General features: G+C 44.1%; 1 protein-coding gene across 1 annotated transcript; it reads left to right on the top strand.

Moving 5' to 3' along the window:
- Nucleotides 1–34159: 34159 nt before the first annotated feature.
- Nucleotides 34160–60078, top strand: CD9 (CD9 molecule). Its single transcript, XM_073567768.1, has 8 exons — nt 34160–34412; nt 54417–54519; nt 55579–55676; nt 55826–55900; nt 56274–56375; nt 57601–57687; nt 58038–58121; nt 59576–60078. The coding sequence occupies exons 1-8, from the start codon at nt 34347–34349 to the stop codon at nt 59639–59641; spliced, it is 681 nt and encodes a 226-aa protein (XP_073423869.1). The 5' UTR covers nt 34160–34346; the 3' UTR covers nt 59642–60078.
- The last annotated feature ends 12011 nt before the right edge of the window (nt 60079–72089 follow it).

The following is a 72089-nucleotide window of genomic DNA, read 5'->3' as shown; positions in this document are numbered from 1 at the left end:
CTCACAGACACAGTGACTCTCCTGCCTCACAGACACAGTGACTCTCCTGCCTCACAGACACAGTGACTCTCCTGCCTCACAGACACAGTGATTCTCCTGCCTCACAGACACAGAAATTCTCCTGCCTCACAGACACAGTGACTCTCCTGCCTCCCAGACGCAGTGACTCTCCTGCCTCACAGACACAGTGACTCTCCTGCCTCACAGACAGTGACTCTCCTGCCTCACAGACACAGTGACTCTCCTGCCTCACAGACACAGTGATTCTCCTGCCTCACAGACAGTGATTCTCCTGCCTCACAGACACAGTGACTCTCCTGCCTCACAGACACAGTGACTCTTCTGCCTCACAGATGCAGTGATTCTCCTGCCTCACAGACGCAGTGAATCTCCTGCCTCACAGACGCAGTGATTCTCCTGCCTCACAGACACAGTGATTCTCCTGCATCACAGACGCAGTAATTCTCCTGCCTCACAGACACAGTGACTCTCCTGCCTCACAGACACAGTGATTCTCCTGCCTCACAGACACAGTGACTCTCCTGCCTCATAGACGCAGTGACTCTCCTGCCTCACAGACGCAGTGACTCTCCTGCCTCACAGACACAGTGACTCTCCTGCCTCACAGACACAGTGATCCTGCCTCACAGACGCAGTGACTCTCCTGTCTCACAGACACAGTGATTCTCCTGCCTCACAGACACAGTGATTCTCCTGCCTCACAGACAGAGTGACTGTCCTGCCTCACAGACACAGTGATTTTACTTCCTCACAGACAGTGATTCTCCTGCCTCACAGACACAGTGACTCTCCTGCCTCACAGACGCAGTGACTCTCCTGCCTCACAGACACAGTGACTCTTCTGCCTCACAGACACAGTGACTCTCCTGCCTCACAGATGCAGTGACTCTCCTGCCTCCCAGACGCAGTGGCTCTCCTGCCTCACAGACACAGTGACTCTCCTGCCTCACTGTCACAGTGACTCTCCTGCCTCTCAGACGCAGTGACTCTCCTGCCTCCCAGACACAGTGACTCTTCTGCTTCACAGACGCAGTGATTCTCCTGCCTCACAGACACAGTGAATCTCCTGCCTCACAGTCGCAGTGACTCTCCTGCCTCACTGTCACAGTGACTCTCCTGCCTCTCAGACGCAGTGACTCTCCTGCCTCCCAGACGCAGTGTCTCTCCTGCCTCACAGATGCAGTGACGCTCCTGCCTCACAGTCACAGTGACGCTCCTGCCTCACAGTCACAGTGACTCTCCTGCCTCACAGTCAAAGTGACTCTCCTACCTCACAGATGCAGTGACTCTCTGCCTCACAGACACAGTGACTCTCCTGCCTCAGACACAGTGACTCTCCTGCCTCACAGATGCAGTGTCTCTCCTGCCTCACAGACACAGTGACTCTCCTGCCTCACAGACGCAGTGACTCTCCTGCCTCACAGACAAAGTGATTCTCCTGCCTCACAGACACAGTGATTCTCCTGCCTCACAGACAGAGTGACTGTCCTGCCTCACAGACACAGTGATTTTACTTCCTCACAGACAGTGACTCTCCTGCCTCACAGACCCAGTGATTCTCCTGCCTCACAGACACAGTGACTCTTCTGCCTCACAGACACAGTGACTCTCCTGCCTCACAGACACAGTGACTCTCCTGCCTCACAGACGCAGTGACTCTCCTGCCTCACAGAAACAGTGACTCTTCTGCCTCACAGACACAGTGACTCTCCTGCCTCACAGATGCAGTAATTCTCCTGCCTCACAGACACAGTGACTCTCCTGCCTCACAGACACAGTGACTCTCCTGCCTCACAGACACAGTGATTTTACTTCCTCACAGACAGTGACTCTCCTGCCTCACAGACCCAGTGACTCTCCTGCCTCACAGACACAGTGACTCTCCTGCCTCACAGACACAGTGACTCTCCTGCCTCACAGACCCAGTGATTCTCCTGCCTCCCAGACACAGTGACTCTCCTGCCTCACAGACACAGTGACTCTCCTGCCTCCCAGACGCAGTGGCTCTCCTGCCTCACAGACACAGTGACTCTTCTGCCTCACAGATGCAGTGATTCTCCTGCCTCACAGACACAGTGAATGTCCTGCCTCACAGTCGCAGTGACTCTCCTGCCTCACTGTCACAGTGACTCTCCTGCCTCCCAGACGCAGTGACTCTCCTGCCTCCCAGACGCAGTGACTCTCCTGCCTCACAGATGCAGTGACGCTCCTGCCTCACAGTCACAGTGACTCTCCTGCCTCACAAAGTGACTCTCCTACCTCACAGACGCAGTGACTCTCTGCCTCACAGACACAGTGACTCTCCTGCCTCAGACACAGTGACTCTCCTGCCTCACAGATGCAGTGTCTCTCCTGCCTCACAGACACAGTGACTCTCCTGCCTCACAGACGCAGTGACTCTCCTGCCTCACAGACACAGTGATTCTCCTGCCTCACAGACACAGTGATTCTCCTGCCTCACAGAGTGACTGTCCTGCCTCACAGACACAGTGATTTTACTTCCTCACAGACAGTGACTCTCCTGCCTCACAGACCCAGTGACTCTCCTGCCTCACAGACACAGTGACTCTTCTGCCTCACAGACACAGTTACTCTCCTGCCTCACAGACACAGTGACTCTCCTGCCTCACAGACGCAGTGACTCTCCTGCCTCACAGACAGAGTGACTCTTCTGCCTCACAGACACAGTGACTCTCCTGCCTCACAGACACAGTGACTCTCCTGCCTCCCAGACGCAGTGACTCTTCTGCCTCACAGATGCAGTGATTCTCCTGCCTCACAGATTCAGTGATTCTCCTGCCTCACAGACACAGTGAATCTCCTGCCTCACAGTCACAGTGACACTCCTGCCTCACTGTCACAGTGACTCTCCTGCCTCCCAGACGCAGTGACTCTCCTGCCTCACAGATGCAGTGACGCTCCTGCCTCACAGTCACAGTGACTCTCCTGCCTCACAGTCAAAGTGACTCTCCTACCTCACAGACACAGTGACTCTCTGCCTCACAGCCACAGTGACTCTCCTACTTCACAGACGCAGTGTCTCTCCTGCCTCACAGACACAGTGACTCGCCTTCATCACAGACGCAGTGTCTCTCCTGCCTCACAGATGCAATGACTCTCCTGCCTCACAGACACAGTGACTCTCCTGCCTCACAGACGCAGTGACTCTCTGCCTCACAGACACCGTGACTCTCCTGCCTCACAGACACAGTGACTCTCCTGCCTCACAGACGCAGTGTCTCTCCTGCCTCACAGATGCAATGACTCTCTTGCCTCACAGACACAGTGACTCTCCTGCCTCACAGACGCAGTGACTCTCCTGCCTCACAGACGCAGTGACTCTCCTGCCTCACAGATGCAATGACTCTCCTGCCTCACAGACACAGTGACTCTCCTGCCTCACAGACACAGTGACTCTCCTGCCTCACAGACACAGTGACTCTCCTACCTCACAGACACAGTGACTCTCCTGCCTCACAGACGCAGTGACTCTCCTGCCTCACAGACACAGTGTCTCTCCTGCCTCACAGACACAGTGACTCTCCTGCCTCACAGACACAGTGACTCTCCTGCCTCACAGACACAGTGACTCTCCTGCCTCACAGACACAGTGATTCTCCTGCCTCACAGACACAGTGACTCTCCTATCTCTCATCCTGGCAATTAAGTCTGTATTATTCTCTTTCCCTCATACACTAATTTTCCGGTTGTGCTGTCATACACTATTTGTACAGTTTCTTCAGCTATTTAAGGCTTTCTCTCACTATCTTTATATCAATACGGACCCTCCAACTGTAGGACAGCTATTTAAAACTTAAGTAATAGGAGACTTCATGTAAAGTGCTCCAACCCACTAATTCCGAATAAAGGAGATTTAACAAATATTTTAACCCTAAATTTCTGTATAAATTTTAAGTAGATACCATAAACATAAAACCAAAAAATTCTACTTAAACAAATTTATTAAATATATAATCTTTATTAGATCAAAAAAGACACCAACATTAAAAACAAAAAATAAAAAATAAAAAATCCTACAGAGGAGGCAGGTCATCATGCACAGTTAGACAGTATATATAATTTTAGATCCCAAAGGGGAAAAAGGAGGGTTTTTAAATATATCATACAATGTTATATTACATATAGTCAATTTATCCCATCACTTTTTATCATACTATCAAAAATCAATTTATTATATGGCCAAATTTATCATTAGTATAAAGAAACATAAAGTGCATTTTAAATGTAAGGTAATTAGGCCATGATGGTGTGGGGTTAACCAAAAACTACCCACCTGAATTCATACTGTGTATGTGACCACCGCCGCCTCACACTCCAACGCGCGTTTCACACGTGGTTTCTTCAGGGAGTGATGAAGTGAGTGGGCTACACGCTGGTTTTTATAACACAATGATCTAGCAGGATACCAATCAAGAGCGCTCTGCGGCGCATCACCAGCTGCCATATTGATGACGATCCCGCCGCAAATCTCGCGGTAACATCACCAAAAAGCGCGATAGCGCCGTCCGTGATGTCACAAGCGAGACTCCCGACTGGGCATGCGCCAACAACGGAAGCAGGCGATGCGCACAGCACTAGTGTGGCCATTATATCTAAGGGCAAGTTTGAGGGCAAGCACCATTCATGTATAAAGCGTGATTAAAAGTGCAATATAAATACACAATATTAGAGTTAATACGTGATACAATAAAGTAACGTCTACAAGAGACAACCATACTATTTACTATGTGTAAATCAATTATCTGTGTGTAAGTCACCGGAAATAGGCGACGCACACAGCACCAATATGGCCATTACATCTAAGAACAAGTATAAGAGCAAACACCATTCATATATAAGGCGTGTTAATAAATGCAAAATTGAAAAATAAAACGTGATACAATAAAGTGACGTCTTCAAAAGACAGAACCACAATATTAACTATGTGTAAGTCAATTAAATACAAGATTTTCCAAGGGAAAAAAAAAAAAAAAAAAGAATATGTTGTTTGTAGTAATTGTCCCTTTATAATACTAAATATGTTTTTAATTTATTTCCTTTTCTTTTTTTTAATTAATCCAATTTTTGTGGTGGGTCTGCGAGTGGACATAGGTTCTTTTATTGAGCAATGTATCCTTGATGAAATGTTATAACATATGTTTATTCTATCATACAGTGTTCCTATTGTCCAATAAGATTTTTTGTTGTGCGAGAGAAGAAATCAGTAGTGTGAAGAACAAGAGAATGAATATGTGGTTTTTGAAGAAGGGGAAGGGAATAATTCAAAAAAATCCTTTTTTGCCATCATGAGGACATTCATCATTCAAGTTGGAGGAAGAAAAATTATAATAATATAAAAAAACATAAAAAAAACTTTCACTTTTTTCACTTTGAAAAAAAAATTTTTGTATAGGTATTTGCATATTTAGATTTATTTTTATGTATGTATACATATTTTTTTGTTTTCACACATATATTTTTATATATTTTTTTATATATATTTATATATTTAAATTTTTTTATTTATATTTTTTTTTTTTTTTTTTTTCTCTTTGGAAAATCTTGTATTTAATTGACTTACACATAGTTAATATTGTGGTTCTGTCTTTTGAAGACGTCACTTTATTGTATCACGTTTTATTTTTCAATTTTGCATTTATTAACACGCCTTATATATGAATGGTGTTTGCTCTTATACTTGTTCTTAGATGTAATGGCCATATTGGTGCTGTGTGCGTCGCCTATTTCCGGTGACTTACACACAGATAATTGATTTACACATAGTAAATAGTATGGTTGTCTCTTGTAGACGTTACTTTATTGTATCACGTATTAACTCTAATATTGTGTATTTATATTGCACTTTTAATCACGCTTTATACATGAATGGTGCTTGCCCTCAAACTTGCCCTTAGATATAATGGCCACACTAGTGCTGTGCGCATCGCCTGCTTCCGTTGTTGGCGCATGCCCAGTCGGGAGTCTCGCTTGTGACATCACGGACGGCGCTATCGCGCTTTTTGGTGATGTTACCGCGAGATTTGCGGCGGGATCGTCATCAATATGGCAGCTGGTGATGCGCCGCAGAGCGCTCTTGATTGGTATCCTGCTAGATCATTGTGTTATAAAAACCAGCGTGTAGCCCACTCACTTCATCACTCCCTGAAGAAACCACGTGTGAAACGCGCGTTGGAGTGTGAGGCGGCGGTGGTCACATACACAGTATGAATTCAGGTGGGTAATTTTTGGTTAACCCCACACCATCATGGCCTAATTACCTTACATTTAAAATGCACTATGCACTTTATGTTTCTTTATACTAATGATAAATTTGGCCATATAATAAATTGATTTTTGATAGTATGATAAAAAGTGATGGGATAAATTGACTATATGTAATATAACATTGTATGATATATTTAAAAACCCTCCTTTTTCCCCTTTGGGATCTAAAATTATATATATTGTCTAACTGTGCATGATGACCTGCCTCCTCTGTAGGATTTTTTATTTTTTGTTTTTAATGTTGGTGTCTTTTTTGATCTAATAAAGATTATATATTTAATAAATTTGTTTAAGTAGAATTTTTTGGTTTAAAGTGCTCCAACCCAACTACTTTTACCAAATCCTGTACTACAAAGCTCAAAATAAGAACAGTATTCTAAGCATGGATCTGGGAATGTATACTTATATTTCAGAATGAGATAGTAGGGTATCGTTTATCTCCCTCCTTAGGCTCTACAGGATCTATAAAAAACATATTAAGGTGCAATTAAATAATTATCTAATTTTTCATTTCTAGACTAGGAGGACCTTCCTGCATATGGTGTTATTATTGAGTAAAATAGATAAATAGTATGCATTAAGCTCCTTAGCTCCCCCTAGTGGTGGGTGCTGATAACCAGAAAAATACAGGAACCTTAGAACAGCAGAGTTAAATGTGCAAACAGACACTTTGGAACTTAAAAAAAAATATATAAATCTAAAAAAAGGGCCTGGCTTAGAGGAATTGTAAAATGAGCCAAATAAATCAAAAACCTGCTTTATTTTGTGAGTTAAATCACTGTTAGCCGAAGACTATTAACAACTGACATAAAGAAAGGTCGTCTGAGATGAGAGTTTACAAAGATCTTATCTCCAGGACATTCTTCCTTCTTTTGCCAGCATGGACTTGTAGGATCTGAAGTCACAAGTTAAAAAAAAACACTAATTTCAACTGATAACAAATAAAATATTTACAATATTATCTAATTTAATTAATGGGTCAATAATTTACAATCCGTCAAAGAAGTGGAGAGCATCTCTTATTCAGGAGGTCCCAGGATGATTTCTATTCCCCAGGACAGCCCATTGATTCTAATGAGAACTGTGTAATGCTTCATTTCTCCAGCGGAGGTGCTGCAGTGAAAGTGAAAACTGCTTTGTTCCGCTATAGCTAAACATTTGGAATCTCAACAGTGCAAAAACTCCTTATAGCCTTGAAATGGCATACTCTTCCTCATCTAAATGTCCCAAGTTCACCACTTCATTCTCCCACAATGTCTGAAATCTGAAATCCTCAAGAGTTTTCCCCTGTAAAATCCGAGGCATATGTACTGCCGATACCGTTTAATCTATGGTGGTCAACATAATCCATAAAACACAGATGGCCCGCCTAATATGACCCTCTTTAACCCAATTCCTACATTTTTGGGGGGTGACTATCTGAAAAAGTCTGAACAACATTGCCACCTCTGGCGGAGAAAGGTATTACAGACCTGCACCTATAAACGTTAACAATGAACTCACATGTTTACCTTTGATGTTTGCGCTAGTTTGTCGAGAGCATAAAAAAAGTAACTGCAGGCAAGAATGCAAAGCAGCGTGTAATTGCTCGTCAGTTTACACCGAAATTTCCCTTTCAAGGCGCTCAATATTTCGATCATAAGATAAATCCGCCATGCTAAGAAACGTTTTGCTTTTCAGGTATTATTCAACTTTTAACCCCTTATTCCCCCCCCGTTGCTTTTTTCGGTTTGTCGTTTTCGTTTTTCACTCCTCTTCTTTCCAGAGCCATAACTTTTTTTATTTTCTCATCACTATGGCCGTGTGAGGGCTTATTTTTTGCGGAATGAGTTGTGCTTTTGAATGGCACCATTGGTTTAACAATGTTGTGCAATAGAAAACGGGGAAAAAAATTCCAAGTGCGGTGAAATTGCAAAAAAAGTGCAATCCCACAGTTGTTTTTGTGTTTGGCTGTTTTGCTAGGTTCACTGAATGCTAAAACTGCCCTGCCATTATGATTCTCCAGGTCATTACAAGTTCATAGACACCAAACATGCCTAGGTTCTTTTTTATCTAAGTAGTGAAAAAAAAATTCCAAACTTTGTTTAAAAAAATTGTGCTATTTTCTGATACCCGTAGTGTCTCCAATTTTTATGATCTGGGATCGGGTGAGGGCTTATTTTTTGTGTGCCGAGCTGGCGTTTTTAATGATACAATCTTTTGATCATCACGGCGACCAAAAAAATGTAATTCTGGTATTTTGATTTTTTCCCGCTACGTTGGTTAGCGATCAGATTAATCCTTTTTTTTATTGATAGATCGGGCGATTCTGAACGCGGCGATACCTAATATGTGTATGTTTGATTTTATTTTTCATTGTTTTATTTTGAATGGGGCGAAACGGGGGTGATTTGAACTTTTATTTTTCTTTTAATATTTTTAAAAACATTTTTTTTTTTTGTACTTTTGCCATGCTTCAATAGCCTCCATGGGAGACTAGAAGCTGCCACTACTCGATCGCCTCTATGTAACTGAATTACTGACTTGCTATGAGCGCCAACCATCCTTAAAATACTGCTTACAAGCTTAAAAATAAAAGATCTTGTAAGTACTGGTCATGTTCAGTGGTGGTCGGTCTCCCAGGCAATGAGCTGTAAACAAAAGTGTTTATATCTCGAGAACGGTTGAAAATTTTAATAAGTAGTAAACTGCAAAATTGCTTTATTTTTGCAAGCGCTATCCAACAACGTCCTTTTAGAAAGATGTGAATGATCCTCTAAGTCATTAAGATCTAGCTCTAGTCGCTACTGTTAAGAGACAAATGTTGGAGTCCTTAATGTTTGGAGCATCATATGTCTGTGTGCCGGTAAATAACGTGATGCGGGCACCGCTCTTCCCACGTTGTGTCCACAATGTCAGCAATTCCCTGATAACTTTGTTTGCAAACAAACTTTCTTCGAGGGGATCGTGTGTTGTGATGTAAACAGCGATCTGGGAAATTCTCGTTCTACTGTTATTATGGATTTTTTTTTATTATTATTTTCTAAACACAAAACTATACCTGACCGGCTGAAGACAATTGGTTGCCTGCGGTTTCTCTGCAGCTGACGGCTCGGGGTATTAATTACCAAAACAAGTACAGTGTGAATATGAATAATGGATACACTCCTTTATTCACTCCTATTCATTGTGTCACGACGGTGTCACCTCTCCCCCCCCCTGGAAGACCTGGAGGTAGACGGTCACGTCGGATAATGAATTGCAGGTCTTCTTTAGAGATGGTGTGAGTTTTCTCACGTTAAATGGATTTAGTTGCTACTGTCTGGTGGTGAAGAGGTGAACAAACATGGTCAGAAACATGCAGCTCCATTTCAGCTGCTTCTGATCTGGTCATTACTTCTACCTATATAGGTTGGTCAGACCTTCTTGTCCCTGCCGGTGAAAGATTTGTCTTCCTGGAGGAGAGACACTGAGGAGCTGTCAATCAGGCTAGGGTGGGCAGAGATTCAGCAGCAGGTAGGAGGGACACTGAGGAGCTGTCAATAATGCTAAGTGGGCCAAGATTCAACAGAAGCAAAGAGGAGGGACACTACAATGATGTTAATTCAGCTAGGTGGATGGAGATTTAGCAGTAGCAGGGAGGAGACTTGTCAGCCAGCCTAGGTGGTTGGAGAGCTGGCAGCTGGGTGCAGGGAGACACTGAGAAGCTGTCAATCAGGCTCGGTAGGCAGAGACTGAGTTTAAGCTTTCACTAAAGACTATACAGCCATTTTGATATACAGATTTTCAAAGTAGATACATCGGCCTCATTGGGTCTAATAGATCCATTTAATAACGTATCCAGTTTTAATCGTGAAATCTGGTGACACATCCGCTTTCATTCTTCACAATGACAATATGAGGAGCTAGACGTCTTTTGCGGTGCTTTACTTGTAGTGGATCTACAGCTACAACACGTTCTTTTTTTTTTTTTTTTTCCAAACAGCGAAAGAAAATTCAGAACATTATTTCTTGGCTCTCAGTCAGCAGCTCCTCCGATCTAAATGCAACCCGCTGTTGGTTTGTAGCGGCTGCGGAGAGCTCTGCTAGATGTGCATTGTGGGAGATGTTGTGATAAGTATGTGGATGCCAGGAAATTGTAATTCTCTGTGGTTCTTCCACCACTGTCGGAAACTGACGATCTAGGTCAGTGTTTTTGATATTTCTAAACCTAAAGTATCCCCTGCCTATATACACTACCGTTCAAAAGTTTGGGGTCACCCAGACAATTTTGTGTTTTCCATGAAAACTCATACTTTTATTAATCAAATGAGTTGTCAAATGAATTTATAATCTAGTCCAGACATTGACAAGATCCGAAAAATAGATTTTTATTTGAAATAATAATTTTCTCCTTCAGACTTTGCTTTCGTCAAAGAATGCTCCCTTTGCAGCAATTCCAGCATTGCGGACCTTTGGCATTCTAGCAGTTAATTTGCTGAGGTAATCTGAAGAAATTTCACCCCATGCTTCCAGAAGCCCCTCCCACAAGTTGGTGTGGCTTGATGGGCACCATACGGTCAAGCTGCTCCCACAACAGGTCAATGGGGTTGAGATCTGGTAACTGCTGGCCACTCTATTACAGATAGAATGCCAGCTGCCGGCTTCTTCCCTAAATAGTTCTTGCATAATTTGGAGGTGCGCTTTGGGTCATTGTCCTGTTGTAGGATGAAATTGGCTCCAATCAAGCTCTGTCCACAGGGTATGGCATGGCGCTGCAAAATGGAGTGATAGCCTTCCTTACTCAAAATCCCTTTTACCTTGTACAAATCTACCACTTTACCGGCACCAAAGCAACCGCAGACCATCACATTACCTCCACCATGCTTGACAGATGGTGTCAGTCCCTCTTCCAGCATCTTTTCAGTTGTTCTGCGTCTCACAAATGTTCTTCTGTGTGATCCAAACACCTCAAACTTGGATTCGTCTGTCCATAACACTTTTTTCCAATCTTCCTCTGTCCAATATCTGTGTTCTTTTGCCCATATTAATCTTTTCCTTATATTAGCCAGTCTCAGATATGGCTCTTTCTTTGCCACTCTGCCCTGAAGGCCAGCATCCCAGAGTCGCCTCTTCACTGTAGACGTTGACTCTGGCATTTTGCGTGTACTATTTAATGAAGCTGCCAGTTGAGGACCTGTGAGGCGTCGATTTCTCAAACTACAGACTCTAATGTACTTGTCTTGCTGCTCAGTTGTGCAGCGGGGCCTCCCACTTCTCTTTCTACTCTGGTTAGAGCCTGTTTGTGCTCTCCTCTGAAGGGAGTGGTACACACCGTTGTAGGAAATCTTCAGTTTCTTGGCAATCTCTTTCATGGAATAGCCTTCATTTCTTAGAACAGGAATAGACTGTCAAATTTCACATGAAAGTTCTTTTTTTCTGCCCATTTTGAGAGTTTAATGGAACCAACAAATGTAATGCTACAGATTCTCAACTAGCTCAAAAAAAGGTCAGGTTTATAGCTTCTCTAATCAGCCAAACTGTTTTCAGCTGTGCTAACATACTTGCACAAGGGTTTTCAAGGGTATTCTAACCATCCATTAGCCTTCTTACACAGTTAGCAAACACAAAGTACCATAAGAACATTGGAGTGATGGTTGTTGGAAATGGGCCTCTATACACCTATGAAGATATTGCATTACAAACCAGATGTTTGCAGCTAGAATGGTCATTTACCACATTAACAACATATAGAGTGAATTTCTGAATCATTTAATGTTAGCTTCATTGGAAAAAACTGTGCTCTTCTTTCAAGAATAAGGAAATTTCTTAGTGACCATAAACTTTTGAACAGTAGTGTAAATTACATGAAATCACTCTTAGAAATATGCTGTGGAGTGCAAAAAAAAGTGAAGAAAGATGCAATAAATTGCAAGCTTCTCCAAAAAAAGAAATCAACCCCCACCCCGGCGCGCGCCTGTTTCCCAACCCTTTTAGTCAAAAGGTTCTGCAAGGGTCAAGCTAAAATTACCTTCCCTCACCAAAGCAAAAGGAGACAGTCTGAGCTCCATCGTAGGCAATTGGGTTTCCTCATAGCTGAGCAATCTGAAGTCTACACACCCCAGGGCGAAGGAGGTTTACAGTCACCTTAGCCCATATGGAAAGACCCCTGATAGTTGGAGCTTTTGCATTGGGGTCCCTAAGTTTCAAGCTACAGCACTGCATAAAACACTGAGTTACATTTTAAATACATGGCATTACTTATCATATCCTTATCCTACATCTGTATGACACTCCTGAGCTGCAATCATAATTCAGCTGGTTGTTATTGGAAACAATGAGCAAGCTTGTTGTCACACACACCTGCCACAGCTCACCACAAAGCAGTTTGTCTGATGTTAATATATAATACCTCAATCAGAAGAGCAAGCTCTTGAACTATCAATGAGGAATGCTGGGAGATTCCAGCTCTGATGCTTACAGAATTGTGAATTCAGCTCTGTAGTACAGTATATAGTGTAATAGTGGTTCTCTGATCAGACAAATACAAAATTTACCCTTTCATATATTTTTAAGGTGAATATTTTGAATTGGAGCCATAATAAATTTAGTATAATTTTTACATTCAATCTTATTTTTATACGTGAATCAGGAATCCAAGAAAGAGAAACTAGAAAAATGTTCTCAGTGGTTGATACCTTTTAATGGCTAACTGAAAAGCTTTCGAGACTCCTCAGGCCTCTTCATCAGGCACAGAATAATACAAAATCTGAAGAATCACATATTTATACACAACAGGACATAAAAATAATGCAATAGATAAGACAAGTGACGTGAAGCAGAACTATCATTATGGGAGAGGGATAGACAGTTGTGGCAGTAAATATTGATATATTTCATAGATAAGGAGTGTGAAAGTTTTATTGTCCTCTGATTGAGGTCTGGTTCTGTGTTGTGATGCCTCCACATGATCTGAGGAGAAAATTCCTTAGTTGATGTAGGAAGACACAACTGACATCACAGATCAGTCCAAGGAGAGGGCAATGATGGGGGTGATGGGGAGAAGGCAATGATGGGGAGAAAGCAATGATGGGGTGATGGGGAGAAGGCAATGATGGGGTGATGGGGAGATGGCAATGATGGGGGTGATGGTGAGAAAGCAATGATGGGGGTGATGGGGAGAAGGCAATGATGGGGTGATGGGGAGAAGGAAATGATGGGGAGAAGGCAATGATGGGGTGATGGAGAGAAGGCAATGATGGGGTGATGGGGAGAAGGCAATGATGGGGTGATGGAGAGAAGACAATGATGGGGTGATGGAGAGAAGGCAATGATGGGGTGATGGAGAAGGCAATGATGGGGAGAAGTCAATTATGGGGGTGACGGGGAGAAGGCAATGATAGGGGTGATGGTGAGAAGGCAATGATGGGGTGATGGAGAGAAGGCAATGATGGGGTGATGGAGAAGGCAATGATGGGGTGATGGGGAGAAGGCAATGATGGGGTGATGGGGAGAAGGCAATGGAAGGGGTGATGGTGAGAAGGCAATGATGGGATGATGGAGAAGGCAATGATGGGGGTGATGGAGAGAAGGCAATGATGGGGGTGATGGAGATGGAGAGAAGGCAATGATGGGGTGATGGGGAGAAGGCAATGAAAGGGGTGATGGTGAGAAGGCAATGATGGGATGATGGAGAAGGCAATGATGGGGTGATGGAGAAGGCAATGATGGGAAGAAGGCAATGATGGGGTGATGGGGAGAAGGCAATGATGGGGTGATGGGGAGAAGGCAATGATGGGGTGATGGAGAAGGCAATGATGGGGGTGGTGAAGAGGGCAATGTTAGGGTGGGGGAGAGGACAATAATGGGATGCGGGGGGAGGAGGACAATGAGGGGTGTGGGGGATTGGGAAGGGAGGAAGGGGGACTTATAATGGACTTAGGAACAGGGGAAGTTGGAGGAAGACATTATTATCGCTTATTATGTCTAACACAATCCCTTAGTATATAGTGTACTTACTTATTATGTCTAACACAGTCCCTTAGTATATAGTGTACACGCTATGTCTAACACAGTCTCTTAGTATATAGTGTACACGCTATGTCTAACACAGTCCCTTAGTGTATAGTGTACGTACTTATTATGTATAACACAGTCCCTTAGTATATATTGTACTCACTAATGCTGTATAACACCATCCTTAGTTACATAGTTTCCTCTTTTATCATGTATAACACCGTCCCTTATTACGTACCATCCTCTCTATTTATATATGGTGCCGTCCCTTATTATATAGCTTCCTCTGCTGTTATGTACAGTGCTTTCTCTTACATAGTGCATTCTTGTTAATTTTGTTATTCACAGCGCCCTCTTTTATTACATAGTCCTCTCTCTTATTAGATATAAAATGACTGCTGATGGAGGAGCCGGTGACCAGACGACCAGTCCATTATCTCCTCCATTAGAAAAGAAGCTTTCCCATGCTCCATCAGCCATCATTGCATTATACAGCTAACAAGACAGGATGGTATGTAATAAAAAAACAGGGTTCTATATAATCCAATATGTAAGGGACGGTACTGTACATAACAAGAGAGGACACTGTGTAATAAGGGACGGCAGAATACATAATAAAGGAGACTATATAATATATATACATGTATGTGTGTGTGGCTTTATATATATGTGTAGCTTTTAAAAGGAGGGGGGCCCAGACACATTGCTTGCACAGGGGCCCCAAGCTGTCAGTGTCCGCCACCGATACAATTACTATCTTCTGACTTGTTGGGGTATTTCTTAGCTAAGCAGGAGAATGACCCAAAATTAAAGAAAACAAATGCTGGAATGTTGCATGTTGATGATTTCTGATAGTAGAGGGGTACGGTGCCATATTTCAGGGAGTCAAGAGAAATAAAAGTTTTGGCAAAGGAAAAACACAAACCAAAACCCCACCTTTCCTGCACACGGCAATCACCGGTGCGTGACCGCAGCCATGAACTAAGCCGGCAATAATAGCCCGATAACGTGACGAGGATATGAAGTCAAATGAAAGAATCAATCGCCGATATAGGCACGCGCCAAGTATTATCCTTCAAAAGGAAACATACCCAAGGACTTGGCACTTAGAGTCTCTGGCAATCATTAAACTATGCACTCACAAAGGGAAATCCTCACACTGCCCCACGGGAAAAGAGAGAACTTTCCATGCACATGGTCATACAGGAGTAATGTGAACACTGACCACTAGGAATAGCGGGGAAAAAGAAACAGATCCACCTCCATGTCTAGTTTAAAAGGTGCCTAACATCAGGAAATTGTGTAAAAATCCCTGAGGAAGACTGGAAAAAAAGGGGAAACATTGCCCAAGGCAGCCATCAGGCCGTACATGAGGATGATTGGGCAACATCTAGTCTACAAGCAGCATTATGGAATGATCTCCTCCTGTACAATGACTGATAACACCTCTATATACAGTAGATAACACGGGATCCACCATTCACAATAGGTGATATCACAGCTCACCTCCTCCTCCTGTACAATGACTGATAACACCTCTATATACAGTAGATAACACGGGATCCACCATTCACAATAGGTGATATCACAGCTCACCTCCTCCTCCTGTACAATGACTGATAACACCTCTATATACGGTAGATAACACAGGATCCTGTTGTGAGTTTATTTTCCCCTTCACCACTGAGGCCCGATGAACTCCCTCTTCTGGTAAAGAAAGGTAGTGAGCCTGATTATCAAGCACCTGAGACTAATGATGATGACTGGCTGAGTGGAGTTACTGACTGGATATAAGGCCGCCAACGCCCTTCTGCCCTGCGGGTGATTTCTCTGAGGGATTCTTGGAGACCAGTCTGAATTCCTGCTCTTCTAAAGCTAAGTTTTCTGCTCTGCTTTTTGCATTTGTGCTTTGACTTTGCTTTGCTTTGTTTTTCTGCATTGGATAAGTTATCTCTCTCCCAGGAAAAGGCCCAGTGGTTTTCCAACCGACATAGGACCATTGGTCCCCAGTTTAAGGTTGGTGATATGGTGTGGTTATCATAAAAAAATATTGCTATGAGGCTGTGTGCCCACGTAGCAATTTTTAAGCGTTTTTGCCGCGATTTTCAGCGCGAAAACGCTGCGAAAACGTTTAAAAATCGTGTACAGAACGCCCCCCATGCATTCCTATGGCATTCCGCACATGCTGTGCTAATGCTGCGCTTTTTTCCGCGGCGGAATCGCATCGTGGAAAAAATCGCAGCATGCTCATTCTTTTGTGTGGAATCGCAAAGAATTGCCGCGATTCCGCACCCATAGGAATGTATGAGAACCGCTGACTTCCCGCATGTGGCTATGCCCACCATGCGGGAAGTTAAGCGTCTCATGTGCGGTTGGTACCCACGGTGTGGAGGAGAGGAGACTGTCCTCCAGACCCTGGGTACCATACCCCTGTAAAAAAAAGAATAAAAAATAAAAAATCGGGGTATATTTACCTTCCGACGTCCAGCGCTGCATTCCTGGCCTAAGCTTTCCCAGTAATGCCTTGCGGCAAGGTCCTGTGATGACGTAGTCTCGCGAGATCGCTATAGCAACACGAGACTACGTCATCACAGGTCTCGCAAGGCATTACTGGGAACGCTGTGGCCGGGAATGCAGCGCGGGACACCGGAAGGTAAATATACCCCGATTTTTTTATTTTTTTTTAGCATTTTAACATCCTATCTTTTACTATTGATGCCGCATAGGCAGCCTCAATAGTAAAAACCTGGTCACACTTGTCAAACACTATGTTTGACGAGTGTGACCAACCTGTCAATCACTTTCCAAGCGATGCTTCAAATCGCTTGGAAAGTGCTTGAATATCGCACGCGAAAATCGCGGCAAAATCGCGATCATAATCACGGTGAAATCGCGCAGAAAAAAACGCGCGATTTCTGGGAAGGAGTCCGGTTTTTAGTGAGCGTTTTAAAACGCTACGTGGGCACATAGCCTGAAGGTGGCTTCTCCTAAGTTTAAGCCTAGATTTATTGGACTTTACAAGATTTTGGAGATTATTAATCCGGTCTCTTTTCATTTGGCTCTTCCTGTCACATTTAAAATCCATAATGTGTTCCATAAGTCCTTGTTGAAGAGGTTTGTTGAACCTGTTGTTCCTGGGGTGGCACCTCCGGACCCTGTATTGGTTGAAGGTAACATGGAATATGAGGTAGAGAAAATACTGGATTCCCGTCTGGCTAGACGGAGACTCCAGTATTTGGTTAAGTGGAAGGGTTATGGTCAGGAGGATAATTCCTGGATCTCTGCCTCTGATATTCATGCCAAAAGATTGGTGCGTGCCTTTCATCGGGCTCACCCTGATCGCCCTGGTGGCATGGTTGAGGGTTCGGTGACCCCTCCTCAAGGGGGAGGTACCGTTGTGAGTTCATTTTCCCCTTCACCACTGAGGCCCGATGAACTCCCTCTTCTGGTAAAGAAAGGTAGTGAGCCTGATTATCAAGCACCTGAGACTAATGATGATGACTGGCTGAGTGGAGTTACTGACTGGATATAAGGCCGCCAACGCCCTTCTGCCCTGCGGGTGATTTCTCTGAGGGATTCTTGGAGACCAGTCTGAATTCCTGCTCTTCTTAAGCTAAGTTTTCTGCTCTGCTTTTTGCATTTGTGCTTTGACTTTGTTTTGCTTTGTTTTTCTGGATTTCTGCCATTCCCTGCTGGGGTGTGCTGAATTCCTTTAGCTCTGTCTTCAGAAAATACCTGAGTGCTGATATAGTTTTTGAAGCCTAGCTGCTTCAGGGTCTTTTTTCCATATCAGCCTGTTGGCTTATGTCTTTGATAGGGTTTGGGTAGATTGCAGAAAAACAAAGCAAAACAAAGTCAAAGCACAAATGCAAAAAGCAGAGCAGAAAACTTAGCTTTAGAAGAGCAGGAATTCAGACTGGTCTCCAAAAATCCCTCAGAGAAATCACCCGCAGGGCAGAAGGGCGTTGGCGGCCTTATATCCAGTCAGTAACTCCACTCAGCCAGTCATCATCATTAGTCTCAGGTGCTTGATAATCAGGCTCACTACCTTTCTTTACCAGAAGAGGGAGTTCATCGGGCCTCAGTGGTGAAGGGGAAAATGAACTCACAACAGGATCCACCATTCACAATAGGGGATGTCACAGCTCACCTCCTCCTCCTATACAATGACTGATATCACCTCTATATACAGTAGATAACACAGAATCCACTATTCACAATAGGTGATGTCACAGCTCACCTCCTCCCCTCCTGTACAATGACTGATAACACCTCTATATACAGTAGATAACACAGGATCCACCATTCACACTAAGTGATGTGACAGATCACCTCCTCCTCTTCATATACAATGACTGATAACACCTCTATATGCAGTAGATGACAAAGGATCCACTATTCACAATAGGTGATGTAACAGCTCACCACCTCCTCCTCCTGTACAATGACTGATAACACCTCTATATACAGTAGATAACACAGGATATACCACAAAAGTTGATGTTACAGCTCACCTCTCCTCCAATATGACACCTCTATGTACTGTATAGTAGGTAAATAAGGATACACAATTCACAACAGGTGATATCACATCTCACTTCCTCCTCCTCCTGTATAATGACCGATAACACTTATATATACAGTAAATACAGGAGCTATCATTCACACAATGTGATGTCACAGCTCACCTTCTCCACTTCCTATACAATGACTAATAACACCTCTATATACAGTAGATAACAGAGGATTCAGCTTGTACAATAGATGTCAACGCTCACCTCCTCCTCCTGTACAATGACTGATAACACCTCTATATACAGTAGATAACACAGGATCCACCATTCACAGTACGTCATGTCACAGCTCACCTCCTCCTCCTGTAGAATGACTGATAACTCCTCTATATACAGTATATAACCCAGGATCCACTATTCACAACAGGTGATGTCACAGCTTACCTCCTCCTCCTCCTGTACAATGACTGATAACTCCTCTATATACAGTAGATAACACAGGATCCACCATTCACAATAGGTGATGTCACAGCTCACCTCCCCCTCCTGTACAATGACTGATAACACTTCTATATAGAGTAGATAACACAGGATCCACTATTCACATTAGATGATGTCACAGCTCACCTCCCCCTCCTGTAAAATGACTGATAACACCTATATATACAGTAGATTATACAGAATCCACCATTCACAATAGGTGATATCACAGCTCTCCTCCTCCTCCTGTACAATGACTGATAACACCTCTATATACAGTAGATAACACAGGATCCACCATTCACAATAGGTCATGTCACAGCTAACCTCCTCCTCCTGTGCAATGACTGATAACACCTCTATATACAGTAGATAACACAGGATCCACCATTCACAATAGGTGATATCACAGCTCACCTCCTCCTCCTGTACAATGACTGATAACACCTCTATATACAGTAGATAGCACAGGATCCACCATTCACAATAGGTGATGTCACAGCTCACCTCCTCCTCCTGTTCAATGACTGATAACATCTCTATATACAGTATATAACACAGGATCCACTATTCACAACAGGTGATGTCACAGCTTACCTCCTCCTCCTCCTGTACAATGACTGATAACACCTCTATATACAGTAGATAACACAGGATCCACTATTCACATTAGATGATGTCACAGCTCACCTCCCCCTCCTGTAAAATGACTGATAACACCTCTATATACAGTAGATAACACAGGATCCACCATTCACAATAGGTGATGTCACAGCTCTCCTCCTCCTGTACAATGACTGATAACACCTCTATATACAGTAGATAACACAGGATCCACCATTCACAATAGGTGATGTAACAGCTCACCACCTCCTCCTCCTGTACAATGACTGATAACACCTCTATATACAGTAGATAACACAGGATATACCATAACAGTTGATGTCACAGCTCACCTCTCCTCCAATATGACACCTCTATGTACTGTATAGTAGGTAAATCAGGATACACAATTCACAACAGGTGATATCACATCTCACTTCCTCCTCCTCCTGTATAATGACCGATAACACTTATATATACAGTAAATACAGGAGCTATCATTCACACAATGTGATGTCACAGCTCACCTTCTCCACTTCCTATACAATGACTAATAACACCTCTATATACAGTAGATAACACAGGATCCACCATTCACAATAGGTGATGTCACAGCTCACCTCCTCCTCCTCCTGCACAATGACTGATAACACTTCTATATAGAGTAGATAACACAGGATCCACAATTCACAATAGGTGATATCACAGCTCACCTCCTCCTCCTGTACAATGACTGATAACATCTCTATATATAGTATATAACACAGGATCCACCATTCACAATAGGTGATGTCACAGCTCACCTCCTCCTCCTGTACAATGACTGATAACACCTCTATATACAGTAGATAACACAGGATCCACCATTCACAATAGGTGATGTCACAGCTCTCCTCCTCCTCCTGTACAATGACTGATAACACCTCTATATACAGTAGATAACACAGGATCCACCATTCACAATAGGTGATGTCACAGCTCACCTCCTCCTCCTCCTGCACAATGACTGATAACACTTCTATATAGAGTAGATAACACAGGATCCACAATTCACAATAGGTGATATCACAGCTCACCTCCTCCTCCTGTACAATGACTGATAACATCTCTATATATAGTATATAACACAGGATCCACCATTCACAATAGGTGATGTCACAGCTCACCTCCTCCTCCTGTACAATGATAACACCTCTATATACAGTAGATAACACAGGATCCACCATTCACAATAGGTGATGTCACAGCTTACCTCCTCCTCCTGTACAATGACTGATATCACCTCTATATACAGTAGATAACACAGGATCCACCATTCACAATAGGTGATGTCACAGCTCTCCTCCTCCTCCTGTACAATGACTGATAACACCTCTATATACAGTAGATAACACAGGATCCACCATTCACAACAGGTGATGTCACAGCTCACCTCCTCCTCCTGTACAATGACTGATATCACCTCTATATACAGTAGATAACACAGGATCCACCTTTCACAATAGGTGATGTCACAGCTCACCTCCTCCTGTACAATGACTGATAACACTTCTATATACAGTAGATAATACAGGATCCACCATTCACAATAGGTGATGTCACAGCTCACCTCCTCCTCCTGTACAATGACTGATATCACCTCTATATACAGTAGATAACACAGGATCCACCATTCACAATAGGTGATGTCACAGCTCTCCTCCTCCTCCTGTACAATGACTGATAACACCTCTATATACAGTAGATAACACAGGATCCACCTTTCACAATAGGTGATGTCACAGCTCACCTCCTCCTGTACAATGACTGATAACACCTTGAAGTTCCATATTACAGACATAGTGTGTCACTATATAATACCGCCACGAGACGCTGCATTCTGTTCTAGAAACAGGAGGTGCAGTATGGGCCCATAGCAGATTATGGGCAAATTACACTTTATCTATACCGGAAGGATCTAAACATATTACAAATCTTACACATGGCTGGAACACAATCAAAATCTCCAATTTTTCGAAAAATCAAAATGTTACAAATATGGCTGCAGATCCACTTCTGACCATAGGGTGGTGATAGAGATACAAAAGTCAAATTTTTAATTTTTGGATGTTCCATTTTTTCCTCTTGGAACATCATCGATGTAACATGTCAGAAAGACACCATATAACAAAGTCTGTACTAGGAAAGGATGATACCTCTGAGCTTCTCATGCATCTCATTTACTGATCTTTTAAAGGAATAGTTTTTTTTACCGCATTCTGAGTGGTGGAGTTCTCCCCTGGGAAATTTTTGTGTTGAAATGTAAACAATGGCCTAGCTGGAATGTAACTTTGTTGTTATGTACAAACAATATCAAGTACAGTGGGTGATAAGACGGCCCGCAGCAATTACACACAAAACAAAGACTTTTTAGACTTTAAAAAAAATAAAAAACTTTTTAGATAAGCACCTTATGGGGTGGGGCGAGAGTAATGGGGGGGAGGAGGTGAACATTGTACAAGATTGTACAAAGTCAATTCTTTAGTAGGTCTGAACTAGTCTTTTCAATTAGGAAATTGATAGGAGTGCAATACCAGACACAACCACTGGAGAAGAGTGGCGCTCTAATCTCAGTCAATTGCAAAAGCCGAAGACAGACCCAATACAAAGTCTGAGCCATCTTTAAATAAGCCCATCCAGCCTCCCCTGAGCACAGATGCTGCTTCCTTTCAATAACTCATGAGGGTCTCAGCAAACAGCAAATAGACTCCCCACACACCAAAAAAAGAGCTGACGAGAGATGAGATCTATTGATTTAATTTTTCAATGGTCCAACATCCAATCCCGGTCCTCCGTGTCAGCTGGTCTTCACCTCTGCGACCTGCATCCTGGGTGCTGTAGGCACTTACTAGGATGGTCTGTGGGCGTAGTAAGAGCCAGAGGAGCTCAGGATGGCAGGGAGGAGGAAACCTGTCACCAATGACAGGAGAAGTCGACAGACAAGGCTCATCTTCACTAAAAATGCAGCTTAAAGGAGAACATGAACTTATTTCCTCCCAGGAGCCGCCGGCTTTCAGTCATAGAGGTGTGTCCAGAGTGGTTACAGTCACCGCTCAGCATCACAATGAGCTGCGACTGTAAACACTCTCCGGCACTTTGATTGATCGCTGTGCTACAGAGCCGGCTGTTAGTCGAGGCATGCTTACAGCCGTTGGTCACAGTATAGTGAGTAGTGCTGTGAGGTGAGCTGTGACTGTAGCCATTCAGTGCCCGCCTCTACGACTGAAAGCCGGCGGCTCCTGGGAGGAAATAAGTTCTTTTTTTCCCAGTTGCTGCACTTTTAACGCTATTGACCTTGCAGATTAACCCGACATTTGCAGGTAAATAGCGTTTTGTGAAAGGACAGTATTTGGAGCTAAAAATCATTTTTGGGCTTGAGTTTCATTAAAAATTTAACGTAATTTTCCTTCTGTATCCTTGGTGATGCAAAATGAGTTAAAGGATTTGGTCTAAAGTTTTCAGTCAATCTATGTGACTGTAGATTTGTGAATCCTCACAGCGAGCACAATGCATGCTGTCAGGATTCTCCAGTGCCGACAGTGAGCTGGGCAAACATATGACCCCAAGTATGCCATATGCTACATTGCATCCACATTCTGGCAAAACATGCACGGCCTCATTACAATACACTTATATATCACATGCTTGCGGTCACATGACCTCCCGATGCTTGGGGATCCTGACAGCGTGCACTGTGCGCATTGTGCGGTTTCACAAACCTGCAGTCTGAGAATCTGTCAGTGAACTCATTCTGACGGCCTAACAGAAGAGTTTGTATCTCTTATCCTTTTTCTGAGCTCCTCTCTGCTGTTTTATGACCACAGACCACATCAAAGTTGAGTGTGCAAGGAAACAAAGAGCTTGTAAAGTCCAAAGGGAGCAAAACATTTAATGACGTTCAACTGCAAAAATAATTTTTAGTTCAAAATACATGTATTTATTTAAAAAAAAGTCCTAGAACGTGGAGGACAACCCCTTTAAGATCCCCAACTGTGGACATAAGAGGAGTGTGGGAGTTTATGGCTGTTGTAGTATTGTATGTAGATAGCTCCCCCTGGTGGTGGCTGCAGGCAGACAGAATTTTGTAATTTATGTCTGTGCCTATTGCATCGGTAAAACAAGCTTCAGACCTCTATAGAGACAAATTACTTTTTTCCTGGTTGTGTTCCCATTTGCTGCTGAGCTCAAATTTCCCAGCACACCCTGCTTGTTCAGTGTCTGGGCAGAATTTGGATCTGTAAACTGGCATGTGTAATTTTTGCACCAGGTACTGCAGAAATCTGACTTTTCCAGAATGCTGACCCTATCACTAGCACTCACATGATGAGAGTAATAGTTTGACCACAGCTGGAGGGCTAAAGCCGTGTCTGATACTTATAGACACCAATGTGTTTGTACTTCAGGGTGGGCCATTTATATGGATACAACTGGGTAAGCCATTTATAAAGATGCAATCCAAAATGGCTGACTTCAAAATGGCCGCCATGGTCACCACCCATCTTCAGACGACCGTCTATAAGCTGCAAATCCCACAAAAATCCAAGTATCAGCTCAGACTTCTGCCATGGAAATTGCAGGTGAACGTAGTTGCTCCCACTTTTGAGGTTTGATATCCAGGAGTGAATAGTTTTGGATCCTTGTGACATACCCCCTCTTCTTGTACATGCTCCCCTGGATATCCATTTTCTAGCCATACTTTTCAGGTTGTTTCGAGAGCCTTCAGGGCTCCTGGGAGAGCTTCTAAGTTTTTCCAGCAGATGACAACCTCAGCAAGACATCATATTGATTGACAACCAGCCTGATATATAGAAATGACCACATTGATAGACCTAGTGACCTATACAGAGGACTTGGGGAAAAGCCAAGTCATGACACATTGGCATAGGTGGTTTCCTTCATTGGTGACTGCCCTTCCAATGGTTGTTCCTTCCCGGGGAAAGACCTGACTAGTCATTGCTTGCGTTGAGAAACATGTGATGGTGTCTCCGCGGCTTGTGTTTTGCATGTTTTTACATATTTCCCATAAGGGATGGGGGCATTGCTCTAGAATCACTGCATTGAGAAACACGTGATGGTGTCTCCGCAGTGTTGGATGTTGATCTCCATGAGTTCATTCATCCTCATTTTTCACATGACACATTGGTTGTCATCTAGCTTAGATTTTGCCACCAACAAGAAGATCTGATAGTTGCCTAATATTTAGACCAGAACATTTCTTACAAAGCAACTTTTTCAGTTTCTGGCATCTGTACTATCTGTTCCATGCAGCATGAAGCCATCCGAGCTCACGAGAGGTCAGGATTTTCTGGAGCTTACACCATAATGGCAGCTTTGTTCTGAATGTTCTCTGCATAAAACATGATTCTTCTGTCCGAGCTGCCAGGAACAGACACGCTTTTCTAATCCAGATCTCAAGACTGGTTTTCGGGGAACATCAACGAAGCAGGGGAGTAGATCATACCTTATGCCATAAAAATACTACTGGAGATCCTACAAAGATCCTACACCCTTACTTTGACAAAGAGCTGCCAGAGGAGCAAGCAGGATTCTGAAAAGGCAGAGGAACAAGAGATGTGATTGCTAACATTAGATGGATAATGGAAAAGACCAAAGAATACAACAAGGAGATCTAGTTTTGCTTCATCGACTTCAGAAAAGCCTTCGACTGTGTTGATAACCAAAAACGTTGGAATACCATGAAGGACATTGGTGTGCCAAACCATCTAATCAGCCTCATTAGAAATCGTTATATCGACCAAGAGGCAACAGTCCAAACAGAACACGGTGACACGGTATGGATCGAAGTAGAGCGAAGAGTCAGACAAGGCTCCATCCTGTCACCATTTTCCATCAATTTAGATACAGAAGCTATTTTCAGGAAGGCTGGACTTGCCGAAAATGAAGATGGAATCAACATTTCTAGACGAATCATCAACCATCTTAAATACGCAGACGATACAGCATTGATAACAACAATCGTAGTTGGACTGAAGGCCTTATTACGGAGTGTCAAGATGGAAAGCTCGAACCTTAGACTGCTACTCAATAGAAACAAGACAAAGATATTGACTACTGCTCGGTACAACTGATACACTTGAGTAGGACGATGATGAACTGGAAGTTGTAAAGGACTTCAACCAAATTCGGATCGACAATCACTCAAGATGTAACGACAACACCGGAAGTCGATAGGAAAATAGCTATGGGCAAATCAACAAAAAAGTCACTGGACGAGGTCTTCAAATCAAGGAACACTTCACTGGTGATGAAGACACGGCACATACATAGTCTGTAGTAACATATCGATGCGAAACCTGGACTATAAAGAAACAAGACAGAAGAAGAATCGACACTTTCAAAATGTGGTGCTGGAGAAGGACGTTATCAATACCATGGATGGCAAGAAGAACAAGCAAACCAATTTTGGAACAAATCAAGCCAGACATGTCACTCAAAGAAAGGATCACCAATGCTATGACTTGCCTACTTTGGACACATCATACGAAGAGAACAATCACTGGAGAAGGACATCATGGTTGGGGGAATAGAAGGAACAAGGAGAAGGTCAGAAACCTGATGGCTTCATACAATCAAGATACCTGTGGAGAAGACCCTGGTGGACCTATCTAGGCTCCACAAGATCGATCTTCCTACAGATCATTCATCTATCAAGTCACCATGGATCGAGATCAAGTCGAAGGCCATCAAAAAAAAAAAAGAGATGGTAGTCGCACCATGGTCCTCTGCCACGTAAGAAGACCCCCCCCCCCCCCCCCATGGCAGAAACTTTTCGCATTCAGTTCTCAAAACTTTTAAGCCTTGCCTTCTCTACTCCCCCCTCAACATCCCAAGCATTTCCTGATTGAAATGGATCCTCAAAGCCCACTAGGAACTGGAGGTGTTATCTGAGACAAAGAGTGATTGTAATGAGTATAAACACATGCATTACATAATAAATAAATTGCACAACTGCATCACAAGCTGAGATCTAATTATACATGTTAATGACATGCGTCATTTCAGGTATCTAGAGCAGCTTTGTTGGGGCTTGCTCAGTCATGTATTGCCTAGTGGATGATTACGTTTGTTGACTTTTGCATCCATTTTCATTCCAGCAGTGCATCTATAACAAGTTTGCAAATGGTCTCTTGAGTAATATAAATATCTTACCGTTTTGTGTAAACAGCTCCCATGAAAACCAATGTGCCTCCATAGTTACAGACTACAAATAACACCTGTGTAGTCTGACATGAGCTTCTACAAAATGGCAACAAAAAAAATCACTTTTGGCCCTCAAGACCACATGTGTGGAATTCAGGGCCAAAAATGACTTGAACTAGCCTTACTCTTTAGATAGCTATTGGTCAAATACTCATTCTGTCGACAGCTATTCCTCCCATAAAGGAGTATTGTTAGTAGGATCAACCCTCCTAAATCGTTTACATGGGCGTGTAGGTCATAGGAAGCTGAATAAAATGATACCTTGATATTCGTAATCCGATGTCTTATTCCAGAGAAATCCACATTTTTTTTCCAAATATGTAAATGAGCTGTTAAGATCTATGGGAGGGAAATAGATCTCCTGGAGAATCTGCCTTAAGAGATTATTTTACATGAGTTACAAATGTGATACATGTAATGACTGTCAGTCTGCTCTCCTGATATACACGTCTCACACTGGTAACGCTCCCTGGAAGCAGTTTTTCAGGGAGATCTATGCCCCGCCCATAGATCTTAACAACTTATTTACATATTAGGAAAAATGTGGATTTCTCTGGAATAAGATATCGGATTACAGATATCAAGGTATCGTTTTGTTCAGCTTCGTCTGACCCACATGCCCAGATAGGTTGTTCCTCCTACTAATAGATTCCTTTCAAGGGAATTAAGACACTGCCTCTGGTGGCAGCTTATCTACCCTGAGAGCAAAAAGATTGGGCATGTTGAAATCCAACAGCCTGATCCTTCTTTCCACCGACATCTTCTGTCAGTGAAAGTTGTCCCCCATACAAAATACATACGCTTAAATTAGGAACCCTAAATGTCGTAAAGAAACATCTGCAGATGTTTAGAATATTTTGGGGACAATGTTTTATTTATTCTGTTACATTCTTGAATTAATTCCTATACAACATTGATGGAATGAAGAGTAACAACCGGCACAAGCCATACAGGTCTGGTACGGGTGGAAAGACCGCATTCCTTGAAAGTAGCAAGGTATGTCTTAAGATAAACAGGAAAGTAATCTGGAGATACGCATAAATTATTGGCCAGGATTAACCCAAAGTCGGAACTTTTTAGGATTCTACTTGGAATTCTTCCGAACTTCCAGAATTTTAGAAATTCCAAGTTTAGGTGGAAAGACCAAAAATATATCAGGGTGGCTACTTCATACGAATGGAGGTGCAGAATTTGGGTGTAGAGGGCAAAGTAAAAAGTAAGAAAATCAGTTGCGGATTTTCTTGTGGTTCCGCAGCAAAATCGGCATGTACTGTTTGCGGATTTTCAAGGGAATTTTGTGGGAGATTTGCAGCTGGATTTTAGAGGGACTGAAATCCGCGATCAAGATTAGTGGAAAGGATTGACACGCTGAGGATTGAAAATCAGTTTCTGCACAAATTTTTTTTTCTGAGATTTGGTAAAATTTGTGGCTAATTTTCTGCCCACAATTCTACAAGGAAAGTATGCAGATTATCCGCCATGTGTGAACATTCCCTCAGTATATATCTGCACTGGTCGTATAGTTAGTGGATTTTCCATTTCGTTTTGGACACACATCACTGGCTCTCAAGCCCTGAAAAACACGATTCAGCGAAACCTCCGATGGAGTCACTTTGGGCTCGGTTTGACCTTTGTTTTGGAAGTGTCCACCTTCGCTTTTCTGCCCGCCTTACAAAAGAGGACACTACCAAAAGAGAGGCAAGCAGACCACAAAGTGACTCTATCCAGCTCACTAATGTGAAAGGGTTTCGCATGATATCATTCTTCAGGGGTCCAGATGGAGCCTCTGACGCGTGGCCAAAAAATTTTCCCTGAAGATCTGGCAAATTTCAGTATTTCTGCAGTGGAATCTGCAACAAAATCCACTCTATTGCGTCAAGAGTCTGCCACTGAGGAATTTCCATGCTGATTTGTCCCAAGAAAGTATGGAAAGAACTTTTCCAACTCTTTACCATAATAAGTAGGTATGGATTTTTTTTCAGGCACTCAAAAATAATTTCTTCTCTGAAAGTCGTCTGATTATCCCATGTGTCGACCCAGAAAAAGATAAAGCAACCACCCCAAGAAAGTTACCAATATTCATCTGCCTATGTCCAAAAACTAAAGATGAATAAATCTGGTGGGCAAACCGGCCACGGATGGATTTATCCACCATATATCCTCGTTTAATACTGTGATGAGGCCCAATTGTCCAGTATCAGACAACCTCGTTTGGAGGTGACCTTCTAAAAATTCCTTCAAAAGAAGGAACGTTTCCTGAAGTGGTTTGCGCTAAAAAAAACTCACCTTAAAAAATCCGCAGGTTAAAAAAATGCATATGAGTGCATCAAAAACGCACGTAATCAGCACATGAATGTATCAATAAAGTTTTCTCCAAGCAAAATACCAGGAAGTATCAAAAACAAAGCAGCTTTATTTAAAAGATGACACACCAAAAAAAGAGAAAAAAAAACTACAGTCGAAAATATGATAAAAAAGTATGTAAAAAAAAATCACTTGTACCTATCATAGTCCTTGGGGCTGTTCACACATCCGAGCAAAATCGCGGAGACAAGTCCGATGCTGGTCTGAGTGTCGGATCAAACTCAGGAATGAAAGTCTATGGGTCCGTAAAAAAAAAAAATATTTCACTAGGATGCCATCAGAGAGCTGTGCTTTCTTCATGGACTGATAGATTGGGGAAGGTGGAGAAACTTTTTTATTTCTTCAGAAAAAAACTGATGACACTCTGACCGAACTCTTGCTCAAACTCTGATCAAAATCGGATGAAACTCTGGCCGAACTCTCATCAAACTCTAACCAAACTTTGGTGAAACTCTGACCAAACTCTGATAAAATCTGATGAAACTCTGACCAGACTCAGCCCAAATTCTGATCAAACTCTCGCTAAACTCTAATCAAACTCTAACCAAACTCTGATGAAATTTTAACCAAACTGTGATCAAACTCCTACCGAACTCTGATCGAACTCTAGAAAAAAAGAAAAAATTCCAGCTACTATAAGATCCATTTATTGAGTGAAAAGTAAGACACAGTTCACATGATAGTCTCTATTAAGCCCCTTTTTTTTCTCTGACCGAACTCTGACCAAACTCTGACCAAACTCTGATCAAACTCAAATCAAACTCAAATCAAACTCTGATCAAACTCTGATCAAACTCTGATCAAACTCTGGCCAAACTCTGACCAAACTCTGATCAAACTCTGATCAAACTCTGATCAAACTCTAACCAAACTTTGACCAAACTCTGACCAAACTCTGATCAAACGCTAACCAAACTTTGATCAAACTCTGATCAATCTATAATCAAACTCTGATGAAAATTTGATGAAAATCTGATAAAACTCTGATTGAACTCTGATCAAACTCTGATCAAACTCTGATCAAACTCTAATCAAACTCTAATCAAACTTTGACCAAAACTCTGACCAAACTATGATCAAACTCTAACCAAACTTTGACCAAACTCTGATCAAACTCTCATCATACTCTGTCCAACCTCTGATCAAACTCTGATCAATCTATAATCAAACTCTGACCAAACTCTGATGAAAATTTGATGAAAATCTGATAAAACTCTGATCGAACTCTGATCAAACTTTTATGAAAATCACCAAACTCTGAACAAACTCTGATGAGGTTCAGACCAATTTTCTTGTATGAGACAATCACTGACATGTGTAAGGGTATACCGAAATCTCCTAGATGCAGTGGATGCCCACTTGTCATGCATATAAGTCTACAAAGGGGTGAGCCCATCTAGCAAACATTTTTATACTAGGACATTACAGGGTCCTGCTGCGATCGGCCGTGATTTTCTAATCCTGTACAGTTCATCAGTTCTTTCTCTGCTTTCAGTCTTACAATATTGTAGTTTGTGATGTGGTCTGAGCTTCCAATTAACAGCAAAAATAAAAAAAAGTACATTTTCTCCACTTACTGTGTACATTTTCCCTTCTCCGAGCCCTCGTGAGACAATTTACTCATTAGAGGGCCACACCTGGTCCCATTGTACGCACCGACAACATTAACCATAGTGCAAACATCCCTCCGCCGATCAAAAGAAAGACCTGTAGTGACCTGGCTCCTACCTCTGCTGTAAACGTCTTTCCTAAACAGGTCCGGTCATGTATCAGAAAAGGAGCGGTCCGTGCGCCGTTGTGACAGATTTGCCAGTCCGGATGACGAACCCTACGTTCGTAAGGATTTTCACAAGTCTTAAAAAATGAGGATGATCGGACATCTTTGAAATCCTCTAATCTTTAGGACCAAGTTGTGGTTGAGCTAAGAAGCCATAATGCCTCCTCCGTCATATGCCAGAGTTCTTCCTCTAAAAATTTTTTTTTTTTTTTTTTTTTACATTTTGGAATCACCTACACAAATAAAATGTAATATTTATCCCATACGATGAATTCAGAAAAAAAAAATCGAAATGGCAGAATTGGTGTTTTTTGTTGACTTTTTAGGACTCACAATGGGGCCTGGATTTGGCCCTGCATTATTAGCCCTCCCTGGGCTACACCATTAACCATTCTGTAGTTCCCTCTGCAGCCTGGTGGGTGGTGGGGGCGCTATTGTGATGGGGAAAACTGTAATAATGAATCCACTCTTGTCTTCATCTAAAAAAATGCATAAAAAATGGCATGTGTTTCCAGTCTCGCAATTGGGCAAGCAGCATACGTTCGATCCTCGAAGCCCTTGGTCCGGATGAGCAGTTCTAATGCAGCACGTGAATACTCAGGCAACATCTTGCCGCCTGAGCTAGGTTTAAACGTCCCGGATGGATGATGTCATCAGCAGCAGCAGGGGTGTACCTACAATAGGTGCAGGGGTTGCAATCACACCCTGGCCCTGGAGCTTAGGGGGCCCAAAAAGTCCCTTTAACCTATATGAAAAGACCAATACTATTAAAGACTTGCAATAATTGGGGGCCCCGTTGGGAGCTTTTGCATTGGGGCCCATGAGCTTCAAGTTACGCCCTTGGTCATCAGAGCACATAGGGTTGTAGGAGAGAGAAGGGAGCAGCACTGGGTTGTATAAAGTGTACCTATGCATGATTCCCGCTGGGCATCAGATGGTTGCATTAACATTACCCCAAGACTGGTGTCAGTTTGGATGGGAAAGTACATCTGCCAAAATCCATCAGTCCAGCACGGTGCAGTAGCTTCTTTCTGTAAGGAGATAGACAAGTGAGAAGACGCACACAGTTAACAGAGTGTCTGAAAGCGAACACCGCCATCTGCTGGTCAAAGATGATCGAGAAAGTGAAAGCAGAGAGAATGGCATTAGCAGGATCTCAAGAGTGAAGTGCATGTTCCCTCGGGGAAAAGACTGGAGGAGACACCAGGTCAGTTGATAGCTGTGGCGCAGTTAGTAGTTATAAAAGGCCCAAGAGAGCAGTGAAGGGGAGGAGCTGGCGCCCAAACATGTAGCAGGACGGATGTGAGGTACAGTGAGCTTGCTTATAGCCGCCATTCTGAGAGACAAAATCGGAGTAAAGGTATCGAGAGACCGGACCCGAGTGAAGACCCAAGAGAAACCAGACCCAAGTGAAGACCCGAGAGAAACAGAGCAGAGTGTAGACTCAAGACAGACCAGAGCCAAGTGAAAACCCGAGAGAAACTAGAACCATGTGAAGGCCCGAGAGAGACCAGGCCTGACTGAAGACCAGAGAGAGACCAAATCTGAGGACCCAAGAGAGACCAGAGCCGAGTGAAGACCTGAGAGAGATCAAATCTGAAGACCCGAGAGAGACCAGAGCCAAGTGAAGACCCGAGAGAGACTAGACCCGAGTGAAGACCCGAGAGAGGCTGGACCCGAGTGAAGATCTGAGAGAGACTGGAACCAAATGAAGACCAGAGAGAGAGCAGACCCGAGTGAAGACCGAAGAGAAACCTGACCAGAGTGAAGACATGAGAGTGAGCAGATTCAAGTAAAAGAATCGAGAGACCAGATCCAAGAGAAGACCTGAGATAGACCAGAACCAAGTGAAGACCCAAGACAGGCCAGAGCCAGGTGAAGACCCGAGAAAGACTAGAACCGAGTGAAGATCCAACAGAGACCAGACCAGAGTGAAGACCCAAAAGAGACCAGAGTTGAGTGAAGACCTGAGAGCGACCAGAGCAGAGTGAAGACCCGAGAGAGACCAGAGCACCAGAGCAGAGTGAAGACCCGAGAGCGACCAAGAGCAGAGGGAAGACCCGAGAGACAAGAGCTGAGTGAAGACCTGAGAGAGACTAGATCCGAGTGAAGATCTGAGAGAGACCAGACCCAAGTGAAGACCCGAGAGAGACTAGAACTGAGTGAAGACCCAAGAATGACAAGACCCAAGAGAGACCAGACCCAAGTGAAAACCGGAGAGAGACTAGACCTGAGATAAGACCTGATAGAGACCAGATATGGGAGAGCTGAACCAAGTGAGCAGAGTCAGAGTCGAGAGACACAACTAGACTGCAGTGGAGAGAGCCGCCGCTTCCAGTGCAGATCTACGGTACAAAGTGGGGTCCGGGGACGTGCTCCAGGGAACGAAAGCGGCCAGCTTGTCGAGTGTGCAGACTGACCCATCAACACGGGCCTTGCAGCCTAGCGGGCAGTACCGTCGACTCCCATCAGGGTCTGTGTGACATTCTGTATTGCCTAGAGCGTGACGATGGTGACGGGCCTTGTAGTGACAGTGACCCCCTTTAGGTTGAGGTATTATGACTCGCACATCGCTGGTGATGATAGAACAATAGTGTAAATAGCATCATGTCACCGTCCTGGTCATCGGAATCACTGTGTTCATCATGCAACTTGTTTCATTCCCACAGTTTGCACCATCCCCGATATTGTGCCGGAGACCCCCCTCTAATTGGTTGAAGACCACCGTCTCCTCTGGTGCCCATGCCTCTGTACTACGCTGTGGACTATGCTGGCATCTCACAGTCAACAGGAAATAAATCCGATGATGCAAAGTAAGTGAATAATGGACTCTAGAAATAATCTCGGACTGCAGCCTCCACCACCGAGCAGAGAGGCCGCCATGAAGGTGTGGCAGTAACCTGAGCCTGCAGTGGGAGCGTCCGCCGGCAGAGGGCGCCAGAGCAGAGGCTGGGAGGCAGCATTGCTTGTAAGGCAGGGCTGGGGAGGCAGAGGCAGTGAGGCACACCCTGCTGCTGCTGGAGGGACATTAGCAACTTCTCCGGAGTTCAGCACACACTACTTCCATCATGCCCGTCAAAGGGGGAACCAAGTGCATCAAATACCTGCTCTTCGCCTTCAATTTCATCTTCTGGGTGAGTGTGAGCTCTGCGGGCACATGTGAGGGGGGTGAAGGAAGGTTGGAGGGGGCAGGGAGGTCTGAGCTCAGGATGTAGAGCTGATGCCTCTCTGCTGGGAACTTTACTCCTGTGGTTGTTACTTTGTGTTTTCTGCGGTTTTGTTATGTGCTGTGTTTCATTTTGTGTTTTGTTATGTGCTGTGTTATTGTGACTTACGTGTTGTGTCGTCGCTGTGGTGTGCGTTATCTTACATGTTCTGGTTTATACGCTGTATTATGCTGGGTTTATCCTGTATGTTGTTTTATGTGTTATATGTTGTGCTTTGTTACCTGTTATGTTTTATGGTTATATTCTGTGTTTTATGTGTTTTGTTACCTGTTATGTTTTATGGTTATATTCTGTGTTTTATGTGTTTTGTTACCTGTTATGTTTTATGGTTATATTCTGTGTTTTATGTGTTATATGTTGTGCTTTGTTACCTGTTATGTTGTGTTTTATGGTTATATGCTGTGTTTTATGTGTTAGGCTGTGTTTTACTATCTTTGTGTTTTTCTGTGGTTATATGTTCTGTATTATGTTTATATGTTGTCTAATAGTATGTTTTATGCTTTGTGGTTATATGTTGTGTATTACGTGTTTATGCAGTTATATGTTGTGGTTTATGTGTTGCAGCCTGTATTATGTTGTGGTTTACATGTGTATTATCTCATATTTTGTGTATGGTCATATGCCGTTATGTATAGTATGTCGTTCTATATTTTGTATTTTATGCGTTTGTTCGTTTTTGTTTTTTTTTTGTTTGTTTGTTTATATATATATAATTTCCATCTTGTTGTTTTTTGTTCTACCATACTACGTAGCTGTAGCGCAGACACAACACAGAACCTCACCTTTATTCCTTCCCTGCACTGGAATGGGTGTGCTGGAACTTGTACTCTTTTTATTATTTTTTTATTTTATTTTTTTTTTACCCCCCTCCCCCCCACATAGTATGTAATATTTACCCCATCACCGCCAACAACAACATGCTGGTACTTGTAGTTCTACTCTATTCAGAATACGTTAAACCTTCCTTTTTTATCTGGGCAGTTGCCCTTGCCTGGGACTTGTAGTTCCACAAAAAAAAAACACGCTGGCTGGTTGCGCTTCTACTTTTTACGGCCCGCCCTATGTCTAGAATTGAAGCCCCCTTTTTAGTGTTTTGAATGGCTGAGACTTTTAGTTCTGCCCGAATTTCTTCCAGTGTCTGGTGTGATTTTTATAGATGCTGGGACTTGTAGTCCTACAACAGTACGCGCTGGTATTTAATTGCTGGGTGGCCTAAAAAAATTGGCACTCGTTTTATTACTGCGAGCGTGCGCCAGGTATACAGGTAGATAAAGTGATTTGATCTGATGGTACTTGTTGTTCTCCGCGTAGTATAACTTGTCGTCTGGCTGCTGGGAATTGTAGTCCCACTCAGGAACAAGGGTAGGAATTAATCCCACAGTTTTCCCAGTGTCTGTCTAGGGAAGTGTGATGGCACTTGTAGTTCTACAGATACTAAAAAGCGACCGGTTTGCCCATTTTTGGGACTCAGACACCCCCACCAGCCCCCATAGGCAGCTGTTAACCCCTTCGTACAAGGTCATGGTAATGGAGTTAGCATCTGGGCCGTGATGGAATGTACAGATGTTGGGATTGTTTTGCTTTATGGTGGTGGAGATCACTAGGGAAGGGCGGGAGAGCAGAGATCAAAGGATCCCAGGTGTCACTGTCATGGAGCTTATTCCTATCAACCTTCTTCTGGGGACCAAATGTGACCAAAATGGACAACTCCATGAAGGAGAACACTCCCTTCCCCTCCTCTAGGGGTGATAAAGATGGATGGAGGCAGCAGATGTGCTGTCATGCTGAAGTCGCTTGGACAGGTGGCTCTTTGGACCATTGCCCATGATTTGCCACCCAACATGGTGTTGGACCTTTGCTCATTTTATAGGAAACTGCATAGAAAGCAATTCCATAATTATGAGCTATTATGGAAAAGCTGCCGTAAAATAGGCCACATCTCTAAAGCCAGACGGCCCTCAATGCCCGGTCTAACCACAGGTGGTGGCCATATGTGAGGCTGTAAGTTCAGATCAGAAGACCCAGGTCTTTGAAGGCCATCGCTTGGGAGGATCAAACATGTCCTTGTTGCGTAATTTTGGCAGTTTTTAAGATTTTCATGAGAATTGTGTAATGTCTCTTTTCTCGTGAAGGTGGCGCTGTAGGGAAATTGAACACTTGCGCTCAGGTTCCATCACAGATGATCACTAGGGTTCCGGCAGCAGTAGAGCTGGAAGTTGGCTCATCATGGCAAAATTGTCCAACAGGAGAACCTCTTTAAAGTGGATCCATCACTTGTCCTAAAAATGTAATTTTAGGATATGTCACCTGTCATGAATGTTGTTTGTTTTTTTTTGTGTGTTTTTTTTTAACCTGGTGTAAATTGCGCTCTTCTCCTGAATCCGGCGATGTTTTTCTTGTGTTCCTGCGCCTCTACATTCCTGAGATATGACCCCTTCTTTCCTGTATATAAATCTAGTCTTGTTAGCAAGAGGGTGTAGTCATCAAGAAAATTCCCATAGAGAAGAGTTGGTGAACACACCCACGTGGCTAATAGGACTAGATTTATATATACTTTGGGGAAATTAAGTATTTGATATGCTGCCGATTTTGCAAGTTTTCCCACCTACAAAGAATGGAGCGGTGTGTCATTTTTATTGTAGGTACACTTCACCTGTGAGAGACAGAAACTAAAAAGATAATCCGGAAAATCACATTGTAGGATTTTTACATAATTAATTTGCATTTTATTGTATGAAATAAATCTTTGATTACCGACCAACCAGCAAGAATTCTGGCTCTCACAGACCTGTTAGTTTTTCTTTAAGAAGCCTCCTACTCTGCACTCATTACCTATTCTAAAAGACACCTGTCCACACAGTCAATCGCACTCCAACCTCTCCACCATGGCCAAGACCAAACAGCTGCCTAAGGACATCAGGGACAAAATTGTAGACCTGCACAAGGTTGGGATGGGCTACAGGACAATAGGCGAGCAGCTTGGTGAGAAGGCAACGACTGTTGGCACAATTATTAGGAAATGGAAGAAACACAAGATGACTATCAATCTTCCTTGGATGCATGCAAGATCTTGCCTTGTGGGGTAAGGATGGCTGAGAGAATGGTCAGGAATCAGCTCAGAACTACACGGGAGGACTTGATCAATGACCTGAAGAGAGCTGGGACCACAGTCTCAAGCATTTCCATTAGTAACACACTACGCCATCATGGATTAAAATCCTGCAGGACACAAAAGGTCCCTCTGATCACACCAGCACATGTCCATGCTCATTTGAAGTCCGCCAGTGACCATCAGGATGATCCAAAGGAGGCATGGGAGAAGGTCATGTGGTCAGATGAGACCAAAATAGAACTTTTTGGTATGAACTACACTTGTGTTTCAAGGAAAAAGAATGAATACAACCCAAAGAACACCATCCCAACCATGAAGCATGGTGGGGGAAACATCATATTTTGGGGGTCATGTATCTTGAGATTTTGGACAACCACATCCTCCCCTCAGTAAAAGCACTGAACGCAGGTTGTGGCTGGGTCTTCCAGCATGACAATGACCTGAAACACACAGCCAAGGAGTGACTCCGTAAGAAGTATTTCAAGGTCATGGAGTGGCCTAGCCAGTAGAAAATCTTTGGAGGGAGCCGAAACTCAATGTTGCCCAGCGACAGCACCAAAACCTGAAAGATCTGTATGGAGGAAGGGGCCAAAATCCCTGCTGCAATGTGTGCAAACCTGGTCAAGAACTACAGGAAACGTCTGACCTCTGTAATTACAAACAAAGGTTTCTGTACCAAATATTAAGTTCTGTAAAAATCCTACAATGTGATTTTTCTGGATTTTATTCTTATATTCTGTCTCTCTCAGGTGAAGTGTACCGACGATAAAAATTACAGACTTCTCCATTCTCTGTAGGTGGGGAAAACGGCAAAATCGGCAGCGTATCAAATACTTATTTTCCCCACTGTAGGAAAGAAATGGCCATATCTCGGGACCGGAGAGACGCAGGGAGAAGCGATAAACATCGCCGGAATCAGGAGAGCAGCAGCATTTACACCAAATTTTAAAAATATACGTGTTAGTGACAAGTGATGGGTCATCTTTAAGCTCTGAGATCCTCTTCCTTCTGGGACCTGTCCTTGTTGGAAGCCGTAGTCCTGTTTTTCTGCCGCCTCCTGGCTGGATTTGTCATACGGTGACCTCTTTAGGGAGTCCCCACTCCGGCGGGGTTGTTATGTCGGAGCCTTCTCCCACCCCTCCTGAGACGATGCTCCGAGGACTCCTCTGTTTCTGTGGCTGACATGATTAGCTCTGCCGCTGTCGTGATTTGTCAGGGCGTGGAGCTGCGCCTTGGGTCCGGCCTACATGTCTGTTCATTGTTTCGCAAACGTTGGCAGGAGAAATGCCTCATAAAGGGAGGATTGTGCGTCCTTCTCACCAGTCGCTTTTAAAGGAGAAATCCCACAAGGTTCCGAGACTGTGACGTACAACAATTGGTGTTAGTTTTGTTTTTTTTGGGACCGAGTGGCTTGTTGGCACCCACCTGGCACCGGTACCCAGACTTTGTCTGTTAAACATGCACGTGTTTCTCAAATTTTTTTTTTTTCCTCTACCGAAAGGTCATAATTCCTACAGAGAATGAGGAGCTAAGCTTCTACCGAATCCATCTGGCGCCACTTATCTCAAGAGCACCATAGATTTGGTTGGGTTAAGACTTATACAGTCATAGTTCCATCAGAGAAGGTTGGATGCACCATTCTCCTGAACAAAAGTCTCATGGTTAGGCCTAATTCGCACACTTGGGTTTCACGGTCTGAGGTCAAGAGGGAGTGGTGCTCGAAAAATATGTTCGATTCCCCGCAGCTTTTCGACAAAACTGGCCATCCCTGCATGTGTTGTGGCTGTCTTAACAGCCGCAAGACATGCATCCGTGAGTACTCGAACATATGTATCGAGCATGCCGAAGACACTGTTAGCACCCGAGCATGCTCAGATAACACCTTATCCGAGCACGTTCGCTCATCACTACTTATCACCTATGCGAAGCTAAGATAAGTTGTGGATCCCAACAGTGAATTTCAGAACCTCATTTTAAGGATTGGACCCCCACCGATTTGCAAATTATCACCTATCTTTTTCATTGATAACTTTTAATACTTAAAGGGGATATTTTACTGGACTTATTTTATTTAAACTGAATACTTCTTCCATTTGCCACTGGTCCACTGATTCTGGAACAGTTTTTCTTTTTTCTCTGTGCTCCTCCGTTCCAAAGTTATGCCCCTCGGAAATAAAGGTGCCGATTTACCCTTCAGCTAACTGGGTGTATACCAAAGAACTTCTCTGTGGGCGTTTGCCATTTCTCCTCTGATGCTAACCAATCAAAACAAGGCCACGCCCCCCAGAAGTTCGGTGGTACACACCCAGTTAAAGGGAACCCGCACTTTATTACCGATGGGCATAACTCTGGAACGGCAGGGCACAGAAGAAAAAGAAAAACTGTTTCCGAATCAGTGGAGTAGCGGCAACTGGAGAAAGAACTTGGTTTAAATAAAATCCAGTGAAAGGTTCCCTTTAAGAACCTCTTCCTATTGTCAAATGGATTGCATTTAACGGCCACTTTACACCTTAGAATAAAGTTGGATGAGTTTTGGCGAGACAGGCTGACAATTTTATCGATTGGGAAGGAGAATGATGGGGCATGTTGAATCCATAGGCCCAGTCCTTCTGTTTCCTGGGAAGATAGGCTTTGGTTTTGGCTTATTTTATCCTTTTTCTCATTGGAAACGCATGAATGTTTGGGCAAGCTGGGTGTGCATTTTTTTGAGGGGGGCAGGGAAGGGTCAGGATAGATGGCTGGCTGCTAAGTGCTCAGACTTAAGGTGTATGGACAGCTTTAGGGTCTGAGCTGATGACCATTACTAGTTGATTCTTCAAGATTCCTAAGGGAATGTTCTATGATGAGCTTCCGTCTGCTGTAGATAGCATGAAGAAGAAAGGTTAGAATTGTAAATATTAGCTCAGGCCGCCTCTTCTGTGACCCTTCTTCTGAAATACTTGCCATTCTTGATCTGCGGTCTTGAAAAGGCCATTGTGCAGTGGTAATCATCCGTCTGCTGTGATGTCACAAGGCCTCCACGCCTTCACTGCAAGGATTGTTGATCAGGTTTCGCATGGAGTGTGAGGGACTATCAAGGGGCGCCGTTTCATTTCCGTTCCTCGTATTTCTTCTGGTTTCTGTACGTCAAATGTTCTTTTCTTCCATAACAGAAAATATGATTCCTTCTATTCATGAGGTGTATGTTACTACTGATAATTTTGGGTCAGTCATTAAAAAAGAGGAGACAGTCCAATCATGTGTGTAAAATATATATATATATATATATATATATATATATATATATATATAATATATTTTTTTTTTTTTTTCAAAACCAGCGCCACTCTTGGTCCTTGGCTGTATCTGGTATTGCAGCTTGGACAGATTAAAGGGATATTCCAATGTTCAGATTTTTTTTTTTCAGGTGGGTGATAAGTGCTAATTCACTGAGTTCCAGTGGTCGCTAGAAAATAGAAAAACGTGCAGCAGTCCAGCATAATGCGTAGGCGAAAAATTATTGTAGATCGGACAACCCCTTTAAACAGAACCTTACCATAATTGGGTACTCTTTACCTAGCATAAATGCCGCTGTTCTTCTGAATCCGGTGATGTTTTTCTTTTGTTCCTACGCCTCTCCGTTCCAGAGATATGGCCTTCAGTTCCCTGTATATAAATTTATTTTATTTTTTTTAGACAAGTGGGCGTGGTCCTCAGTTCCTCATGGGAGTTTTCTTGAGGATCACGCGTAATTGGATAAGATGACTAGATTTACATACAGGAAAGAAAGAAGCCATATCTCTGGAACAGAGAGGCGCAGGATCAAAAGAAATACAACGCCGGATTCAGGAGAACGGCTGCGTTTTAGAAAGTTAAAAAAAATATATATATATTTATAGCAAATGATGGGTCATCTTTAAAGAGATTTTACAGAAGTAGAAAAATGTGGTTGCTCTCTTTCAAAAACTACGTCACACCAGTCCACAAGTTCCGTTTAGTGTCGCAGCTCAGCCCAATTTACTTCAGTGGCTAAGCCGCAATACCAGACACTACCTGTAGACAAGTGTGGCGCCATTTTTAAAAGATAGCTGCCATGTCTTTCTAAACCTGAACTCCTCCTTTAATAAGCTGTAGTGCCATACTGCTTGTGAGCAAGAGTGGCGCTATTTCTGGGTAAAAAAAAAAACCCTTTTGCATAAAACGTCTGTATGAAAAACACCACGTATTCAGGTGAATGAGATTTTTTTTTTTGTTTTTTTGAAATCCATTTAAAAACGTGTTATGTCAAAGTTTGGGCACCCCTGATCAAAATTACTGTTATTGTGAACAGTTAAATCAAAAGTTTGTGCACCTTTCAGATTCGTGTGCTCAGATAACTTTGACCAAGGTTTCGGACCTTAATTAGACTGTTAGGGTTATGGCTTGTTCACTATCATCGTTAGGAAAGGCCAGTAACAGTAATTTTGACCAGGGGTGCCCAAACTTTTACATGCCACTGTAGTCAAGCTAAGTCCTTCATAGCTGCTCTTTGCAGCTTCTCTCCTGCAATACCAGGCACAACCTACAATCAGGGGTCCTAGGAGACCTAGTGACATCACAGGGATGGAGAAGGGGTTATCTCAGGAGGGTATATGACAATCACAGTGAGGGCTGGTGGCATCAATGTGAGAGGGTGGTCTCTTTTTTTAGGAGGGCTCGTGACGTAGTGAAGGGGAAGCCTTGTCTCGGGTGGGGTAGTGACATCACAGTGAGGGAGTGCACTTGGCTTTGGAGGGCTGGTGACATCACAGTGAGAGGGCATGTCCTCATGTCGGGAAGGCTGGTGACATCACATGGATGGTGAAGGGTTAGGTGAACTTATAACAATCGCAGTGAGGGGGGGTTCTCATCTCATGAGACCTAGTGACATGACAGGAATGGAGAAGGGGTTATCTCAGGAGGGTATATGACAATCACAGTGAGGGCTGGTGACATCAAAGTGAGAGGGTAGTCTCGTTTTAGGAGGGCTTGGGACATCATAGTGAAGGGGAAACCTTGTCTCGTCTGGGGCAGTGACATCACAGTGAGGGGGTGCTCTCGGCTTAGGAGGGCTGGTGACATCACAGTGAGGGGGTGCTCTCGGCTTTGGAGGTCTGGTGACATCACAGTGAAGGGATGTCCTCATCTCAGGAGGGCTGGTGACATCACAGTGAAGGGCTGCTCTCGGCTTAGGAGGTCTGGTGACATAACAGTGAAGGGATGTCCTCATCTCAGGAGGGCTGGTGACATCGCAGTGAAGGGATGTCCTCATCTCAGGAGGGCTGGTGACATCGCAGTGAAGGGATGTCCTCATCTCAGGAGAGCTGGTGACATCACAGTGAGGGGGTGCTCTCGGCTTAGGAGGTCTGGTGACATCGCAGTGAAGGGATGTCCTCATCTCAGGAGGGCTGGTGACATCGCAGTGAAGGGATGTCCTCATCTCAGGAGGGCTGGTGACATCGCAGTGAAGGGATGTCCTCATCTCAGGAGGGCTGGTGACATCACAGTGAAGGGATGTCCTCATCTCAGGAGGGCTGGTGACATCACAGTGAAGGGATGTCCTCATCTCAGGAGGGCTGGTGACATCACAGTGAAGGGATGTCCTCATCTCAGGAGGGCTGGTGACATCACAGTGAAGGGATGTCCTCCTCTCAGGAGGGCTGGTGACATCACAGTGAAGGGATGTCCTCCTCTCAGGAGGGCTGGTGACATCACAGTGAGGGGGTGCACTCGGCTTAGGAGATCTGGTGACATCACAGTGAAGGGATGTCCTCCTCTCAGGAGGGCTGGTGACATCACAGTGAAGGGATGTCCTCATCTCAGGAGGGCTGGTGACATCACAGTGAAGGGCTGCTCTCGGCTTAGGAGGTCTGGTGACATAACAGTGAAGGGATGTCCTCATCTCAGGAGGGCTGGTGACATCGCAGTGAAGGGATGTCCTCATCTCAGGAGGGCTGGTGACATCGCAGTGAAGGGATGTCCTCATCTCAGGAGAGCTGGTGACATCACAGTGAGGGGGTGCTCTCGGCTTAGGAGGTCTGGTGACATCGCAGTGAAGGGATGTCCTCATCTCAGGAGGGCTGGTGACATCGCAGTGAAGGGATGTCCTCATCTCAGGAGGGCTGGTGACATCGCAGTGAAGGGATGTCCTCATCTCAGGAGGGCTGGTGACATCACAGTGAAGGGATGTCCTCATCTCAGGAGGGCTGGTGACATCACAGTGAAGGGATGTCCTCATCTCAGGAGGGCTGGTGACATCACAGTGAAGGGATGTCCTCATCTCAGGAGGGCTGGTGACATCACAGTGAAGGGATGTCCTCCTCTCAGGAGGGCTGGTGACATCACAGTGAAGGGATGTCCTCCTCTCAGGAGGGCTGGTGACATCACAGTGAAGGGATGTCCTCCTCTCAGGAGGGCTGGTGACATCACAGTGAGGGGGTGCACTCGGCTTAGGAGATCTGGTGACATCACAGTGAAGGGATGTCCTCCTCTCAGGAGGGCTGGTGACATCACAGTGAAGGGATGTCCTCCTCTCAGGAGGGCTGGTGACATCACAGTGAGGGGGTGCTCTCGGCTTAGGAGGTCTGGTGACATCGCAGTGAAGGGATGTCCTCATCTCAGGAGGGCTGGTGACATCACAGTGAAGGGATGTCCTCATCTCAGGAGGGCTGGTGACATCACAGTGAAGGGATGTCCTCATCTCAGGAGGGCTGGTGACATCACAGTGAAGGGATGTCCTCATCTCAGGAGGGCTGGTGACATCACAGTGAAGGGATGTCCTCATCTCAGGAGGGCTGGTGACATCACAGTGAGGGGGTGCTCTCGGCTTAGGAGGTCTGGTGACATCGCAGTGAAGGGATGTCCTCATCTCAGGAGGGCTGGTGACATCGCAGTGAAGGGATGTCCTCATCTCAGGAGGGCTGGTGACATCACAGTGAAGGGATGTCCTCATCTCAGGAGGGCTGGTGACATCACAGTGAAGGGATGTCCTCCTCTCAGGAGAGCTGGTGACATCACAGTGAGGGGGTGCTCTCGGCTTAGGAGGTCTGGTGACATCGCAGTGAAGGGATGTCCTCATCTCAGGAGGGCTGGTGACATCGCAGTGAAGGGATGTCCTCATCTCAGGAGGGCTGGTGACATCGCAGTGAAGGGATGTCCTCATCTCAGGAGGGCTGGTGACATCACAGTGAAGGGATGTCCTCATCTCAGGAGGGCTGGTGACATCACAGTGAAGGGATGTCCTCATCTCAGGAGGGCTGGTGACATCACAGTGAAGGGATGTCCTCCTCTCAGGAGGGCTGGTGACATCACAGTGAAGGGATGTCCTCCTCTCAGGAGGGCTGGTGACATCACAGTGAGGGGGTGCTCTCAGCTTAGGAGGTCTGGTGACATCGCAGTGAAGGGATGTCCTCATCTCAGGAGGGCTGGTGACATCGCAGTGAGGGGGTGCTCTCGGCTTAGGAGGTCTGGTGACATCACAGTGAAGGGATGTCCTCATCTCAGGAGGGGCTGGTGACATCACAGTGAGGGGGTGCTCTCGGCTTAGGAGGTCTGGTGACATCACAGTGAAGGGATGTCCTCATCTCAGGAGGGCTGGTGACATCACAGTGAGGGGGTGCACTCGGCTTTGGAGTGCTGGTGACATCATAGCAAGGGTATGTGCACACGATCAGTAATGGTTCAGTATTTCCTCAGGATTTGACGCAGGTGAAATCTGCATCTGAGGTTACTGACAGGTCACCTGCGTTTTTGATGCGTTTTTTGTTTTTTTTTCGGTCAATTGAAATAAAGCTAATTGAAAGTTGGCTTCTGGGAAGGAAAAAAAAAAAATGATTTCCAGTTTGCAGATATATTGCGGTACGTTCCCACGGTCAGTAAACGCTGCGGGTTGGACGCTGCGTACATTCGCAGCATCCAACCTGCAGCTTCTCCAGCTGTTACAGCATAGTGGATGGGATTTCAAGAAATCCAATGCCCGCGGCTCACCCGCAGAGACGGACATGTGGCGTGTCTTTCCAGACCTAAGCATGTCAATATATGTAGCTGCGTAAATTACTCATTCACTATCATTAGATGCGGTAAAACCGCGTAATCTTCCTAATCACATGCAGCTTACTACGCATGTGTGCTAATTTACATAATGGTGAATCTTGTGACACAGCCAGAAGTTCACGACACAGGAAGTGGAGGAAAACAGAGAGAGGTCCCCCTCCTTTTTAATAATTTTTTTTTTTTTTCAATGGCGTAGGGTCCTCCTATATTTGTTAACCAGCCAGAGTAAAGCAGACTACTGGGACTGGTATTTCAGGCTGGTAAGGATCCAATATCCATGAACCTTGCCAGCCTCATAATACCAGGCCACAGCAGTCTGCTTACCTTGAATGGTTAGCAAACATAGTGGGATCCCCTCAACAAAAAAAAAGTGTGTGGTCCCCTTATTTTTGTTAACCAGCCAAGGAAAAAGCAGACAGCTGCGGCCTGGTATTCTCAGGCTGGTGAGGCCCATGGATTTTGGCCGTCACCAGTCTAAAAATACCAGCTCGCAGCCACCACACAATTGGTGCATCCAAAGATGCGCCAATTGTGGCACTTTACCTGGCTCTTACCACTTGACCTGTAGCAGTGGCAAGTGGGGTAATATTTGTGCGGTTCATGTCACCGTTATATTGTCTGGTGACATCAACCCCACGGCTTAGTAATGGAGAGGCTTCTATGAGACACCTATCCATTACTAATCCTATAGTTACATGGTAAATAAAGACACAGCCAGAATAAAGTCCTTTAATTGAAATAATGACACTGACTCCTGTAATAGATCTTAATTAAACCATACTTACTGCATCGCGTAATCCAAGCGAAGCCCTCGTCTCCTGTAAAAGAAATAAAATAAAAAAGCAACAATATATCATACCTGTCCGCCGAGAAGATAATCCATAATGTCCCACGACGAGTTCAGCTCTGCTACATCTGGACGCCTTTTGCTGAACGGTGGCATTATGCCACCATTCAGCCTGACATCCAGACACGGCAGAGCTTTAAGCTTATGATCGCTGATGAACAGAGATAGCTCAGTCCCCGGCGGTCACGTGCACAGCAGTTCTCGCGGTCAGCTCAGCTCATCGTGAGAACTGCAGTGAATGGGAACTTGAGGCTGAAACAAGGTAAGACGTTATTTAAATTGGTACACATGCGTAGTAAGCTGCGTTCCCGCATTTAATACGCATGTGACTTGGAAGATAATGCGGTTTTACCGCCTCTAATGATAGTGAATGGGAAATTTAGGCAGCGGAGATGGAGGCGTCCCAGGACGCATAGTGGGGTTGGGATTTCAAGGGTTTGACGCTGCGGAGATACGCAGCATCCAACCCACAGCGTTTACTGACCGTGGGAACATATGCTTAGAGGGGATGTCCTCATCTCAGGAGGGCTGGTGACATCACAGGGATGGAGAGGGGTGGTCTTAGGTGGGCTTATGACAATCATAGTGGGGGGCTGGTGACATTACAGTGAGGGGTGCTCTCTGCTTAGGAGAGGGGTTTATTTATAATCTGTAACCATGGCAACACATAGGTTTTCAGTAGAATCAGATATTTCTTTAATCGTTCACTTTTCATTTTTTTTAATATTATTTATTATTATTATTATGGCATTGGAGCTTAAAAAAAAATACTTACAATTGTTTGCAAAAGTATACATCCCCTTTTATATTCAGACATGTATTTTCCCTTAGACGTCACCCCATAAATAAGCCTGACATGTGTTTGTACTCCATTTATGACCTTGAGTATTATTATGGGGTTGTTTTTGGTTATAATACAGCTGCCCTTGTATATTCCTAATGGCCCTCGCGTGAACCGCGGCTGCCTGGTGTAAACAGGGCTGAGCTCTCAGCGCCGCGCCATATGAAGATTATTGGGTGTTTTGATATAGTTTTTTTAATAAGTGGCGTCAGAGCAAAATTATGTCTGGGGACTATTTAAAGGGATGGGACAGAGAATGATTTTGGCATTTGGTTTGTGAGAACCGTGGACTCTTGCTGACGTTTTTGAGTAATAGGGTGTCAATATTTGGGATATTGCACCGTGGCGTAGCTACCTACTGCTTGCATAGTTGCCGAAAGTCACAAATTTTGCAGGTCTAGCGCCACAATTCTGGCAAAAATTGGAGGTGTCCTGGATCAATGGGGTGGCGCCGCCATTTATGCAAACCTTACTCACAGCTGGGTGGTCCTGAAAGGATGGGGGAGAATAAACCTGAGATTGAACCGGTGCCTGTGTCCCCGCCTTAGGTGTGGGATCTGGGATCTTAAAGGGGTTTTTTTTCCCCATTCAAGACATTTTTGGCATCTGTGAAGGATAATGATATAGATGTGAGATGGATGGTGAAATTGGGGTCCCACCAACCCCTATACTCTCTATAGTCACTTCTGTGGGCATTGGCCAAGAACGCTCACAAGGCTTTTTCCATGACTCCCATAGAAGTGAATGTAGAGAACTGTGTGCGCAGCCGCCTCTTCATTCACTATCTGCCTGGATGGCCCGAATCCAGAGAAGCGCAGATCCTTACCTTCTACCCCTTTAAGCATTGTGGCATGTGTAAAGACATAACTGTCCATGACTTTCGGTACAGATCATGTGATCGTCTCATGATTCAGGGTCTTGGTAGTCGTGAATGGATTCTAATTTCACAACATATATAAGATTATAGAAATATTTGGACCGTGGGGCTTCATCCACGTGATATGACATGAACTTCTTGTGAACGTTTCTTCTTTTTCTGTCACTTCCCACAAACTTCCTCCTTCTCCTCCTCACATCATCACTAACATCATCACATGCTTGGACTGGTCACTGCCTCCTATAAAGTCAGCTCACTCCTCCTCTTCTGCTGTCATCATTCCCATCATCCTGCTGCGGGTGTCGTTCCCAGCAATACCCCCGTATTCTGCCCCCCGACTGTTTTTAAAAGTACATTATTCCTCATTGATGGGGGTTGGGTTAGGCCTGGGACTGCCCACTTGTGCTATAGTTGTTGGTTGTAGACTGGCTGGCATCAATCGCTCTATACTTGTGGACCTGGGCCTCCTGATTCACAAGTATACTGGCTGGCATCAGCGGCACAGAGCGATCTTTGGCCGGGGGCAAGATGTGTCACAGTCTGAGCCATCGTCTAGCCCCTTTTTGGAAAAACTGTTGTGGCTGGCGCTGTTGGTGCGGGAGTGGCTGGCGCTGTTGGTGCGGGAGTGGCTGGCGCTGTTGGTGCGGGAGTGGCTGGCGCTGTTGGTGCGGGAGTGGCTGGCGCTGTTGGTGCGGGAGTGGCTGGCGCTGTTGGTGCGGGAGTGGCTGGCGCTGTTGGTGCGGGAGTGGCTGGCGCTGTTGGTGCGGGAGTGGCTGGCGCTGTTGGTGCGGGAGTGGGATCTGCAGATGTTATTGAGGGGGCACACTCCTACTGATGCTGTCTTCGACGCGTACCTCTCTACGACTGATGCCAACATCATGGGCGGGGAGTACTCTGTGATTGACACTGCTGTCTGAGGGGAATCCCTCTGCGACACGGTCATTGATGACTGAAGTATCTCTCCTCTTCTGGCAGTCACGTTGTACAGTCTCATCCCCCCCATACACCATACCATGAGTTCATACAGCGGTTGCTTGGAGATTTGTTGCTGTCAATCTGTTGCTACGGAAACATAACACTCGCCGTTTTCTTTGCTCAGTATTTCCAGCCCTTCGCTTTATCTGACTCTCTTGGATTAGTGCCGAGTGTTGTGTAGGAAGTTACCACAGACTGTAAATTTAGAGACCATGTCCTGTACCCTCCCCCCCCCCCCCCCCATCAGTCATCACACAAATATATGGGTATTTTCTCTGCACTGTTCATCCTGGGCCTCCTGATTCACAAGTATACCACTCATCCTGAGCCCCCTGATTCATGAGTACAGCGCTCATCCTGAGCCTTCTGATACATTAGTGCATTGCTCATCCTGTGGCTCCTCATTCACTAGTATATTGCTCATCCTGATCCCTCTGATTTATGGGTATAGTGCAAAAAATTTAGTATCATACATTTTTTTTTTTTTTAATTTTTTTTAAAAAGAACCAGATGGTCCGGAAGACGACGAGTGGTCATGTTCTCGGCTCACGTGATTGTTTCAGTGTACGAGAATTCCATTCCACCAGTTTTGAGCGATGTGAGGAAAAACCAGTCTGAGCAGTAATCCGTGGCTTCATTATTACCGCCTTACACCAGAGAACAATGAGTCGTCTTTGTGGAAAATTTGGGTAGAGCGCGGCGGTTTCACCTGACTGTCGCTTCCACTATTACTTAAAGGGCCACTAACCTCAAAATTGCATGCGATCGGTCACGCACGTAACTGTATCCGGAGGTTCTTAGAACTAGAGATATGTAATGTAAAGTAGTGATGATGGAGGGGGGAGGACTTTTCTAGTTTTTCATGCTAATGACTTCGGCATTTAGGATTTGGACAGCTTTGGGACTGTCTTTAACCACTCCCCTTTAATAAGCCATCCTTCCCTTTTCTGCTTCCAGAGAGCGTCTTTTGCCCTTATTACTTACCCATACCAATAACCTCCATAGGAATTGTGTAATGCCTCATTTTTCCTATAAGGGGTGTAATGCCTCTTTTATCCTGTAGGGGCGCTGCAGGGAAACTGAGCTCTTTTTACTATGATCGTTTGTCATCCTGAGATTGTTCCAAGTTTATTCTGCCATTCTTTACCTATATCTGTTCCTGGGAAAGCTGATTGACAGATTAATAACTTTTTTTTTTTTTTTTTTTTTTTAGAATTTTGTTTTGTCAAGTTACAAAATGTTGCAAATAACTTTATTAGGGGGATTTGTATTTTCTGTACAAAAAAAATCCCCTAATATCAAAAAAGATGAAGAAAAAGTTATTTTTTTTTTCATTTCTTTTATAATTTTTGTCCAGTTCTAAAACTTTGCAATTCATTTTATTAGGGGTTTTGTTTTTTTGAGGAAATAAGATTAAATCCATAGTAAAGCAATTTGCAAAGTTTTAGAAGTAAACAAAAATATAGAAGAAAAAAACACAGGAGAAACGGGCTGAGCCATCACTGCCATCTTCTGTACTCAACATGATCATGTACTGTGCATGGTGCTGCTGCTTTGTAATTATTATTTATTTATATAGCGCCATTAATTCCATAGTGCTGTACATGAGAAGGGGGTTACATACAAAGTTATAGATCTCGTTAACAGTAAACAAATTTACAATGACGGACTGGTACAGAGGGGAGAGAACCCTGTCCTTGCGGACTTACATTCTACGGGTTAGTGAGGAAGAGACAGAAGGTCTGGTGGTGATGAGGTGGCAGCTCAGGCGGTGGTGAGGCGGCAGAATGGTTATTGCAGGCTGTAAGCTTTCCTGGAAAGATGGGTTTTCAGGTTCCGTTTGAAGGATCCGAGGGTGGTGGATAATCGGACGTGTTGAGGCATGGAATTCCAGAGGATAGGGGATATTCGGGAGAAATCTTAGAGGCGGTTGTGTGAGGAACGAATAAGTGCGGAGGAGAGTAGGAGGTCTTTGGAGGATCGAAGATTACGTGAGGGAAGGTATTGGGAGATTAGTTCAGAGATATAGGGAGGGGAAAGGTTGTGGATGGCTTTGTAGGTCAGTGTTAGTAGTTTGAACTGGATTCGTTGGGGAATTGGGAGCCAATGGAGGGATTTGCAGAGGGGGAGACAGGGGAGTAGCGAGGAGAGAGGTGGATTAGTCGGGCAGCAGAATTGAGGACAGACTGGAGTGGTGCAAGAGAGTTGGCAGGGAGGCCACAGAGGAGAGTGTTGCAGTAGTCAAGGGGGGAGATAATGAGGGCATGTACAAGAGTTTTAGTAGATTGAGGAAGGGACGGATTCTGGAAATATTTTTGAGCTTGAGGCGACAGGAGGTGGCAAGAGTTTGGACGTGTGGTTTGAAGGACAGGGCAGAGTCGAGAGTTACTCCGAGGCAGCGGATTTCAGGTGCGGGAGAGAGCGTGATGCCGTTTACCATAATAGATAGATCGGGTAGGGGAGATACGTGAGATGGAGGAAAGATAATGAGTTCAGTTTTGTCTACATTGAGTTTTAGGAAGCGAGAGGTGAAGGAGGATATGGCTGATAGACACTCTGGGATTCTGGACAGCAGAGAGGTGACATCTGGGCCAGAGAGGTAGATCTGAGTGTCATCTGCATACAGGTGGTACTGGAAGCCATGGGACTGTATGAGTTGTCCTAGGCCAAGAGTATAGATGGGGGGGAAAAAAGTAGGGGCCCCAGGACAGAGCCTTGGGGGACTCCAACAGATAGAGGGCGGGATGAGGAGGTAGTGTGGGAGTGGGAAACGCTGAATGTGCGGTCAGAAAGGTATGAGGCAATCCAGGACAGGGCAAGGTCTTTGATGCCAAGGGAAGAAAGAATCTGTAGCAGTAGGCAGTGGTCAACTGTGTCGAAGGCAGAGGACAGGTCGAGAAGGAGGATGGAGAACTGTCTGTTAGCTTTGGCTGTAAGTCATTAGTAATTTTGGTCAGGGCAGTTTCAGTGGAGTGGTGGGGGCGGAAGCCAGATTGCAGTATGTCAAGGAGGGAGTTAGATGAGAGGTGGGAGGAAAGTTGAGCATGGACATGCTGTTCAAGGAGTTTGGAAGCAAATGGGAGCAGTGATATGGGGCGATAGCTGGGCAGAGCAGTTGGGTCAAGGTTAGATTTTTTGAGGATGGGTGTTATGGTGGCATGTTTGAAGGCAGAGGGGAAGGTACCAGAAGTTAGGGATAGGTTGAAGAGATGGGTTAGGGCTGGAATGATCATGTCAGTGAGGTTGGGGAGCAGGAGGGAAGGGATGGCATCAAGTGCACAGATGGTGAGGCGTGATTTGGAAAGGAGATGAGTAAGCTCTCCTTCAGTGATGTGGGAGAGGGAGGTTATTAGAGAAGGGCAGAGGTCTGGTATGTGGAGCGGTTGGGGTGGGGGAACTGTAAAGGTTTGCCTTGTTTAATCGATCTTGTTTTTGAAGTAGATGGCAAAGTCCTCAGCAGAGATGAGGGGAGTTGGAGGTGGCAGTGGTGGGCGGAGGAGAGAGTTGAATGTGCTGAACAGTTGTTTTGGGTTGTGGGATAGTGAAGATACAAGGTTTGGGAAAAAAGTTTGTTTAGCAGAGGTGAGGGCTGATTTAAAGGCAAATGTAGCTTGTTTGAGAGCAGTGAAGCCGTCTGGCAGGCGTGTTTTCTTCCAGTACCGCTCCGCGACCCTGGATGCTTGTCGAAGTTTTTTGGTGAGGTTGTTGTGACAGGGTTGCCTATTGGTTTGTCGCACTTTGCCATGCATGAGAGGGGCGACTGAGTCTATGGCTGATGTGAGGGTGGCGTTGTAGAAAGCGGTGGCACTGTCCGTGTTGTGGAGTGAAGATATGGAGGACAGAGGTAGAAGGGAGTCTGAGAGTCTGTGGATGTCTAGGTGTGTGAGGTTTCTGCGAGGATGTGCTAGTGGCTGGACATGGGGGGGGCAGGTGAGGAGGACAAGGATGAGAAGGTGAGTAGATGGTGGTCATATAGGGGGGAAGGGAGAAGTTGTGAGATTAGATAGGGAACAGAGGCGGGTGAAGATGAGGTCTAATGTATGTCCATCTGTGTGGGTGGCTGTGGAGGACCACTGAGTAAGTCCAAAGGATGCGGTAAGTGACAGGAGTTTGGAGGCTGCTTGCTGGTGGGTGTCAATGGGGATGTTGAAGTCCCCCATGATGATGGTGGGGATGTCAGAAGAGAGAAAGTGGAGGAGTCAGGTGGAGACTTGGTCGATGAAGGCAGTGGCTGAGCCCGGTGGTCGGTATATGACAGCCATTTGGAGATTAGAGGGAGAGTAAATACGGACATAGTGAACCTCGAAAGAAGGGAGGATAAGGGAGGGTGGGGGTTGGATAGGGTTGAAGGAGCAATGTTTAGAAAGGAGGAAACCCACTCCTCCACCTTGTCTGTTGGCATGGCGAGGAGTGTAGGTAAAGTGGAGGCCGACATAACTGTGCAGCCGGGGAGGCCGTGTCAGGGGGTGTCAGCCAGGTATCAGCGAGGGCCAGGAAGGAAAGTTTGCGGGAGGTAAAGAGGTCGTGGATCATTTGGAGCTTGTTGCAGATGGAGCGAGCATTCCAAAGTGCTCCAGAAAGAGGGTGCGGGAGGGAGGGGGTCAGTGGCACAGGTTTTAAGTTTGAGGGATTGCAGTAGTTTCTCTTAGTGTGAGAAAGTTAGGGGTGAGTATTAGTGGGATTTATGAGGTAGGGGGCCAGGATTAGGGGATATGTCACCAGCAGTGAGAAGAAACAGAGAAAGGGAAAGCAGGTGGGTGAAAGAGAGTGACCGACTTGTATTGTGTTTTAGTAGGAGAGGTCTGAGGTTAAGGAGTATGTCTGCAGATGAAGCGAGGTGGGGGGGTAAGAGAGAGGGGGAGATTATTTGGTTCAAGGTTGCAAGGGCTTGGGGATAGCGAAGGAGAGTTGAAGATTAGTCGAGCAAAAACGGTGATGACAAATGTGAGCATGGTTGAAGGGCAGGGTAAAAAAAAAAAAAATCAAGTAAAGTAAGAAAGCAGTGGTTAGTCTTACCGTCTGACCGATTTCTGGTATATTTCATAAATTGGAATACTGATGAGTGCATCTGTCGGGAGTCAGGCTGCCCTATTACTGCTCTACCCAGTTGTTTTGTGACCCTGAGACTCCTGCCCTCTCGTGTGTGATAATTATCACGTTATGACATTGTCGATAAGTCAGTTCTACATACATGTTCTGTGTCTCCACAGCTGGCAGGAACAGCCGTTCTCGCAATAGGACTATGGCTGCGGTTCGACAATCAGACAAAGACCATGTTTGAGGTAGATACCAACGCAAATTCCTTTTATACTGGTAAGTTTCCCATTTAATTTTATCAATATTTAGCGATTAGGGCTCAATTTTTTCCTGAAGCTGAGCTGCAGACATAGAATTCAAAAACTAAAGGGGAATTGTTTTAATTTTTATTTAGTAATTCAATGGTACACATGAAAATAAGCAACTTTGTAATATATCTATCAGACAAATCTGCTTTTTTTTTTTTTTTTTTCTCCTCCTGGACTGAAATTTCACTTTTAATTCATGGTGGAAAATGTGTCTTCTGTCATTACTGAGAGAGAAGATTACAGTTGCAAATCATAAGATTCTATTAGGGCGGAGCTAGAATCAGGCACAAACATTCTGCTGCAAGTGTCATGAAACAGTTACACTTTATATTTAATGTCGTTTTAGGAGAACTTGCAGGAGAATGTCTGGGTCTGCCTCTTGCTCCTTCCTAGAATGTCTGGGTCTGCCTCTTGCTCCTTCCTAGAATGTCTGGGTCTGCCTCTTGCTCCTTCCTAGAATGTCTGGGTCTGCCTCTAGCTCCTTCCTAGAATGTCTGGGTCTGCCTCTAGCTCCTCCCTAGAATGTTTGTGTCTCCCTCTAGCTCTTCCCTTGAATGTCTGGGTCTGCCTCTAGCTCCTCCCTTGAATGTCTGGGTCTGCCTCTAGCTCCTCCCTTGAATGTCTGGGTCTGCCTCTAGCTCCTCCCCTCTACATAAAATTTTATAAGCACCAGCTGTCATCTCCTATCTCAGTAATGAGGAAAAAATGTCCAGACTTTACTTGTGAATTGAGAGTAAAAAAAATCAATCCAGGAGGAGAAAGAGGCAGACTTCTCCGATAAGATATTTTGCAAAATTGCTCATTTTCATATGTACTATTGATTTATGAATTAAACTAAAATGAAGGTTGCACTTAAAAAAAAATTTTCTTCCAGACACCACCACAGGGAGCTAAGAAGTTTCCTGCATACTGTTTTATTATAGATCTCAATGGATAAATAGTATACAGTAAGCTCATGAGCTCCCCCTAGTGGGGACAATCACCTTGTTTATGATGGACATTGCATCTCCAGTGTTTCTTCTCGTAGGGGTCTACATCTTGATTGGCGCTGGAGCCCTTATGATGTTGGTTGGTTTCCTTGGATGCTGTGGTGCAATTCAGGAGTCAGAGTGCATGCTGGGACTGGTAAGTCGTTTGGTTTCACTGAGTTGCAATACCAGACATGGCCAAGGGGTAACGGTGGCGCTGTTTGCCTCGGTAAATGTGTGTATATTGATGTCATGGAGCATTTTTAGTTACTGTTTTTTTTGTTTGTTTTTTTTAACCCCCTTCAGTTCTTTGCTTTCCTTCTCGTCATTTTTGCCATTGAAATCGCGGCAGGAATCTGGGGTTTTGCCAATAAGGACAAGGTAAAAAAATATATATATTATTTTTCTGGTCATTGGGTAAAATACAATGAATAATTGCGTTTTATATGTGTATAATGTATAATATCCGCGTATTATGGCAGTACTAGACTGATCAACGTTAGGGGTGGGCAGACTGGGCAACTGCCCAGGGATCTGCAGTTCCTAGAGTACCCTTGAAAATGGGAGCGTTATTGTTTGGGCATTGAAGCATGTGGGCTGTATATAGTTTTAGTATTGTGAGCAATGTATGGCGGTATTATGTACAGGCACATACCGCATTGTCTTCTTCCTTCAGAAATTCCTGACATACTGTAGTTCTTTTTTTGTATTTTCAGAGCTGTAATCATGAGATGCTTTTGTTCTTTCTCTTTAGGTAGTGAATGAACTACAGACATTTTACACAGAGACCTACGACAAATATAAGCAGAACCAAGACGCCGCTCTGAAGGAAACCCTGAAGTCCATTCATTTTGCTGTAAGTCTCCGGGCCCCTACAAAAAAAAGCATCAATCATCTTGCTGTTCTGCTTCTTTTTCTTTCTCTCCATGCTTCTCCCCTCTGTCTCCTTCCCTTAAGGACAGCTAGGTAAGTCAGTGTCTTGACCACCTGGTCGTCCCTTCATCTCTAACTGCGCCCATGGCTGTCTGTCCGTCTCATTTTGACCTTCTCCTTGCTGTCCGTATCTCCCTCTTTGACCCTCCCATGGTTGTCCGTCCCTTCTCTATTTGACCCTCCTTGGCTGCCCATCCCTTTCCTCTTTGATCTTCCCATAGCTGTCCATCTCTCCCTCTTTAATCCTTCCTTGGCTGTCCGCCTTTCCCTCTTTGACCCTCCCATGGCTGTCTGCCTTTCCCTCTTTGACCCTCCCATGGCTGTCTGCCTTTCCCTCTTTGACCTTCCCATGGCTGTCTGCCTTTCCCTCTTTGACCTTCCCATGGCTGTCCGCCTTTCCCTCTTTGACCTTCCCATGGCTGTCCGCCTTTTCCTCTTTGACCCTCCCATGGCTGTCCGCCTTTCCCTCTTTGACCCTCCCATGGCTGTCCGCCTTTCCCTCTTTGACCCTCCCATGGCTGTCTGCCTTTCCCTCTTTGACCTTCCCATGGCTGTCTGCCTTTCCCTCTTTGACCTTCCCATGGCTGTCCGCCTTTTCCTCTTTGACCCTCCCATGGCTGTCCGCCTTTCCCTCTTTGACCCTTCCCATGGCTGTCCGCCTTTCCCTCTTTGACCCTTCCCATGGCTGTCCGCCTTTCCCTCTTTGACCCTCCCATGGCTGTCCGCCTTTCCCTCTTTGACCCTCCCATGGCTGTCCGCCTTTCCCTCTCTGACCCTCCCATGGCTGTCCGCCTTTCCCTCTTTGACCCTCCCATGGCTGTCCGCCTTTCCCTCTTTGACCCTCCCATGGCTGTCTGTCCCTCCCTCTTTAACCACCCTCTATTCCCCCTGGCTGGCTGGCCATCCTTCCCTCTTTAACCTCCCCTCACAACCCACTGGCTGGTTGATTCCGTCCCTCCAACTCTGCCCCATGGCTGCCCCCTTTACCTCATCGTCTACCTTTTATTTTTATATATGTAATATATGTTTGGCCACTAAGCCCTCCCCTTTTTCCCTTTTTCATCTTTATTTTTATTTTAGTACCTGTTTTTTGCTATTATTGACTGTCAGTATTGTAAGTTACGCCCTCTGGTGGTTTAATTTTGCAGTTGGATTGTTGCGGTAAAGTCATAGGAGCAGAAACTCTCCTGTCCGATATTTGTCCCAAGTCTGGATTGGAGGCATTAACTGTCCAGGTATAGTAGTCTTGATTAGTCTTTATCATGCAGTTATTGTATGTGGTGGAATGTAAACCATCTGTGGATTGGTGCAGCATGAAAATATAGAAGGGGTAGGTGATGATTGATGCAACAAGAATACACCTTTAAATGCTAAAATTTGGGCTGCCTACAGCCACCACTAGAGGGAGCTCCCTGTATACTCAGTAATACATTGGTGTGAAGTATTCTCCTGAGCTCCCCCTAGTCGTGGCAGGGCATATAATAAAAGGTTGGACATCCCATGTCAAAATAATTGCCACAAAATCAACATTATTGGATATTCTGACCTGGCTTTGATATTTATAATATTTCTTTTAATTTTCCAGGGTTGTCCCAATGCCATCGCGGAAATTTTCAACAAGAAGTTTCACATTATTGGAGCAGTCGGAATTGGAATTGCAGTGGTCATGGTACGTATGTATGGCTGTCCGCCACTTGCACCGCTTGAATTTTAGTCAAGAACCCCATACCAGCTGATCCAGGTCGTGAAAGTAAGATTAGTCTGCTGTGGGATGGGGTGAATCCCGCAGGCTGTGTATCGGTATAGAAGCATCTACAGCAGATTCTGCATGTCAGAGGTATAAGCTTTTAAAATGGCCTGAACCATTTGTTGCCTAAATATAGCTGTAGTCCTCCTAGCTCTACCGACCACTGGTTGGCCCGGGAGTCAGACCAGCGCTCTAGTACTCTTTGATCTACTAATTGCTGGTTGATCCAGGAGACAGACTGGTGTTGTAGCCCTCCTTGATCTACTGATCTCTAGTTGGTCCTGGAGTTAGATTAGTTCCTAGGTATCCAGATTATTGACTGGTCCAGGAGTCGGTTTAGCAGTCCTCCTTGATCTTCTGATTGCTGGTTGATCCAGTAGTCAGGCCATCTCTGTAGTCCACCTTGATTTACCAATTGCTGGTTGGTCCAAGAGTCAGACAGACGTTGTAGTCCTCCTTGATCTACTGATTGTTGGTTGGTCTAAGAGTTGTAACAGAGCTTTATTCCTCGTTGATCTGTTGGTTGATTGCTGGTTGGTTCAGGAATGAGACAAGTGCAATAGTTATCTTTGATCTTCTGATCGCTGGGAAATCAGACCAGGCCTGTATTACTCCTTAATTTCCTGATCACTAGTTGGTCCAGGAGTCAAGACCTGTGCTGTAGTACTCCTTGATCTTCTGATCGCTGGTTGATCCAGGAGTGAGGCCAGCTCTGTAGTCCATTTTGATTTACTAATTACTGGTTGGTCCAAGAGTCAGACAGGCGCTGTAGTCCTCCTTGATCATTGGTTGGTCCAAGAGTTGGAACAGTACTGTAATTCTCATTGATTTGTTAATTGCTGGTTGATTCAGGAGTGAGACAAGTGCAATAATCCTCCTTGATCTTCTGATCACTGAGTAGTCAGACTAGGCCTATAGTCATCCTTGATCTGCCGATCCCTGATTGGCCCTGGAGTCAGCCTGGTGTTGTAGACGTCCTTGATCTACAGCTCACTAGTTGGTCCAGGAGTCAGACCTGCGCTGTAGTCCTCCTTGATCAAATGACCGCTGGTTGGTCCAAGAGTCAGACCTGCGCTGTAGTCCTACTTGATCTACTGATTGGTCCAGGAGTCAGCCTGGCGCTGTAGTCCTCCTTGATCTACAGATCACTAGTGGATCCAGGAGTGAGACCAGCGCTGTAGTCCTACCGATCGCTTATTGGACCAAGAGTCAGACCGGCGGGCTAATTATCCTTGATCTACCGATCGCTGATTGGACCAAGAGTCAAACCGGCACACTATTCCCCCTTGATCTACTGATCTGCCATCTAATTGTTGTCCTAATAAAATTATTTCAGACTGAGAACTTCTTTAACCCATGAACTTTTTATCTTGCAGATTTTCGGAATGATCTTCAGCATGATCCTTTGTTGCGCCATCCGAAACAACAGAGAGATGGTATAATGGAAGTGTACAGTCAACCAAAAGTTCATACCAGGGTGGGGGAGGGGATAAAGGGACGATGTTTGTTTTAGTATTTTGAACAGCCTTTTCTAAAAAAAAATAAATAAATAAAGTTGTGCTATATTTTTATTTTAGCGCAAGGCTTTTTTTTTTTTCTTGGTCTTCTTGTATTTTTTTTGTTCTCTTTTTTTTTTTTTTTTTTTTTTTTTTCAATATGAAGCTCGCCATTCGTCTGTATGTTTCAGATATTCAACCAATGATACAAGGTACCAGATTTGTTGATAGGTTAAATTCATATATGTATATTGTATATGTACGCAAGGCCGTAACGCGTTTATTCAGAATTTGCGCCTTTTTCTTATATTAATCAAAGACATAACTTATGTTTGAATATAATTTGATACCTAATTAGAAAATAAAAATCCTGTACAAATAAATCAATGATCTGGTTTTAATTTTATGGGGACTCGTATGTAAAATTTAAAAAAAAATACAATAAAATTCCTTTAATTCAGCATTTGATAATCCGATATTTCTCTAGCAAAATCTCTACGATGATGTTTTATTCCGACCTGACTGCAGGACCTGAACCGACCATGTAAAACCTGTAGTACCACGCACAACCTGTGGAGAAATGTGGCGCTGTTTTGCAAAGAAGGTGACTTTTTCATTTTTTCATACTCAATACTGTGGACATTGCCCGTTTTTGTTCTCAGCGCGGTAGTTCTGCATTAGCCCTGCAACGATGGCCATTCTGTGCGCATATTTATGTGCAAGGTTTTTTCTTTTTATTTTTTTTGGCTTTAAAATTAATCTAAAAACTTGATTTTTATTTTTCGGTTTCTGTGCTCTTGGTTTGTGTCTTCCTTTTTGTGGTCTCCTCTTTTCCGACTTCTACATTTCACATAAAGCAATAAAAGGGCACATGGCGAGCACTTGGCTTATGAGCCTGTGGTTAAGCTCTGCTGTTGCGAAACCCACAGAGGCTGCGAAACGTCTTTTGCTTTGTCAAGCGGAATAAGTGACAACCATCAGATGAGCCCTAGTCGTAGGAAGACTAATTAGTCCGAAAGATCCGTGGCACGACGAACCCACAGGGTCGTTACGGGCCTTTTACGCTGAATACTGTGTACAGAACTTTCAGGTAATTTTTTAGGTGAAAAAATTGGAAATTCTTTACATCTTTATGGAAAGCAAAACATAAAAAGGTGGATACAGGGAAAAAAAAGTCTTTCCTCTTAATCATGGAAACGATGACTAAGAGCTGGGAGTCACCGGCCGCGCAGATTGGAAACACATGTTTGTTTTTTCTCTACCTCTTGGAAGTTTCTTAAGCCGCACATGTTGGAGAGGCCTCGGGCACTCCCTGGTTTCGCTTAAAACGGGGGGGGGGGGGGGGGGGGACACACACACAAAAATTTACCGTATTTTTCAGAATGTAAAATGCAACAGAAAATTCTAAAAAAAAAAAAAAAAAAAAAAGTCCAGGAGCCCTGGTGGTCTAGAGTCCTGGAGGAGTTAATACTTAACCCTTCGATTACACCCCGGGAATTAACGGCTCCTCTTTGGTGGTCTTGGGGTAAAGGAGGGGAAGTTGATACTTGGTAGTTTACTCCCCTCTAGGGCTGCACTGATGTTTCCGGTCACTGACTGGGAAGCTTTAAATCACTTTGCTCAGCAAGTTCATCACTGCCAAGACGAATTCCGGATAATTTGAAAAAAAACAAAACAAAACGGGGATATCTAATTACACACTTAAAGGGGCTGTAGACTTTTCCTATATTTTTTTTTTTTTTTTTTTTTTTTTTTTTTTTTTTTAACAAATGCGTTGAGGACTTGATTTTGTGACCCTAATATATAGGTATTATTGGTTCTGCTCCTACACTTTTTTTTTTTTTTTCTCCAAACGGACTTACACAGCTCTTCTGTTTTCAAAATGGCTGCTGTTAGAGGATCACGTGACCGGCCCTGCCCATCAGTCTCCTCCAATGGAAATAGAGCTTTCGCATTTTCGCATGTGATGTGTTTTTCCAATTGGAGGAGACTGATGAGCGGAGCTGGTCACATGATTCTGTTCTCATATTCTCGAAGTGGAAAATGATATCTGTGAGGAAGAAGTACAGGAGGAGAATTTGTAATACTTATGTATTAATAACTGTCACAAAATCACACACCCCCCTCCACCCACCAACATGTTTGTGAAAATTAAAGATCAAGTGGATAACCCCTTTAAGGCCCACAATGAATGATCACTAGGCCATGCTGGGAAATAAAAAAACAAAAACGTTGCTTTGAATGATTTCAAATGTTCGTCATTTTCACAGGATAGTTGTTTGTCATGGTCGAAGTCGACCATTTTATTCCAGTTTTCTCTCATTTCCGTGGACTGTCATGCCGCTGCTTTTGTCCCAATGAGTTGGTTTTTTTTTTTGGTTTTTTTTATCTACTCAATGTGAACTTTTAAAATACTCATACACTTGGGTGACTAAAAGCTGTTTCCTATCACATCCAAAATGGCTGTCTACGGTTACAATATCCCCAGAGAGTGCTGCTCTGGAGCACAAACTTCTGCACTAACATATGAATTAATATGCAGAATAAGAAATATTTACAGCACTTGGGAAGTTTTTATCATTTTAGATTTTTTTTTTTTAGTTTTTTTTTAACATGCAACTTTCTAATTATCTGTTCCCATTTTTCATCAATTGCAAGATCTCTGCTTGTAAGCAGTGAATGGAAATGTAGTTTTTTTTTTTTTTTTGCAGGAAGTTGGAGCCTGGGCTGACGCAGGTGCACGGCATTTTAGCTCATGGCTCTGATACACTGTTATGGGAACATGCGGATGTGTCCGTTCACTGACAGCAAGCTGAGATCTCGATTTAAAGCAGAGGCTGAGATTTCCATGATTTCCTACCGTAAAATTACTTTACATGAAACTGGTAAACCCTTTTTAAATAAATCATGTCAGCACATTGTAGGATTTTTACATAATTAATTTGCATTTTATTGCATGAAATAAGTATTTGATCACCGACCAACCAGCAAGAATTCTGGCTCTCACAGACCTGTTTAGTTTTTCTGTAAGAAGCCTCCTACTCTGCACTCATTACCTGTATTAATTGCACCTGTCTGAACTTGTTCCCTGTATAAAAGACACCTGTCAACACACTCAATCACAGTTCAACCTCTCCACCATGGCCGAGACCAAAGAGCTGTGTAAGGACACCAGGGACAAAATTATAGACCTGCACAATAGGCGAGCAGCTTGGTGAGAAGGCAACAACTGTTGGCACAATTATTAGAAAATGGAAGAAACACAAGATGACTGTCAATCTTCCTTGGCCTGGGGCTCCATGCAAGATCTCGTCTCATGGGGTAAGGGTGATTCTGATAAAGGGGAGGAATAATCTCAGAACTACATGGGAGGGCCTGGTCAATGACCTGAAGAGAGCTGGGACTACAGTCTCAAACATTACCGTTAGTAACACACTGTGCTGTTATGGATTAAAATCCTACAGGGCACGCAAGGTCCTCTTGATCAAGCCAGCACATGTCCAGGCCCATTTGAGGTTTGTCGATGACTATCTGGGTGATCCAGAAGAGATATGGGAGAAGGTCATGTGGTTAGATGAGACCAAAATAGAAATTTTTGGTATCAACGCCACTCGCCGAGTTTGGAGGAAGAAGGACGATTACAATCACAAGAACACCATCCCAACCATGAAGCGTGGTGGGGGAAACCTCATACTTTGGGGTTGCTTTTCTGCAAAGGGCACAGGACAACTTCACCGTATTGAACGGATGGATGGGGTCATGTATCAAAACAACCTCCTTCCCTCGGTAAGAACATTGAAGATGGAGCATGGTTGGGTCTTCCAGCATAACCATGATTTGAAACACACAGCCAGGGTAACTAAGATGTGGCTCTGTAAAAAGCATCTCAAGGTCCTGGAGTGCCCTAGCCCCAGTCTCCAGACCTGAACCCAATAGAAAATCTTTGGAGGGAGCTGAAACTCAAAGTTGCCCAGTGACAGCCCCGACACCTGATAGATCTGGAGAAGATCTGTAAGGAGGAGGGGGCCAAAATCCCTGCTGCAGAGTGTGCAAACCTGGTCAAGAACTCCAGGAAACGTCTGACTTCTGTAATTGCAAACAAAGGTTTCTGTACCAAACATTAAGTTATGTTTTTCTATTGTATCAAATACTTCTTTCCCCACTGTATGTGTGGTGTTTTTTTTTTTTTTTCTGTTTTTGATCTTTTTTATTGTAGATGGTGTTTTGTTTCCACGGTGACACTAAATGCTGAATGTTGATTTTAGACGCGATGACAAATGAGTAAGTCATCCAAACCAAACCCTTCCACCTGGGTATATATCATGTGCGGAGGAACGCTCGGCCCGGTCTCCACGGGAGGCTTCACAATAACAAGCCCTTGTTTACATGATGTGAATGGAGCGCACACCGGGGAAATGAGGCCGGGAAGGAAATAATACAGCAGCGACTCCATAAATGACAATTCCACTTAAAGGGGTTTTCCGGTTTTTAGATGTATAGTCTAATAGCGGTGTAATGAATCATTCTAATAGGGGGGGAGATTTATAGAAGTGGCTAAAGGCCAAATAAGGCAACCGATCACTGTATTGCAATTGGTTGCTTTGGGCAACACAGTTATTCTTTCAGAGTTTTTTCCTAAATACCCTCTTTAAGATCGACCAAAATCAGAGGGTTTGACCAACTTTCCTCTAATGTGTATGCGGGGGGGAATAGAGAACACGGGATCACAAAATTGACTGCTTACTGCCTCCCCCACCCATGGTAGACTCCACCATTTTTAGGGAACACCCCATTATGGCTCTTTTCTGTCCACTCCACAAACAATCTGACTACTGAACAACTCAAAAAAAAAAATAAAATTTTCTGGACACTGATTAGTCAGTGCAGTATGCATGAGGCTCCGTGCCGGACTGGCTTGGCAAAGGAAGGCCCACCAGTAACAATGATTCTTGGGGCCCAATGTTCAGCCACATGCATAAATAACCTGACCCCAGCACACAAAGTTCCTTTTGCTATGGGATATTAATCTGGCTAGATTGCCTAATGAATGATTAGATGAGTTTTTTTTCCTTCACTACTCATTAGATAATTCACAGGGGCCTACCGGAGGATTCTCCTGTTTGCCTGTGGGCCAGTCCAAGCCTGACTAGGCTTTTGTGCCTCCTTCCCCAAACAGAACTTTATACCTGCCATCTTTCCGAAACCGGCACCTATTGGAGGTGGAAACCTCTAAATGGATTGCATTCTTTTTACAAGACACATTTCCTTCATGGCCTCTGTCTACCCCACACCCCAATTCCATCTACTTAACATCTCCAGAATAGGCTTTACTGTAGACACAGAGATTCGTTCACCCTTCACTACTCATTAGATAATTCACAGGGGCCTACCAGAGGTTTCTCCTGTTAGCCAGTTGGCCAGTCCGAGCCTGAATTAGGGTCCTGTGCTTCCCCTAACAGAATTTTACTCCTGTCATCTTTCCGAAGCTGACAACCATAGGAGGTGGAAACTCCCCATTGGATCAGGTTCTTTTTACAAGACACGTTTCCTTCATGGCCTCTGTCTACCCCACACCCCATTTCCATCTACTTAACATCTCCAGAATAGGCTTTACTGTAGACACAGAGATTCGTTCACCCTTCACTACTCATTAGATAATTCACAGGGGCCTACCAGAGGTTTCTCCTGTTAGCCAGTTGGCCAGTCCGAGCCTGAATTAGGGTCCTATGCTTCCCCTAACAGAATTTTACACCTGTCATCTTTCCGAAGCTGACAACCATAGGAGGTGGAAACTCCCCATTGGATCAGGTTCTTTTTACAAGACACATTTCCTTCATGGCCTCAGTCTACACCACACCCCAATTGTCATCTACTTAAAACCTCCAGAATAAACTTTACTGGAAACAGAGAGATTCGTTCACTCTTCTAGAAGAGTTGGTATCACCAACCACCTCCATGTACCATCACTGTTCCTTAGATGTCAAGTTTAGAGGGGGCACATACTTATATAGGGTAATCTATGACCCACGGTAAGCAATAGGATGGCATGGGGGTGTGAGGTCATTGTCTGGGAAGCCTAGAGAGATTCCTTATGTAGTGCCCAGTGCCTGTTAGCTGCAGGTAAAGCCACTACATAAAGCAGTGTGTCTACAGATCTCCCGATGGAGAAGTCCAGTCTATGGCCGCCTTTACCCTCGATTCAGCTCTCCTTCTGGTAACTGCCTCTTTGGCTTTCAGGAAGAAAAGCTGTAATTCTTTACAGACGGGTAAATCTTTAACCCAGAGTCAGATAATGTAATTTCTATCCTTGGAGATAATCAGATGTCTGCTTGGGACAAGTAATACATGAACAGAGAAGGCTTTAATGGGATTTTTTCTCTTTCTTTACTCATCTCTATCTCTCTAATTTACTTTTAATTGGCTGCTGGTACTCAAGAATTATGGTCTGCTCAAGGGAAACTGAAAACATGTGAAGTCTGAAAAATTGCAAACATTTCTTAGGAAATGGGGTTGGGGGGGCCTTAAAGTGGATTTTTAATGTTATGTAAATAAGGCATAAATCCAACCTCACAAGTGGGGAAAGCATTGCAATGAGCTATTACATTGTTTGAGAAAAGAAAAAAAAAATGGAGACACAATATCAGAGACAAGCCATAGATAAGAGTGGCGCTGTTTTTGAGAAAAGGTAAAAAAGATTCTTTTAATTTCCTGGAAAACCTCTTTAAAATTGTTAACTTATCACACACAGGTGACACAAATAAAGTAGAAGGGAGAAGCACAGACAAACACGCACTTTCTAGTAAGTGTTTTATCTCACTGGCATGCTGAATTCACAGCTACACTGCTCAGTACTGCTGTGTAAAGTCCCTCATGCTCCTACTATTGAGGGTGTATTACATGAAGGAGCAGGAGTCTCGCTGTCTGTGCCTGCTGTATATAGGAGACATCATAGCAGCTAGTCTCTACACACCAGCTCAGAGACGACTGAAGATTAGAAATAGTGCCTGCAGAGGGGAAAACTGGTGAAAAAAAATGCAAGCCATATTATGACCAGAAATAGTGTTATTCATCATGTATACAAGCATGGCGGCTTATTCTGAGGTCACCAAAAATGACAGGTCACCACTAGGGGGAGCTTACTGCATTCTGGTTAAATCTGTATACAGTTAGCTCCTAAGCTCCCTCTGGTGGTGGCTGAAGGTAAGCACATTTTTATCTATGCAATGAACATGACACAAAATGACATTAGGAGATTTTTTTGTTATATTTCAATTGCTTTTGAGCTGTATTGTGTAGTTCTCAGGCGGCGAGCTGATTTTCCATGTCCAGTGTTGCATTACAGCAGGTGTTCCTGCACGCCATTGTTTGCCGGCGAAACCTTACACTACACACAAGGGCGGAGAGATGCCCAATCCAGGACGAACACCTTCAATAGTATCTCTATTATTTGTCAAAGTGGAGCAACTGCATCCTCCCAACCCCCAACGCAAACAGTTTGCAGAAATGACTAAATGCATTTTCGCTGGCAACCCTGCCAATGTTATTATAGGACGTTCCATCTCCTGTGATTGTGTCACTTCTCCGCGCTCAGGAAATAAAGGGACAGTGGAAAATCAACATTCAAGATTTCTGGCGTGAGTCATTTGTGAACACGCCTGTCGTAACTCAGGATGGCACAGCGTTGGCTCATGACTCACCCATGTGATGAATGCACCCAAAAATTAAACATCCATTACTAGTTAATCCATCAGGATTTGATTCTGGGTACCATCGGATCTATCGGATAAACTATTTTCCTTTTCTCATGCACACATCCATATAAATTCTAAAATTCTGGCTTCTTACAGTCAACACTAGGGGGAGCTAGATGCATACAGATTTGTACAGACCCGTTTGAAACTAATACTAGCTATACAGTATGAATCTGTATTAAATGTGCTCCCCTGGTGGCAAATGTGGGCAGGAAAACCTTTACGTTTCTATTCCTACATTTTTTGAGCAGCATAATTCCCGCAGAGGAGTAAGTCTGGACACCATTAGCTATGGTAGTCGTGAAGGGTTAAAAGCAGAGTGGCAAACATGGCTGGCAACCAATGAAATGTCAGAAAATGGGACTTTTTAGGGTGCTCCGCCCTTACAGATCTTTATTGATCACCTAAAAAAATGGGAGGCCAACTAATTTTCTGAAGGACTCTTGGGACTATCCTCAAAATGTGATTTCTTGGATTTGTACATCTTCTGAATAACTCCTGGAATTGACTTTATAATTTGACTTACTTTATTCCTACCCAACTCTAGATACCAATCTTCTTGGGGTTCACTCTACCATTAACTATTTTTTTAGGGTCTCACCTTCATATGAAACATTTTGGCTTCTACCTCCCATGAAGAACTTCAAGGATATTTTCAAAAAGTGAGAGACTCCTTCAGAAGTAGTTCTGACATCATCTATCTATTATGACTTCTAGCGTTGTCTCCTCCCATGAGGAACTTCTAAGGTGATCTTCAACATTTGACATCTTGGGGAGTGCATCTCATCTTTTTTTATATGACTTTCTAGTTTCCATTTCCCATGAAGTACTTCAGGATGTATTTTCAAAAGATGACTTCTTGAGTCACCATCCTTGGGATCACCTTTACATTATGTCTTCTTGGATTGTCTTCTCCCATGAGGAACTCCTAAAGAGATCCTCATAACATGACTTCTTTAGGACTCCCCCTCCATGAATAATATATAGAATTTCATCCTCCTATGTGGCATTCTGGCTTCCACCTTCCGTGAAGAACCTCTTGGGTTCACAGCTCTATCAAAGTACTTGGAATCATATTAAGACTTTTGAGTTGTCTCCTCCCATGAAGAACTCATACAGCCTTCTTCAGAAATGTGACCTTGTTGGCTCCATCATTAAATGGACTAGTTATGGAACATGATGGATCATTGTAAGTTCTTCATCAGATGTGATACCAAAGGAACATAGAGTAGATACTTGTTAGTGTCACATAATTGATGTGAGCACATGTTGGATCTCACCATCTCACCCCTGAGTAGGAAGGACTCCCCAATGACTGATCACAAATGAAAACTTAGAGTTCTCCTTCAACATCATGAAAGCATCTAAGTGTCTGCAGCATGCCCTGTGGTATGAAGCGGTATATATTGAGTTTGAACGTCGTCGCAGTATTTACTGAGCTTGAACGTTGGCTCATCATTCAAGGAGATTTAAGCTTTGTATAATTTTGAGGATTTTCTCGGGCTCGGCCATCTGACATTGGCGGACTCCAACATAGTAAATTATAGTCTGACTGGTTTATATTTAGTTACTGGTGAACTGTAATTGTTATCCTAACTACACCCATGTGTCCCCGTAACATAACCAGTCACAGTGTCCCCGTAAGTTACATAGCCAGCCGCAGTGCCCCTATAACTGAGCCAGCCGCAGGGCCCCATAACTGAAGCAGCCGCAGTATCAGGTCCATCAGAACCAGTCCAGGTGCTAGCGGTCCTTATATCATAAAACGCTCTTGCACTCCATGTTCCCGGGCTGTTCTCCATATGTAGGAAAGGGAAGATGTTGCCCTGTCATGACATGTATGATCCATCACCTCTGTGGGAGCAGTGATTCCTGACTTTCCTGCTATATCGGGGACACTGGGGGGGTTTACACTTATGGGGTCACTCTATGCTTTACCTATTAAGTGATATCTCTGATGCACGAGGCTCCATCACACAAGAACTCCAATAAAGGTAACATTTAATTTCACGCAACACGATCCACCTGGTTGTAAAACACATGTAGTCACAAGCAACGACGCTCTCGTGATGCCACACCTGTCTCTAGACAGATATCCCGTCTGTGCAGTATATGTATACGCCGTAGACCCGGGCTCATTAGGGACCAGGGCGTAGTTAGTAGGGGCTGGTGGGGCATAATCTCTCTGTCATGGGTGCCAGTAAGACACTATACATTGGCTAGGCTATTTAGATAGACAGGTGGAGAAGATGACTTAAAGGGATTCTCCATCACGTTTTGAAAAGTTTCCAGAACTAAGTGTACTTTGTACCCTCCAAACTTTGATGCTTTCCCGCAGTTATTACCATTCAGTCTGCAGACCAGTAATGCTGTTTTTATTTTAGCCCCACCCATCTGTCGCCAGACCCTGCAGCCAATCAGTGACCTCAGTGGTGGTCAGGTGGGTCCTTGTAAGGATAAAGAAGGTGGTAATGCCTTCAGCCCTGCCAAACCTCATAGTTATGGTGCTGTAATTCTCACCAGCAGACTACAACGAAGAATGGATGGGAGGAGTGACTAACGGGGAGTGTGTTTTACTTATTATGCAGCTGTGGGTTTTACTATTTTGCTACTATTATTATTATTACAGCACCATTTATTCCATGGCGCTTTCCTATGTATCAACCGCCTAAATGTATGCATGAAACACCTATATTCACCAAAGGTATAAATATACAAACACTCCACAAAACCTATGGAGATCGTTGGAAATCACGAGCCTGTGAATTTCTTTTGTTCTCACCATTCATAGCCTTCTAAGTTGGATTAAAGGGGTTGTCGGGGATTTTAACATTGATGGCCCATGGTCAATAATTGATCCAAAGGGGGGCTACATCCGGCACCCCCACCAATCAGCTGTACATGGTGTTGGCAGAGGCCAGAACTGCTCATTTGTGGAGCTACACATCTCTGTCGACTGTATAGTGGCCATGGCCGGATACTGAATATCCGCCCCCTATTCAAATTAATAGGAGGCGGATGTGCAGTACCCAATCACAGCCACTATTTCTTCGACGGATCTGGGCTGTGCAGCTCCGTAACTGAGCAGTTCCGGGTGCCACCGACATCGGGAATGGCTGATCAGAGGGTGTGTCAGATGTCGAACCCCCCACCGATCAGACATATTGATGTCCTATCCTAAGGATTGGCCATCGATGTTAAAGTCCCGGACAACCCCTTTATAAGGGGCCACCCTAACTTCCTGAAACCATGTGGAGTACAGCGCTCCATCGCCAGATTCCTGGAGTCTATCTACACATTCGAGTAAGAATAAACTTATATAAATTATTTTCTAGGAGATTTTTTTTTAGGGGGGGATGAGAACGCCCTTATTTCAGCAGGTCAAGCCCCATCATCTCCGCGTTTCCAAATTTATCATTTTTCAGTTGGGTGCTCCTTTGCATATTATGCAGCTACAAATTCTGAGATTTGCAATTAGGTAAGAAACACCTAAACTTATGTACGGAACGCCAATATCCATGAAGGGTATAAAATAAACGAACACTCTGGGAAATCTCCGGAGATTCTTGAAAATTACATGCCTGTGTATTTCTTCTATTCTCACCAGCCGTAATCCAGAAGCTTTTAAAATATTTTATTTTTTTCGGTCAATGTTTTATTATAGCTTTTATTTGCAGTTTGTTTGTTTTTTTCATAAATTATAACTTTTTAATATGAAAGTGAGGGTGAAAAAAATAAAAACAAATTTTTTATGTTTTTTTTTATTACATATATTTGCTTTTGAATTTTTTTCTTTAGAAAATATTTTTCTTTTGTTTGTTTTTTTGTTGCTGCATACTCCATATATTTCTTTTTTTGCTGTTGCTGGTGAACCGGTTGACCTTGTATCGCTTCCAGGTAATTCCCAGAGTTAAAAGCTTGCATTTCTCGACTTGAACCAATGGTCATGCGCGGTGAGAGGATCTCTTGCAGACCTTGGCACAGTTTCCGCGCTGACATACTTAAGGTGGCTGGAAACCTTATACAATAACCCGAAGCATTTCACAAAGGAGCAAATAAAATGGGAAAAACAAGAAGGAGGGGGCGGCATGAGAACTGGCCACTGATCTCCGTATAATTGGTGTCCTGCTTGGCATTCATTAGCTTTACTCCATACAAAGAGCACATTGTCTGGGCACTGCGGAAAAATGGCAAAATATAACGAGGCCTAACATTAGCCGCGAAGGTCTGCTCGTTTAATTACTGCCTGGCATAATGAAGATACATTAACAGTAAAGTGCCAGAACTGTCAGCTGGAGCCTGATATGTCAACATGCGGGATCTGGCCGGGTCTGTCGGACCAGAAACACACTATATCCAGTGTGGCATGCACAATGTTGGGTTGAGGTTATTGGAGTCCCCCTATCACGATCAATTATATCATTGTTACATATCGGTGGATAAAATAAAGATGTTTAAAGGGGTTGTCCACTCACTTAGGCTGGTTTCACACTTGTGTTATTTTGCGCTGTATTTTAACGCTAAAAAACGCATGCGCTTTTTTTCCCTATATTTTGCATGGAATGCGCTTATGAGCGCATACACATGCGTTTGTATGCATTTTTACGCGCATTCGTTTTTTTGTGGTGTGCGCTCGGGCGCAC

This window comes from Dendrobates tinctorius, unplaced genomic scaffold, assembly GCF_039654945.1.
Source record: "Dendrobates tinctorius isolate UK_male_01 unplaced genomic scaffold, ASM3965494v1 ptg000020l, whole genome shotgun sequence".
In the NCBI taxonomy this organism is placed as follows: Eukaryota; Metazoa; Chordata; class Amphibia; order Anura; family Dendrobatidae; genus Dendrobates; species Dendrobates tinctorius.
This window is presented reverse-complemented; position numbering and strand designations above follow the sequence as displayed.

Bases quoted from the DNA above. Each gene is read 5' to 3' on its own strand.
- CD9 (XM_073567768.1), top strand. From the start codon at position 34,347: ATGCCCGTCAAAGGGGGAACCAAGTGCATCAAATACCTGCTCTTCGCC. The intron at 55,677-55,825 runs GTAAGTCGTTTG...AACCCCCTTCAG, and splicing joins CAGAGTGCATGCTGGGACTG to TTCTTTGCTTTCCTTCTCGT. The intron at 56,376-57,600 runs GTAAGTCTCCGG...TTAATTTTGCAG, and splicing joins TGAAGTCCATTCATTTTGCT to TTGGATTGTTGCGGTAAAGT.